We start from the raw sequence: 61,823 nt of genomic DNA on the forward strand, positions 1-61,823 counted from the left end.
AATTGTTCTTTTATGTAAAGATGAGCCTGAAAAAAGGCAAAAATTTACTGGACTTGGAAGATATAAAGAAAAGATAGTATAAATATACTGAAGACCTTTGCAAAAAAAGTTCCCAAATATATACAATTTGATCACTGAGCCAGATAGCCTGAAAAGTGAAGTTAAATATTGCTAACCATTAAGCTCCAAGGGTTATTGAAATTTATTATTTTTTAATCAAATGTATGAAATTCTGAGGCAGCCTAACTCTTGACTATTCTGAGTAGTTTAAATAAATATAAATAACAAATATAAAAAGTCACAAATGCCTGGGAGAACACTATCAACTAACTATTAAACCAACTATACTGTAATTAAATGGGGTTTCACAATCACCCTATCCTAGGCCTGGGAGAAGAATAAAGTTTTAACAGCACATGTCTATGGAGTTCTCAATCAACCAGGTCATGGTTGTCCCAAAGGTGCTTTGTTCAAAAGACAACTGGACTTTCTTGGGGGGGGTTTCTTTGAAAATTTCACTTGTCATCCAAGAAGCTTCTTCAATTCTCAGAACTGAACTGAACAGAATTGAAGAAACTTCTTGGGTGAGAAGCAAAATGTTTTCAAAGAAAAGAAAGAAAAAAAAAAACAAAGACCAGTTGCCTTTTGAAAAAAAAAACACTTTTGGGACAAGTGTTTAACAGTTTCCAAAATGTTATAAAAATAGGAGTTGCCTAAATTTCTGGGGGAACATCGTTCCAGAGAGTAGGTGCTACAATTGCCAGCAGATCCATTCATAATCTTAGCAGTGAAACCACTACCTTCACTTTTTAGCAGATATGGGAAATACAGCAAGTGGCTGGAAAAGGTCAATTTATACTCCACTACCAAAAAAGGATGATGCTAAAGAATGCTTAAAATACTGAACACTTACCCTTATCTGACATGCTAGTAAGATAATGCTCAACATTTTGCAATCCAGACTTCAGCAATGCATGGAATGAGAACTGCCAGATGTACAAACTGGATTCAGAAGTGGCAGGGATCACATTGCTAGCATCTGAGGAATAACAGAGAAGGCGAGGAGCTCCAAAAGATACACTTTTTGCCTTATTATGCTAAGTAACTCACATAGATAGTCCTCCCAAAAAAATGGGTGTACTCCTCTGCCTATTGAAATATTTGCAGGATGACTGTAAAGTAACAGAATGGGATAGGGAGCAATTAACTTGTACTAAACTGGGAGAGTATTTATTTATTTAGAAAAATTATGGCCACCCACTCACTCTCAGTGACTCGGGCAGCTTACAAAAAATCCAACATAGAACAATACAAATAATACAATACAATACAATACAATACAAATAATAACCTCACACACCCTGGGAACAGCAATCAGTCAAACAAGCCACTTGATAGGTTCCACCAGTTGCACCATGGCTGTATGCTATCACTTTATTTATTTCATATATGTCTGGAGTATATAATAAGAACTTTATTTAATTAATAGATTTATACCCCACTTTCGTTGACAACTCAAGGCAGTATGTATAAAGTCTCTGCCTCCTATTTTCCCCACAATAACAGACCTCTGAGGTGGGTTGGACTGAGAGAGTGTGACCTTAATACCTTAATATTATACCAAACTGACAAAAGATAAGAGAGCTATATGTTATCATTAATGAAAAAAGCATGAGCTGATAAAAACTCAAAGAGGAAGTTACTGGCAGATATTCCTGGGAAAATTAGAATTAGAATTAGAACAGAGTTGAAAAGGACCTTGGAGGTCATCTAGTCCAACCCCCTGCTCAGGCAGGAAGCCCTATACCATTTGAGACAAATGGCTGTCCAATCTCTTCTTAAAAACTTCCAGTGTTGGAGCATTCACAACTTCTGGAGGCAGGTTGTTCCACTGGTTAATTGTTCTGCCAGGAAATTCCTCCTTAGTTCTAGGTTGCTTCTCTCTTTGATTAGTTTCCATCCATTGCTTCTTGTCCTACCTTCAGGCGCTTTGGAAAATAGCTTGACTCCCTCTTCTTTGTGGCAGCCCCTGAGATGATGGAACACTGCTATCATGTCCCACTTAGTCCTTCTCTTCATTAAACTAGACATACCCAATTCCAGTAATGGTTCTTCCTATGTTTTAGCCTCCAGTCCCCTAATTGTCTTTTTTTTTTTTTTTTTTTTGCTTTTCTCTGCACCGTTTCTAGAGTCTCAACATCTTTTTTATGTCGTGGTGACCAAAACTAGACACGGGATTCCAAATATGGCCTTACCAAGGCATTGTAAAGTGGTATTCAATGGTAATCGTAAGTCGAGGACTATCTATACATATTTTCTACTCCCTTCCTATCTGATAATGAAGTCTCTGAAGCAACTGACTGAATGAACAACAAAAGCCCCATCTAGATCAAATCAAGGATGTACTTAGGCTCTTCACATTATTTTCTGAGATTCAATACCAAATTGTAACATACACCTCTCTCCTGTGCCCTAATAAAGCCATGATGGTGGAATCAGTTCAGTGCAGATGCTTGGAGAACCCTAGCATTTGAATGTAACACTTTGTTTTAATGCAAGTATTCAGGAGAAGGGAAGAGATAGAAGAGGATATTTGTTGCTCAAGGTTGGCAGGGAGGAAGATTAGAGGAGGATTAGAAATTTTCCCAAGGACACGTGTGTTATGCAATCAGCATGTCATATGTAAGTTGTACATTAAGAAGCACTATTATAATTTAAAATAATGTAACATCAACTTTTCTCAGAAATTATTTGCAAGTCCATTTGTTTCCCTCACTCCTCATTTTGCCCACTGTTTTTAAATTTCACTGTGTAAGCCTGCACGAACAGGAGTTCAAATATCATCCACTCTTTGCCAACGCCTTGCCTTTAACAAAAGCAATATTAAGGTCATCTTGTTCCATTAGGCAGCAACTAGAGAGTTTGTGTTTGCAGGAACTTCATATGCTGCCAACTTAAACAACCTTTGTGTCTCTACAAGAAACCCAAGAAAGTATATAACTTTATACAAATTCTAAGAAATGTTATGTTCAAGTACTCTACTGTTATTATAGAACAGCATAACTCCTATACAGAAAAGACAGTTAGAGACTGAAGTCTTGATCAGGATGATGATCAGTAAAGGTGGGCATATTTTGAAAATGTTCCTGAAGAAGTGTTTTGGATGTCATTCCTGCATGTGCACAGCATCTCTTTACTATTTATTAATTTAGTCTATTTTTGTCAGGGGTACACATGAATGTGAAAAAGCTGTAGCTGCTTTAAAGTATTCCATTAGTTTTAATGAGTCAATTTCTTAAAGCACAGGCACTTTTCAGGCACAGAAAAGCATGGAAAAAGGGGGCAACTTTTGTTGCGAGCAAAAAAGCACAGTTTAGCACTTCCTAATACTTCAAGAACTTCTTCTAAAGTATTTCTGAAGTAGATACAACTCTAGTGGACAGGATAGTTTCATGTGATGAATGATTAATTCTATCACAGAAGAATTGAAAGAATATACTCAAGTGTTGGCACTTTCTAATGAGGACTTAAAAGACTTCTATCGAAAGTATTTAGACTATTGAGGCAGTGAAACCACGCAGAAACCAAGATATCAGATGAGTGTATAGGAGCAACCTATAATCTACAACTAAATGGGAAACTGTTTGATTTCAGCATCAGATAATGGTGATTGTGAGTGGTGAGAGAATGCTGTTACACAGGGAATCCAAAGCATGTAGAAATAGAATAAGGGCCCTGCAATCAATTACATTTTTAAGCCTGCTTTTCCAACTTCTGAGAAGGGCATCAGATGTTTAAGGACTGGGGCTCCCCGAAGTCTTAGTCAGTGAAGCCAGTCATTTGGAGCAGTGCAGTCTCAATTTATCTGAGGATTCCAGTTTGGAAAAAAGCCACCTGAAAAATATGAGTCCTACTTTAGTCAGATATTACTGGCTATGATTTTCTGCATGAGTGCAATATTTCTATATTGAATTTCATAGGACATCATTGTCCAAACCATTGAATGAACCCATTCACTATAGCGAAGGTGAAAGACTGGAAAGGAAAAAATGTGATGTAAATTTAAAATCAGGCCAGATTAATTTCAAGCTCCAAGGAATCCAACTGAGCCATTATAATCAAAAATAGTTCCCTGTTCATCTCCATTTCAATAATTATCACACTGTTGTAGCCTAAGCACAGAATATACACTTGTGAATATTATGCAAATGGTTTTGATAAGATGGGGCATAAATATACAATATTTTAAAATCATCTTGTGCTATCTGATCTTGGAGATGTTAGTCACTGAAAAGGCAGAGCCATATCTGTCCTTGTAGCAGCTGAAAATACAGAAATGGGAAGCTTTGGGAAATTAATTGAAACTCACATGAACTAGATCTAGGCTGCGAAAATTCAGGTAACATTAGATGGCCACAACAGGAGTATTCTGCATGTACTGTGTTGCCAAAAAGTGGTTTTCTGGTTTTTGTAGCTCAACAATATCCTCTTTCACTGAATAGCTATTAAATAGTGCCTTCTTTACAGTTCAGTTATTGAATTTTTCTAGTGATATAAGTTGTCCTTCAGTAATGAGGAAAGAAAAAAAGAACTCAGTTATGCTTCAGTGCCCTGGACTAAATCCAGGAAATAATCCTGAGTGGAATACTACTAGACCCACAGTTTTAATCCAAATGGCTCATGTCACTGAAGGACCACAGAAAGGACACCTTTCCTAATTGCACTTCCAAGCCATTAACTAAGTGATTGCATTTTCCTAAAGAATTCCCCACAGTGGAATCACTTGAGAATAATGTAAAGGTATCAGTTGCAGGAGTTTGACTAACAAATCTTTTTGAGGACGTGGTAGAATCTGAAGTATGAGCAATGGGAAGTGTTTCAGAGTTTAAGTTGGGGTCTTGTTTTTAATATTCCATAGAAGTTGTATTACATGTGACTCTATGGCAGTTTTAAAGTCAAACCTATTTATGTTCTGTGATATAGATTGTGTTTTGTAATATTATTCATTTAGATCAGTATTTCTCAACCTTGACAATTTTAAGGCTGGCTGTGGAATTCTGGGAGTTGAAGTCCACATGCCTTAAAATTGTCAAGGTTGAGAAACACTGATTTAGATGTACATGGCTCCAGAACAAGCCTTAAAATAGATGTTATAGTTGATGGTTTTAACCACAGAAATGAAGAAGAGACTCATCAGCAGTCAAGCAATACAGATGATCCTTTGTATATATAAACGAGGCTTGGTAAATTAGAAGCCATGTTTTATTTCCCAGCATACCATTGAAAAACCCTACAGTTGATCTAGAAAAGCAAGGCAGGTTCTATCATTACTTGTTTGCTTGTTGTTTGAAAGTACCCAAGAAATCTGACAGAAAGTGCTTCTGTCACTTATAGCCAGAGAGTTGAAATCCAGTCCTTTTTTCCCATATTTTGCAATCCATCAATAAAATGTGTGCTGCAATTCTACGACATACCATAATAGGGAATTTATATAATCAAACAAAATTGGACTTGGAAAAGATATGAATAGGACTAGGTGTCATGGAACAATCATGAACATATTTAACAAGTCTGGGTGAGTTCAGTGAATTTTGCTACAAAACATTATTCAAAAGAAAAGCAATGAAACTTTCGGCTAATAGAGTTTGTAGCAGAAACATTCTTCTATAAGCACATTTTGCAACAGTATAAGCTTACTATACCCACAATTCCAAATTTGGGGGATACAATTTAAAATGCATTAATACATTCAGCTCTTAATTGCTTTTAAAGAAGTTTGTTCACTATAGTAATAGTATCTATCTTATAAGGAATTCCAAGTAGATGCATCATTAATGTGTACTATCGTATATACCAAAATTCTTTTAAATTTAATATAGCACCAACATAGAAAAAAATAAAAGCCAGCCTTTTAAAATTAATCAAAGTTATACAGTACACCCTAAGAAGATGTTTTACTGAACTAATCAAGTTTTAGATCATAAAACACATAGCTAATATTCCTTAAATCGTGAAGTCATGTCTACTGCAAATTTATTGTGCAAATTATTTTTTACATGGGAATAATATTTTTTTATATTCAGTAAAGGTCTTCTCTAATAGTCCCAATGCCTCTGAAATTTTACAGGTAGGAGGTCACTGGGACCAAATAATATACATAACAAGTATTTTAACTATATTTATTACCATTCAGATTTTCTAAGTAAATTGTATTCTTTAAAAAAAATGTTTTAGAAGGAACACCATTGGTTTAATACAGGGGTGTTAAACTCAATTTCATTGAGGGCCGCATCAGCATTGGGGTTGCCCTCGGGGGGCAGGGTGGATGTGGCCAGGGTGGATGCGGTCTACTGGGTGGGTATGGATGAAGTGGGTGTGGCCTACTGAGTGGGCATGGCCAGTTCTACATCGTTTGTGTCAAAGGTGCCTGTGGGGGCCTCGGCAGGAGTGGGATAGATCTGAGGGTCTTTGCAGAAGGAGGTGGGACCAGGTCAAGTGCCAACTCATGGTCCACTGGAGGAGCCTCACTGTTCCTTTCAGGCCATGTGGGGGGGACTGGATGGTGGTGCGGGCTGCCTAGAGCCCTAGGCAGCAGAGGTCAAATGCCCAGCCTGGCCCTCGAGCACCCGCAGCACCAAGCCCAGCCCCACTTCCCCAAGGGGGCGCTCAGCTACACTTACCTCCTCCTCAAGGCTGCTGCTGCTGTGCTTGCTCTCCTTAGCCAGGTTGCTCATGATGGGTACGAGGGCAAAGTCAGAGGGAGGCCCATTCCCTCTCCATGGGAGGAGACCCAGCTTTGTATCCAAAGCTTCCTTAGCAATAGGATGGGAGACCCTAGGATAGGCCAGGAGGAGGGAGCAAGGGGATGGTGAAAGGGCAGCAGGGCAGGACTAAGACAGGACTTCCCTCAGACCCTCCCTCTCCTTCTTTCCTTCCTTCCTAAGTACAGAGTGGTGGGAAAATATTTGAGATGAGGGAGGGAAAAAAACAGGCAAGAAATGCAGCTGGGGAGGTGTCACCCTTCATGATGAATGAAGAAATGCACCATCACCTGGAAGTGGGCCAGGAAATGGCCCTTACCTACTTCACATATCTGGCTTGGTGGGCTCTGGGGGAGGGGATGCCATGAGCAGCATGAGAGTCAACGTTACCTGTGCAATGCCGCCCAACCTCCACCCTGCCCGGTCTCAGCAGGCAGTGGGGCACTCTCCTCACAGCGCTGAGAGGCTGAGACAGGCGGTGCGAATCTGAAAACAAGCACAATGCTGCCCAGCCCCCAGCCTGCCTGGTTTCGGCAGGCAGCAGGGCTCTCTCCTCACAGCGCCGAGAGGTTGAGCCAGGCGGTGCAAAGCTCGCCAGCTTTGCACCTTGCTGCCTGCTGAAACTGGGCAGGCTGAGGGCTAGGTAGCATTGCACTTCTCATCAGATTCATGCCACCCGACTCAGTTCTTGACGCTATGAGGAGAGCTCCCCGCTGCCTGCCGAAACCCCTCCCCCAGAGCCCATCAAGCCAGATATGTGAAGTAGGTGATTCCAGGCCACTTCCAGGTGATGATGCATTTTTTCATTCCTCACAAGGGTGACACCTCCCCAGTATACACCTAGGGGGCTGGGCCAACGCGGCAGGGCTGGTTCCTTGCTGTTTCCAGATGGCCTTGTGGAGCTAAGATTGAATGCGTTTCAGCATAGATGGCCACCACAAAATTGTACATTGTCTCCCAGCCAGCCTGGGCCAGGGCCAAGGCAGCGGGGGCCGTTCCCTCACTGTTTCCAGGGCCACATGAAACCACTTCGCGGGCCGCATCTGGCCCCCGAGACTTGTGTTTGACATGTCTGATTTAATATATCTATATGCCCATTATCTAGAAGGTATTAAGGGGGGCTGCAATGCATATAAAGCAGAATATTAAATAAAATAAAAAACTGAGGATAATCAATGGTCACTGCAGTTTTCTGAGCAAGTATTTTAGAAGTGGTTTGCAATTGCCTTCTTTCTAGGGCTGAGAGAGTGTGACTGGCCCAAGCTCACCCAGTTGGCTTCATGCTTAAGGCAGGACTAGAACTCCTGGTTTCTTTCCCAGTGCCTTTAATCACTATATGAAACTGACTGTTGAAGTTGGAATGGCAACAAAGAAAGCACTTTATTTGGTACTGGACCAAATCGACTGGAGGCAAAGTTGGATAATATGAACTCCAATAAACTCATATACTCAGATGCAGTAATAAACATTGTTAGTCTTCTCATCTTCAAATTACAGATGGAAGTTGTCATAAAATGGACTGACCTAGCATTTAAAAATAGCAGCACAAGATCAGAAGACATACTGACCTAAGCAGGCTGCTTTACTCCTGAAAAGTTGGGGAGTAAAATAGAACCCCAAAAATAGAACTGTCAAGCATCTACAATGAGTTTTCATTTTTTTAAAAAAAGCCCCTCCTTCGATGATGTATCCATCCCTGCACAAAACACTTCAAGAGAGGCACCCCATTATGTCTCTATACACTCCCCACCCTCATTCCGACAGTGAAATATTCAGTATAATGCATTCATAAAGCTAAATAATGCAATGAGAAATGCATCTAGAAACAAGCCAATACACTCTGATGCGCCTTGCATTCAGCTTGCTGCAGGAGCTTCCCAAGTGACAACTTAGTTGGTACCAAGGGCACTGAGTCCTTTGCAACTCATCCCCACAGGACCAATAAAAAGAAAGCAAATGGAAAATGCCAAGTCACAACCCTCAATTTCTCAAGGAACACTAGTAATTCCATGCTCTTCCCAACAGTCCTTCTTGTAAGCAAAGGAGCGCTTAATAGTCCAAATCTAAGCTAACACCCAGGGTTCGATTATTTTTCTTCCAAAGGTGGACTTCAATGTTCCTCCATGCAACTCTATTTATGTAGTATTGCGCAAGCAGTGTGACTGATTTCTGTGTTACCTTCTTATTCATTCTGCTTAGAAGAAATGATAAAACTTTTCAAAGTTATTCTCTAAACAGGGAAGTGTGTTATCATACTACATTTTTTTATTCCATAGGTAGACAGGATAATAAGCAGGGAAAGTAATTTTATCTATGCCTTTAGACAGTCATGAGAGAAAGAGATTACTGATAAAATGAACGCACAAAGTATAATATAAGATTTTCTGAAGACTTTACAAAGCTAAAGTCAACCTAAACTCCTTATTTGGTATTTCTTCCTCTCTTCTGCTTTTCTTTTCTTTTTTTCTTTTTTCTTTTTTTTACTGGACCAGCTTCATGTGATGTTATCAGTCTAGTCTCCTCCAAGGCACAGAAAAGATACATTATGTTCAGACATTTAAAATCAAAAACACCTGAACTTTCTGTCAAGAAATGCAGCTCTGGAAACAAAATGGTAAAAAACCAGAATTCTTGTAAGTAAAGGAGCACTCAGTAGTCTGAAAAACAAGCTGTCTCTACTTTCTCTAATTGCCAGTGTTCTGAAAATCAAAAGTTTTAGGAAATAATCCACGCGTTGACCCCAGGGTAAGGAATTTCACATGTCAGTTCAGGTTCTTTTATTTTGATATTATTTTGATTGGAAATGTATGATAAGGTAGCAGCAATATTTTTACACCAGCCTTTCAAAACAATTCGAACAGTCAGCTTTTCCTTTGGGAATCTAGATTCATCCTTTCACATTGCTGAAGTTCCCACACACACCAAGCCCTAACGCTAAAGCCTCTGCTCACTTGTTGCACATTGGAATGAGAAAGGCATTGGGACTATGAAGATGGAAATGAACACGGCTTGCTTTCATACTTCACAGCATACCAGTTGCAGGCCTCCCTTTCTGAATGCTGACAACTGGCTAGAGGTGTCCATGAAAGGCTTCGGGAGTAGAAATAACTGGGATTTATTATGGTTTGAATTTATGAACTAGATGCTGATCAGCTGAAGTAACTTCCCAGTGTTGACGGGGAAGCTTTCACAAAATTCTGAGCCAGCCTAATCACTCTCTTCAATAGGGAAGAAAAACAGAAAGAGTATTTAAACAGATGTAGTAACTATCACAAGTGGGGGGGGGGAGTGTAAAAAAAAAGCAAGAAGAAAGCCATGAGGATGTGATCATTTCCCTCCTCTCCTCTCCCTCCCTGTTTTTTGGGGGGGGGGCACAAATCAACACAACACATTTAAAATTGATTCAGAGTTTTGATCACATTTTGAACATGCATGCATTTGGCTGCATATAGCACATGCCTGCCCAGATTTCATTGACAGTGATCAACAGTATTCCCAAATTCATTTGTTTTCAAAGTTGCCTCTTCTATACCAGTGTGTGCACATGCCATTTCTAGGAATTAATTTAAACATAATTCCTACAGCATGCGAACTTCTGTGAAGATGATTTCTATCCAGGTAAATCATTATTTATTGCTTAAGGAGGAGCAGGATCAAAGTATCCTATCCTGTGAAGAAGTCAATCCTCCCACTCACCCATTCCTCTGACCAAGGACTATATCCAGACACCTCCAAGGCCAATTCTCTCTTATGACTCAATGTTGTGTTTCACAGGGAGTGAACCACATGGACAACACATGAGCAGGTCATTCCACTGTATTGATTAGTCTGTGTCCTTTACAATCTGTGCCCTGCATGTAGTACTGCCTGGCAAAATATTCTTGGAATCAGTTTCTTAGTGAATTAGTTAGATAACTGTATGTTCTGTTTCATTTCAAAGCAACTTATTGTGTTTGAACTTCTTTATATTTGATTCATGAATAATCTTTCATAAATATACTAGAATGGACAACTACAACAAGTTGGGGTTGTGATCAGGTTTATGGATTAAAGCTGCATAAAATGGAAGAAAGAGGAGGGGACTCAGACATTCATAGCATGTAGCACAGAAAACAATTCCCTTCCCACAGATCTACCATTGATATTTATTTTTGTATAGGTTATGTAATTCAATCAGACGCTCTCTGTTTCTAAGAAATAAGGGTGGAACATACATTGAGAAACAGAAACGTATAGATCAAATTGCTCTTTTGTCATGAAATTAATCTGTTCAATGCTAGACTTACCTAGAACAAATCAGGTATGAACTCGTTGACCTTTCTAGGTATAGTACAATGTATTTCTTTTATTTCTCAATAGCAAACTTGCACTTTAGTCAAGAATTAGCAAAACCTCCATTCAGACACCTTCCCCTTTACTCTAAATAGCTCACTTTACAAATAAAGCCAGAGTAACATTTCCAAGCAAGGCCTTAAAATTCCTTCATTTCCTGCAAATTGGAAAGTTTACACTGTGTCTCTCTAAGTGGATGAACCACAAAATGACCCAGAAAGAAATCAAATAGTTTTTGCAATGAAGATGTTGTACATTCTTACCAGCTTCCAGAATAAAGATCCATACAGTGAAAAATGAGTACTGTAGTGTGCAAAATTGGTGCCAGAAAGAATGAAAAATCATCTTAACAGACCTATACCTCACTCTATAGGACAACAGTCACAATGCCTCTAAGGTCTACCCTCTGAAGTTTTGTTTGTTATTCCAGAAGAAACATGTGACGATGACAAATGTTGCAAGTGTTCATACAACCTGTAAAGTGATAGGACCTTGAATAATTTTCAATGCTATCATAGGAAGGAAACTTGACATTGCGGTTGGCTACCAACTGCTCTCTATTGAATTACCCGGTAGAAGGCTTTTTCAGAAGATTTGTTTACAAACACTAGATTGAAGAGTATCTAGTACAATTCTTCCTGATACAATTTCCATTTCACTGCAAATTCAAATGATGAAGATCATTTTCCCTCCTAGTATAAGATTCAGATGTTGGTGACAGCCAATTTCAGCAATCACTACTTTGACACTTACATGTTTCATTTTCAAAGCACAGAACTACTACAAACTACTACAAAATTTCCAATAAGTTAAAGTTACTGTGTTAGAGCACTAGCACTTAGACTTATATATCGCTTCACAGTGCTTTATAGTCCTCTCTAAACAATTTACAGAACCAGCCTATTGCCCCCAATAATCTGGGTCCTCATTTTACCAACCTCAGAAGGATGGAAGGCTGAGTCAACCTTGAGCTGGTGAGAATTGAACTGCTGGCAGGCAGCAGAATTAGCCTGAAGTATTGCATTCTAACCACTGAACCACCACAGCTCTTATTTTACACAACACAGATTGTATTAAGTATATCTAAGTTTGATCAGAGTATGATGGTATCAATAAAGAAAAATATTTGTAGCTAAAGGTTGAAATGCGGGATCCTTGGTGCTCTCTGAGCTTGGCTGTGTTCTTGCAGACATTTCATTACCCAAATTAGATAACATATTCAGTGCTAGTAATGAATGGGATTTGTCCTCAGTTTATATTCTAGTGCAGAGGTCCCCAACTTATGAGCCACGGCCCACTACTGGGCTGTGGCCTCTGCCATTGGGCCGTGTGAGTAGCTGGGCAGTGCACACACACATATGCATGTGCTCACACACCCCATGCCACCAGTGCTATGAGTGTTGTGCAGGCAGCGGCAGCTCCGCTAGTATTGTGCGGGCAATGGCATTGCTGTGAACCTTGCACGGTGGTGGGAGCACCGCAAGTGGCAGGTGGGTGGCAGCGTGCCGCATGCGGGTGGCAGTATTGCCACGAAACTTGCACGGGTGACAGCAGCACCGCAAGAGGCAGGCAGCAGGCGGGCTGCGGCATGATCTTTGCGCAGGGCAACGGCATGATCCTCATGCTGGTGATAACATCTCTGCGAGCTTGGTGGAGGTGGCACCACAAGTCTCACACAGGTGCCGGCATCGCTGAGAGCCTCACAAGCATGCTTGCAGCCCCGTTTGCATGGTCTGTGTGCTTGCGGCCTGTTTGTGCATGTGCATGTATGTGTGGCCACATTCACGTTTGCGCATGCACGTGTAAGGCACCTATCCCTCTGGGCCAACCCAGAAAGATTGGGGACCCCTGTTCTAGTGGCTTGCCCTGTCAGTGTTGGTGCGACGTGGTCTTGGAGGTTCTTTAATTGGGCAGTTTACTGTTAACTTCTTTGGCAGTTCCTTGATTGGGGTATTATTTATTTCTTGATTGTTAGTCTGATAGTAATCTTGGAGTTAATCTATATTCATCTGGATGTTAATTGCTGATGAGGAGCTGTTTTAGTCTTTTTATTCCCTTTTTGGCTAGTTGATTGTCTCTTTTGCATAGCATATAGATATTGCTTATGTCTATGTGGCTATTAATGGGTAATTTGCATGATGATAGCTATCCTCAGATTGGGATTACAAAGAGAATCCAATGAAAATTAATTTACCAACCTATTTCTCCAATTGTTTATTATGTTTCAGGTTATTGTTATATCTTTCAGTTGTGCTATTCATTGTAAAACATGCTTTCTATTACATTGATATAAAAACATTGCTATAGTCATGGGGTAGGCTGGGTGCAGATTAATGAATGCTGAGTTGTAAACAAGTATGTCAATGAAAGTACTGTATAACATATGTACATAACAATGGTTATGTCTTTCTTAAACTTAAATGAAAGCTTTGAAGCTTTTATATGAAGAGTTCTAGCAAAGGAAATTGAAAACATTTCCTCAAAATACTATTCCTCATATGTGCAGCCCTGAACTGCTATTGTACCAACAGTTTATCCTTGGTATTCTAATCCTGGGGTCCTCTTAGCATGCTGGAATAGCAGCTTAGTTATTTTTTTCAAATCATATATTTGAAATAAACAAAACTTCTTCTAAATGCTCATAAGTAAGCATTCATTTTCATTCTTAGGTCTCCATATGGCCCAACTTCTTTATCTGTCTTGTCTCATTCTCAGTTATTCATGGAGCTCAACAGAATATCTTTTTTTTCCCCAGATCGCATCTTTCAGAATGTTGCACAATTTATCCCAAACTCAGATCTAGTCATTCCATTATCGGCATTCAAACAACAGCATGCAGTCTTCACCTGCCTATGGATTCCTATTTTCACACCTACCCATAATACTGTAAATTCATATTTTTGGTCATACACTTTAGGCCTTTTGTTTATAATCAAGCCTACAACATCACTTTCCTGAATATTTTTATGAAGTCCAGAGCAAGCCATTTTCATTCTAATGAATTATATTCTTCTCCTTCCTCTTAGTTTCACAAATATGCGGTATATTTTATTTTCATTTGACTTCCTAATTCATGCTGTTTACCATGTTCGCCTCAAACACTTTATGTTCCTTTTTCATATAACCTTTTTTTTTTAAGATACAGGTTGTTCTTGGCTTATTATCACAACTGGGACCAGAATTTTCATTGCTAAGCAAGGCTGTTGTTAAGTGAGTTGTGTCCAATTTTATCTTTTTTGCCATGATTGTTAAGTGAATCGCTACTGATGTTAAGTAAATCATGGAGTCATTAAGTGACTCTGGCTTCTCCTAACTGACTTTGCCGAATGGAAGCCAGATGGAAAGGTCACAAATGGGGAATCACGTAATCCTGGAACATTACTATACAGGCCAGTTGCTAAGCACTGAATTTTGTTCATGTGACTATGAGGATGTTGCAACGGTAGTAGTGCAAGGACTGGTGATAAATCACTGTTTTCAGTGCTGTTGTAACTTCAAATGGTCACTAAATGAATGGTTAAAAATCAAGGATTACCTGAACAGAGTTGGTCTTTGTCTGGTATATAATAGGATTCTACTCCAACAGGAGTTTTTAAAAGGAGTTATTAAAAGATAATAATTCAGCAGAAATATTCACAGAAGTTTTGGAAACTCCAACAAAGATTTGGGGCAAAAACCATACTGGAGGCCCTGGAGTCTCATATTATAATCCCTTAGTTTAAGATCACAGTAAAATGAGGATTATAGTTTTGCAAGCCAAGATCTTAGGGAACAATGCCCTGTAAAAATCAGGTGATTATGATCACTGTGTCTTTATAGCTGAAAATGTGGAGTTCAGGTGATTACCCCAATGCTGGCATAGTTGTGAGATGTCACAAAGATCATATTACCTGGTCAGGAAGAAGCTTTCCATAGGAGCCGCATGACTGAAAGTAGCCATAGATTACACATGTCCTTTAGATATGTGAAAAGAGAGATCAATATTGTCCTCCCAGATACAAGAATAGTATATCAAAATGGTTAGAAGGGAGGAGAAAATATCCAAGGGATTTTTCTCAATGCCCCAAAGTTATTCATAGCCAACAGAAATTCAATTATATCTAGCATTTCTGTTCCTATGTATGAAGTGGGCAAGGTCTCACCATATTTTCTAATCTCACACTACTTGTGTTTTTCTATGCTCTGACTGCTGTCAGCTTTGATGGTATACAGTCACCATGTTCTTTGGTGGCCTGGTTTATTTTTACCATTAACTTTTCCAAATATAATTTGTTTCTCCAGTGAATTCTTCTGCATGACATGACCAAAATAAGTGAGATGCAGTTTTGTGATTTTAAGGCAAGTCTAATTAGTAGTTACTATAAGGCAGGAAAATGAAGAGCCATATTTAAACCTACTGGGCAATTTTGACCAATGACTAATTTCCTGCCTATCCATGGATATACTTACAATTGGAATAAACAGCAGGAGAGCAGAGAAAAAAATGCCTGCTGCTTTGAGTTTTTAATAGCAAAGATAAGATACAAATGTAATAGAAACTCCTGCCCCAAAGCCTGGAGAATTGTGGCTGGTCAGTGTAAAAATACACTGCTACTTGAATCAGTGACTAGATCTTATCCCTAAGGCAATTGCCCGTGATTTGAACTGTCTGCATCCTCTAGTCTAGAAGGATTCCTGGCTTTTCTATAAAAACACAAAGAGCCAAATCTAATCCTGCAGGGCCTTTTTGTTCTCCCGGGCAGAGAAAGGTTCACTTGCAGAATTTCAGCCTGAAAACCACTGTTAAAGATACAGAACTTTGATTAGAAGAAAGTTGCAACTGTATGACTCAGCAAGAGTTTTTTGGCCTTTGGAGAGAGGAGGGGTAAACCCAGTGATTGCTAATGCTGATTTCTCGACTTTCAGAAGCCAGTTGAAATAATTATAGTGGCAAGAGTGGGCAGGTATCAATTAATCTTGGAGATGTTTGCGTTTTTTCTCCATGGTCTGATATATTTTTAAATTTGGAAAAATCAAAGTTGGGAATCAAATGCTCCCTGAACAAATAGACCAGTTGGCAGCCCTGGCTTGGAAGGAAGTTACTTCTGACAGGCAAAATAGGCCACATAATTGCTCAGAGAAAGAGAAACTAAGAAATTTCAGTTTCTCTATTACTTGCTCCAAGAGTTGCGGGGAAGGGCAGGGAACGCTTTCTCAGTGATTTGTGTAAGTGTGTTTGGTAATCTGAATTTGTGGCTGCAGACTGTTTATTTCTCTGAAAACAAGGTGACTATGGTGGGTAAAACTTTAGGTGAACCAAGGGGCTTTTTCTCAGCTAAAATAAGAGGCCAGGGTTTTTCCTGCTTTCTTTGCTATTATTTTCTCCTGGGCTCATGAAGATTTCAAAGAACTAATTTCTAAAGTAAATATCCATCCCTAAGAAAACACACATATCACTTGAGCTAAATCAAAATACTCCATTTTAGAAAACAAATCTTCCTAGGCATCTGGATTAAGAGTGTACAGAGGCGGAATGGAGATGACCGTTGGATGCAGCAAAACAATCTGTGTCATGAGAAATTCAGAAGTAGAGTACAACACTGGGGAGAAATAAACAGGTTATTGCCATTGTTGAATGCCTGCTGAGTGCCTGATTTACAAGAAAGCAGAACCTGAAGAATGGAAAGCAAAGGTCTTATAGAGGGCTATCAGGTGGGAAATTCTAGGGATATGATTTGCTGGCCGGTTTGGGGACAGGTTCTTATCCACTTGGGGTACAATACTATTGTATTGTTAGGCAAAGCAGGCCTTTTCGGAGGGGCAACAGAGCTGGGAAAGTCCCTTATTAAGGAGAATGGAATGTTGAAGATCATCAGGTGACTGAGAATGGAATGTTAGCATTTCTTACCTGGTTACTATGTGATTCCCTTATTAGGGCTGTGCTTGGTCTCAGTTGGAGCTAATGAGCAAGGCTTTTATTTTTTCCCATGTAGATAGGATTGTAAGGGGCTTTGTCTGGGGGCAGAGAGGATTAATTAGGGTCTGGTGGGATTATGCAAAGAAGAGCTGGGTTTGACTCTGGTCATGCCCAAAAAAACAAGAAGGAGAAAGAATATAGCCTCCACTTTGTTAGTTAGATTTATTTTCTCCATCACATCTGGACATTCTTTGCTACATTTGGTGGCCATCTGGATCTTCGTATGTCATATCTAGGAACCCTAAGCTTTTTTTTTTAATATCGTAAACTGCTTGGGTTAATGCTGTAATCAAAGTGAAAAGCCATTGCTTTTGAGAACAAGGGTTTCTATACATGAACAGAAATCATAATTATCCAGAATTACAGCATTGATGTGTGAATTTCAATAACGTACATAGCTTATTGGCAATCATCTTTCCTATCTTGCTTTGACGGTTATAAAGAGATACAGGAGTGATGAAACTATGTAAGGGTTTATGGTATTTATATGGCTGAAAGTGGTCCATAATAAATTTAAAGTTTTATGGGACTCCTGAAAAACATCCTTAGGATGGAATGTGAAGGGATCTTTATGGTCAGCAGGAACAAAACCAAGTAGTCAGTTTCTGATGTGAAATGTTAATCAGAGATGCAATATTTACATGACATATTTAATAATAATAACATATTTTCAATAATGAATCATCAATGAGTGAAAGCATGATGGAACAGGTAATGTGGTGTGTCCAGATTTTTTGAATTTCTGTCCCGATTAGTTAGAGTTGCCATATCTGAACTACAAAAATCTGTATGACCACCAAACAGCAGAGACAAAAATGTGAAAATTCTAACACTTTTGTGCCATATTGTGGCTGTCCAGAATGTTTTAGCCCAGATGTGGTAGGTCTATATTATCCTCAGCCAAAAAGACTAATGGAAAGGAATGATGTATGTTGTACACCAAACCAAAGAAGTACCAACCTTGTACAGCCATATATTTCAATTAGGTTGATTGTGTTGCGCCTCCATCATATCCAACTGAACAGATTGTGATGGACATAAAAAATGGATGGAGAGAAGAATCCTGCCCACCACCCTGAGGGTCTTGGAGAAATCAATGATATAGGGAGGGAGGGGAAGCAGAAATAAGTCTTTAGAATGTATACCACTCAATGACATGGATACATTTATGTATTAGCCTTATGAGTATAGCTACATTCAAGTATGATCCATATTTTGCTGATCAGATTCCATCCACACACACATGCTTAAAACATTGCATGGTTTAAGCCTTTGACTTTAGCATGAAGAGTGGTTATTAGTAATTCTGAAAAGAATAATCTGTATTTTGGCTGAAAAAAATCTGGCCAACCAGTTTTCTGTCGTGGTTTTCTTCTGGTGGACTTCCAGATTTTTGCAGCCCAACCCTGATATGTTTATTTTCTAACATGCTTCCGTAGTATAATAGCTTAATGCAAACCATGCACTTGTAGATACTGGATTTGAGCTTGCTATTAATTATCAGACATAACATGTCCATTCAAAGCCAGGAAAAGAAAGAAAGGCAATCTTCTCATCTGGAGTTTCCTGTTTCATTCCTTATCTATTAAAGGTAGCCTCTGCCATGTCAGTGCTTCCCAGATGTCATGGTCCACAGCTTCAAGTTTTAGTGGCATTTACTACGAAGGATGGGAGCTTTAGTCCAACACTTCTGGAGGGCACCAACTGGTTTAAGGAAGGCTGATGTAGGGACTAGTTACAAAAGATAATATCCATTGTGCAGATTTATGCTATTCTACATAGGGGGTGAATAGAGAGTGATGACTAAGTGGCCAGAAGACAAAGCAAGCTCAAAGATCTCCACTTCCTGATAATTTGTATTGCCCTTATGAATTTATCTCATTTTTTAAAAATCTGTATGCTGAACTTCAAAGCTACGTTATCATAGGGTAGTTTTCAGCATACTCGATAAAATTTATAATAAAATGCTTCAAATACACAAGAAACTGAAGTAATTGAAGAACAAAAGATTAAAGTGATGAAAAGGAAAAGCAGTACCCAAGTAGCTTAAAGCTAAACAACAAATACAGTCAAAATCAGCTTTATTAATTGATTAAAATACCTGGGGATGGGGCGAAACAAACTTTGCTTTGGATACTTACCACACTGGATAGCCCCTAATAAGCCTAATGGAACCAGTTAATGATAAATGACAAAATACTTTCTTGCATGATGTATCTGTTCCTTTTGGGCTACAGCGAGGAATCAGATGTTTCATTGGGTTTATTAAAAAAATAAAAAATCATGGCACATAGAAGATGACCATACTAGATAGCAAGGTAGTGAATTATATAAAGTCAGTAGAGCTTCCTCAGTTCCCTCTACCCACCTCCCCTCCCTATGTCTTTTCAGGAAGCAAAATCTTCATCTCTTCTGCAGTCAGATGTGATACAACTGACCAAGGAAAGCTGCACATTTGAATCTTAAGGACAGCAGTATGCACAAAGCTAAATAAATGAACCAGTTCACTAGTTTGGAATGCCTCTAAAGCCTTTGTCCAAGAGACAAAGTCTGCATATCATTCTGATCAGGGGTTTTAGATTTGGACTTTGCATACTGGCTGGGGAATTCTGGAAGCTGAAGTCCACATATCTTAAAGTATCCAAGGTTGAAAACATTGGTCTGCTGCTTCTAACATTACTCTGCCTTAGTTTTGGTTTGGGGGAGATAAATACCTGAAAATAATATATATAGATGTACAATCCTTTTGTGTTTTGCTCATTTCCATCTATTGGTTTTAATTATTTCATGGTAATGTACTGTATATCTACTTATGTGTAAACACACACACATAGCACACATATCCCAGTTTTCCTTCAGCTAAGCCCTGTCTGTAACATCAGATTTCCTGACATACTTGATTACACTTGAAGGATAAAATAAAATATTGTGCAAGCATATCAAAGATCAGTTCTTACTGGTTGTTACAACATGCCCTACTATATGAAGGATTCCATTGGTCTAGGTGATATTAATCTTTGTATTAGTGGATGCATGCAATGGGTCCATGTAATGTGCTCAGAATGCAGATGCTATCCTTCCTGTCTCATTCTTGATCAGATAGGTCATAAGAGACACTTCTATTCAGTGACATGAATCAAGACACTGTGTAATTTCATAGCACTTTTGCTGCTGACGTTTGTTGAGGATGATATTGATAATATGGAGAACTTTAATGACCTTGCCTACTCCTTTTATTGGATTAGGCACAGGCTGTAGAGCATGTGTGGGAAACAACATTATCCTGAAAATCAAATCACAATTGATCTAGTACGCACATTTTGAAATCAAGCATGGAAGTCATGTGCATGCAGCATTCCAGGTACACATGCCCACATGTCATTGGATAAAACTCCTCTGTAGGCATGTACTGTATGTTCTAATTCTGCAGTTGGCTTACATAAAGAGGCATGTGGATAGTATAAATATGTCCACACAGTTTCTAATATGATATTCTACATGCCAAAGTGTAAACCAGAGATCTGATCCATATCCCACCACGTGTAGATCTAGAAACCTACACAATTGAATGGTTTTAATTGTTGTTGTTGTTAATTGCGAAGTCGTGTCCGACCCGTCGCGACCCCATGGACAATGTTCCTCCAGGTCTTCCTGTCCTCTACCATCTTCTGGAGTCCATTTAAATTCACACCTACTGCTTCAGTGACTCCATCCAGCCATCTCATTCTCTGTCGTCCCCTTCTTCTATTGCCCTCAATCTTTCCCAGCATTAGGCTCTTCTCCAGTGAATCCTTCCTTCTCATTAGGTGGCCAAAGTACTTGAGTTTCAACTTCAGGATCTGGCCTTCTAAAGAGCAGTCGGGGTTGATCTCTTCTAGGACTGACCGGTTTGAACGCCTTGCAGTCCAAGGGACTCGCAGGAGTCTTCTCCAGCACCATAGTTCAAAGGCCTCAATTCTTTTGCGCTCAGCCTTTCTTATGGTCCAACTTTCACAGCCATACATTGCAACTGGGAAAACCATGGCCTGGACTATACGCACTTTTGTTGGCAGGGTGATGTCTCTGCTTTTTAGTATGCTGTCTAGATTTGCCATAGCTTTCCTCCCCAGGAGCAAGCGTCTTTTAATTTCTTGGCTGCAGTCCCCATCTGAGGTGATCTTGGAGCCCAGAAAAATAAAATCTGTCACTACCTCCATTTCTTCCCCATCTATTTGCCAGGAATTGAGAGGGCCGGATGCCATGATTTTGGTTTTCTTAATGTTGAGTTTCAAGCCAACTTTTGCATTCTCCTTCTTCACCCGCATCAAGAGGCTCTTTAGTTCCTCTTCACTTTCTGCCATTAGAGTGGTATCATCTGCATATCTTAGGTTGTTGATATTTCTCCCGGCAATCTTAATTCCAACTTTTGATTCATCTAGCCCTGCCTTTCTCATGATGTGCTCTGCATATAAGTTAAATAGGCAGGGCGACAGTATACAGCCTTGCCGGACTCCTTTTCCAATTTTGAACCAATCAGTGGTTCCGTGTTCGGTTCTCACTGTTGCTTCTTGACCCGCATATAGGTTTCTCAAGAGACAAATGAGATGGTCTGGTACTCCCATCTCTTTAAGAACTTGCCACAATTTGTTGTGATCCACACAATCAAAGGCTTTTGCATAGTCAATGAAGCAGAAGTAGATGTTTTTCTGGAACTCCCTAGCTTTCTCCATGATCCAGCGTATGTTGGCAATTTGATCTCTAGTTCCTCTGCCTCTTCGAAATCCTGCCTGTACTTCTGGTAGTTCTCGATCCACATACTGCTGGAGTCTAGCTTGTAGGATTTTAAGCATAACTTTACTAGCATGTGAAATGAGTGCAATGGTGCGATAGTTTGAACATTCTTTGGCATTGCCTTTCTTTGGAATTGGAATGTAAACTGACCTTTTCCAATCCTGTGGCCACTGTTGAGTTTTCCAAATTTGCTGGCAAATTGAGTGTAGCACTTTTACTGCATCGTCTTTTAAGATTTTGAATAGCTCAGCTGGAATACTGTCACCTCCACTAGCTTTGTTGTTGCTCAGATTTTCTAAGGCCCATTTCACTTCACATTCTAGGATGTCTGGTTCGAGGTCAGTGACCATCTCATTGTGGTTATCTGGGATGTTAAGCTCATTCTTGTATAGTTCTTCTGTGTAGTTTTGCCATCTCTTCTTAATCTCTTCTGCCTCTGTTAGGTCTCTGCCATTTTGGTCCTTTATCATGCCCATCTTTGCATGAAACGTTCCCTTCATATCTCCAATTTTCTTGAAGAGATCTCTGGTCCTCCCTATTCTGTTGTTTTCTTCTATTTCTTTGCACTGTTCATTTAAGAAGGTATTCTTATCTCTTCTAGCTATTCTCTGGAATTCTGTATTCAATTGGGTGTATCTTTCTCTTTCTCCTTTGCCTTTCGCTTCCCTTCTTTCCTCAGCTATTTGCAAAGCTTCCTCAGACAGCCATTTTGCTTTCTTGCATTTCTTTTTCTTTGGGATGGTTTTAGTTGCTACCTCTTGTACAATGTTGCGAACTTCCATCCATAGTTCTTCAGGCACTCTGTCTATCAGATCTAATTCCTTAAATCTATTTGTCACCTCTACTGTATATTCATCAGGAATATGATTTAGTTCATACCTGAGTGGCCTAGTGCTTTTCCCTACTTTTTTCAATTTAAGCCTAAATTTTGCAACGAGAAGCTCATGATCTGAGCCACAGTCAGCTCCTGGTCTTGTTTTTACTGACTGTATAGAGCTTCTCCATCTTTGGCTGCAGAGCACATAGTCAATCTGATTTCTATGTTGACCGTCTGGTGATGTCCATGTGTAGAGCCGTCTCTTGGGTTGTTGGAAAAGAGTGTTTGTTATGACCATCGTATTCTCTTGACAAAATTCTATTAGCCTGTGCCCTGCTTCATTTTGTACTCCAAGGCCAAACTTGCCTGTTATTCCGGTTATCTTTTGGCTTCCTACCTTAGCATTCCAATCCCCCATGATGATAAGGACATCATTTTTTGGTGTTAATTCTATAAGGTGCTGTAGGGCTTCATAGAACCGGTCAATTTCATCCTCTTCAGCACCAGTGGTTGGGGCATAGATTTGGACTACTGTGATATTGAATGGTTTGCCTTGGATTCGAATTGAGATCATTCTGTCATTTTGGGGATTGTATCCCAGTATTGCTTTTCCTATTCTTTTATTGACTATGAAGGCTACTCCATTTCTTCTGAGGGATTCTTGCCCACAGTAGTATACCTGATGGTCATCTGAGTTAAATTCACCCATTCCTATCCATTTTAGTTCGCTGATTCCTAAGATGTCGATGTTCAGTCTTGTCATCTCTTTTTTGACTACGTCTAGCTTGCCTTGATTCATGGATCTTACATTCCAGGTTCCTATGGAGAAAAAATCTTTACAGCATCGGACTTTCCTTTCACCACCAGATATATCCACAGCTGAGCGTCCTTTCGGCTTTGGCCCAGTCGCTTCATTCTTTCTGGCGCTACTAGTACTAGCCCTCTGCTCTTCCCCAGTAGCATATTGGACACCTTCCGACCTGAGGGGCTCATCTTCCAGCGTCATATCTTTTTTCCTTTTAGTACTGTCCATGGGGTTTTCATGGCAAAGATACTGGAGTGGTTTGCCATTTCCTTCTCCAGTGGATCACATTTTGTCAGAACTCTCTGCTATAACCTGTCCGTCTTGGGTGGCCCTGCACGGCATAGCTTATAGCTTCATTGAGTTATGCAAGCCCCTTCGCCACGACAAGGCAGTAATCCATAAAGGGGATGGTTTTAATTAAGTTGCAACAACTTTTGCTACACTATGCCCTTCAAGTATTTTGAATGCAGGATCCATAATTCCAAGATAATGTGGCTGGAAATCATAGAGGTTGAAGTTTAATACATCTAGAAAGAAGCAGTTATTGAATGATAAGCCACAGCATTTGTCCTAACTAAATAAAAACTCTAGGAATAGGGTTCACATTATATATATTCAGATGAGAAGGTGCCCCAGGCCTCTGTTCTTGGCCTAGTGTTCTTCAATATCTTCATCAATGATTTGGATGAGGGGATAGATGGGGAACTCATCAAATTTGCAGATGACACCAAGCTTGCAGGAAAAGCCAACACTCCAGAAGACAGGCTTAAGATACAGAAGGATCTTTACAGACTTGAACATTGGGCGCTATTTAATAAAATGAAATTCAGTGGTGAAAAAAGTAAAGTTCTACATTTAGGCAAGAAAAACAAAATGCACAGGTACAATATAGGTGGTACCTTGCTCAATAGTAACTGTGAGAAGGATCTCGGAGTCGTAGTGGACAATCATTTAACTATGAGCCAGCAGGGCGCTGCAGCTGCCAAAAAAGCCAACACAGTGCTAGGCTGCATTAACAGAGGGATAGAACCAAGATCACGTGAAGTGTTAATACCATTTTATAACGCCTTGGTAAGGCAACACTTGGAATACTGCATCCAGTTTTGGTCACCATGATGTAAAAAAGATGTTGAGACTCTAGAAAGAGTACAGAGAAGAGCAACAAAAATGATTAGGGGACTAGAGGCTAAAACATATAAAGAAGGATGGCTAGAATTGGGTATGTCTAGTTTAATGAAGAGAAGGACTAGGGCTGATATGATAGCAGTCTTCCAATATCTCAGGGGTTACCACAAAGAAGAGGGAGTCAAGCTATTCTCCAAAGCACCTGAAGGCAGGACAAGAAGCAATGGATGGAAACTAATCAAAGAGAGAAGCAACCTAGAACTAAGGAGAAATTTCCTAACTGTTAAGAACAATTAATCAGTGGAACAACCTGCCTCCAGAAGCTGTGAATGCTCCAACACTGGAAGTTTTTAAGAAGAGACTGGACAGCCATTTGTCTGAAATGGTATAGGGTTTTCTGCCTGAGCAGGGGGTTGTACTAGAATACCTCCAAGGTCCCTTCCAACTTTATTTTATTATTATTATTATTATTAGTAGTAGTAGTAGTAGTAGTAGTAGTAGTAGTAGTAGTATATTGTAATCAGCATTATCACTTGCAGGATTGGAAATGTACATCCCAAAACTAAATATAATTTCACCTGCACACCCTAGTTATGTTGCCATTACACACACTTTGTTTCCATATAATAGCAGCAGCATCTCCCAATCTGCTGTAATATGTGGCTCACTGGAAGTGTGTTACTGAAACTATGAGAGTATGGTATACAGTATTCTACAAGCCATGTTGTTTGTAGCTGCTGCTATCTCTATAAAGCCTCTTCCCAGTCTCTAATATACCATAGAGCAAATAGTGCGGCATATGATGGTTATCCATTCTAATGGTGTGTCTTGTCCACTGCACCTCAGCTGTGATAATCAGGGACTCAATGCTGGTGGATTTTGCATAATCCAAGATCTCAGTGTTGAAGAGATGGTCTTGTCAACAAATACCAAGAATGGAGTGCAAAGGACACATGTGAAATTTCTCCAGTTTGGTGTGTCATTGATGCAGAGACCAGGATTCACATCTATTTAGAAGGGAAGGGATCATCATAGCATTGTAGACTTTCAGCTTTGTGGAGATACAAACGTTGTGTTAATTGAGTGCTCTAATACACAGCTGTCCTGGAGCCTGACTTACCCTGCTGATCTTGGAGTCAATTTATTTGTCCAAAGACCCATTGTTCAAGATGATGCTTACCAAGAATTTGAAGCTTGGTCATGTCATCAGCAATGAATTTGGTTCTATTGAGTTGGTATTTGGCATGTGCTGGTAAAGTACTTCAGTCTTATTCAGGTTGATAAGCTGAAGAGCATAGCAGCATCTTAGAATTTGTTCAGCATCAGTTGTGGAGCACTGTCTTGTGCACCAAGAGTGCCCAGTCTTCAGCAAAGAGGGTTTTTTTTAATGACCCTATAAAGGCATTTTTGTGCATTCAAGCAGCAAAGATTAAAGAAACAGCCATCTAACTGATACCTGATATATATTCCCTTCTTCAGACCTTGGACAGCATGTGACAACCTGTAAGGAAGAACAGATTGAACAGAACTGGGACTAGCGCATAAACCTGCTTCATCCCATTAGAAATGGCAAATGCAGCTGACATATCACTATTGTAAAGGACCTGTTCTGTCATTCCATCAGGGAGTAGCGGAATCAATGTCACGAACTCCCTTGGGCATCCTTAGTGTCTCAGGATGGTCCAGAGAATCTCCCTGTTTACAGTGTTAAAAGCTTTTGTTGGGTCAATGAAGACACAGCAGAGACATTTGCTCTGCTCAATGCATTTTTCTTAGACTTGCACTTTTTTGCCTTTTTTGTTGCTGCTATATCTATAATAAAAGCAGGAACGAAGGACCAAAACACTGTAGTTATTGTTGAAGTCCAGCTATGTGGTAATTTAGCCAGCACAACTAATAGTTAAGGATGATGGGGTTCAGCAATAACTAAGAAAATGGGTTATCAAGTTCAGATGTAGATAACCAGAAAGCCAGTATATTTACTGTGCTTAGTTTAAGGGTTTTGGGACATTTCCAATACAATGTGTGTGTGAGGTCCAGTGAACCTTAGAAATAGAACTGCCTGGATTTTCTATTGAATAGATATATTTTAGGATTAGTGTGCTAGTACATTTTGGAGTGACTTATCAAGAAAAACAACCACAGCTTTGCTCTTCCATTCATCAACCTATTCCACAGTACATCTTGTCATGTGGATGAAACAGTGTCACTTCAGGGCAGCAGGTTCATTGAAGGTTTTGCTTTCTTGCTGAGACAAATGAAGTATAACTTTGCTCTTGACAAGTATAACTAGTATACACAACAAATTGTCTCTCCAGTTATAACAAAATATGCCTGCTTGTTTTCTAAGGTCTTCTTTCCATTATCAGTGCAACAGTTTATTAAGTTATTTAAGGCACTGCTTTTGACTCATGCTTTGCATAAAGTTATTCCAGGATAGTGTTTTGTTTTCCCCCAGTTTTTGGGTACAGACCACATCAGGAGAGATATACAAACTAGCAGAATCCCATAAAGTCCTTGAAAATATATATTTATCAACCCAAAAGTAACTGAGGTCTTCTATGCAATCTTCTGCCTAAGGCATGGTCAAAGAGTTACTTAAGCAACTTCATGAGATGTTCACCAATCAATATTCTTAGTCATAGCCATTTGTGAAAAGGCTTTAGAATAGTTTTGAGCTTCACTACATCTGGTAATAAAAGAGTTTAAAATGATTCAGAATCTCTCAGTTTGAATTTATTGGATCATATATAGGAAATATGATTCACTAATTATAGCACAGATTCAGCTTGACTATCAAGAACTAATGGAATTTCATTTCACAGAGTCTTTCACTGATATAAATAATTCTGTTGCCCTTGCATATTGTACAATTCAGATGACAAGAGTTTAAATCATAATAGGGAACCAGTTTGGCCAGGTACTTGAGGCACCGGGCTAGGAACTGTGAGACTGTGAGTTCTAGTCTCACCTTAAGCACAAAGTCAGCTTGGGCCAGTCACTCTCTCGCAGCTCTAGGAAAGAAGCAGTGACAAACTACTTCTGAAAGACTTTGCCAAAAAAATTGCAGAGATTAGTCCAGATAGTCACTACAAAAGTGACTTGATGGCACACAGTTGCACGTGCGACCATATATGCACTCACACATACAATCATAATTACATATGAAGGGGTAACAGTGCACTATTAACTTGGGAGTCTATATTATTTACATGGTGTAGGGCCTTTTCCTTATGTCAGCTGCAATACCAGTTAAAAGGTTTTTCAGTTAGTGAAAGCATTTATCAAATGGCACCATGGGGAATGTGATATATACAATCATGCCAGGAATAGTTATAAATGCCAGGGCTGCAAATGATTTTTCTCCCCAAGATGCGGAACAGCTATTCAGATCCAAATGTAAGGATAAATAATATCAGACACTGGTGAGATAGTTTCATGCTCATTCATTGGAGTGAAATGAAGGAATCAGACAAAATGAGGATATTCATTCTCCAAAGGCACCTAATGTTGGGTTCTACTGCAACATTTTTAAGATGAAAAATGTAGGTGATCTTCTATAGATTAAAAAAGTATAGTGAAAAGGAGTATTTATATTGCCAGGGCAAATAAACCATTCTTTGAAGAACCAAATGTCCACATGTTTATCACTATTTTGCCTTTTTAAAATGTTCTTCCAGCAACTGGGAAGCTAAATAATCAATTCTGTTGCTGTAGCAGATGGCAGATGGACAAACAAGCTTGAAGCAGTTGCAAGTTTTTGGCACTCCATCTGCATATTTCTAGTGCAATTCTATCCAATGCTTCAGCCTATGTCTGCTCGTATCTATCGAAAATCAACTGCACAAGATAAAAGTGTTTGAAGAGAAAGATGGGTATGAAACATTTCTCCAGTGCTTTTATCTTTGAATGAACAGTGCTCATATCAGTGTCAGGCATCTGATCCTACAAAACCATTTTTGTAATGTTTTATTCCTTCAGTGTTTTGAATGTTCAGCTGGCCAGTAACATGTGCTGTGCCTATAATGCACAACAAAGGCGACCTACATTAGCAGGACTCATTAAACATGCAGTTCTTTAGTCTTGCAAGCTGTTGTGAGAAGCAGCTGTTGCAATATGGTGGTTGAAAGGTCATGTCACTTCAATGGAAGGCATTTCCTTTGTCCAGCCACTCACTGCCTAAATCTTTCCAGCCAATGATACAAAACTATGCTGCTCCAAACCTTAAAATTTTAATCGGTATACAAAGTATTGTGTTGACTTACAAAAATAACTAAGTCACATTCATTTTTAATAATTATTATAACTTTAAATTTATTTCAGGGAGCTCTGGTTATCTCCATAGTATATACTAAGGAGAGCATTTGAACTTTGTTCAAATTTGAAATTTGTTCTGGAGGTACACACTGTAGATAAAAAAATACACTCTTGTTTTTAAAAGCAACAAGTGTATAGCCTATGACTATCAGACAATTGTGACTCAGCCCCTAGTACTGGAGTACACCTGTTACACCATTTGAAGAATATTTCATGTGTGTGCGTGTCAGTGTCAGTAAATAATGTTCCCATCTGCTTCATTTAAACTTTGATTGCAAATCCATTTTCCCACCACCACTCATAAGCAAGACCATTACTACATAGAAGTTAATCTTCAAAATTTATTACAAAATATATAAGATCTTCAACAGCAACATCAATTTAAATCAAAAATAATTATTGCAAAATTGATCTTCAATGTAGAATATAGTCCAAAGGCCTCTGATAGATCAGTCTTCATTAAAACTTTTTATATCAATGCAATGGTACCAATGTGTACTATGCTTAAGAGTCTTTTGGGTGACTTTTTAAGTACCCCCATCAACCGTTCCTGATTAGTGTCCACATATTATTCACATGCCACTTTTGTATCCAGTTTTCCAACTTTCTCCTCTATTTTGCTACCAAACTTTTCATCCTGCTTGGAAACCTGCAACAGTTTTTCTTTTTCTTCTGCTCCTTAAAACATGAGATACTTTTTCAGCTCCAGACGTGTCAGCTTCCTTACCAACTGCAATTTAGTGGGGACTTCCTGTTGGCATGAGCCATCCCCATCCCTCCTCTTCTCCACAAGATCCCACCGTGTGCTGACTGAGCGACTTAATCCAAGCTGTTGACTGGGCTGATCTCCAGAATCAGCCACTTGTTGGGTTGCCCAGATGTATAACTCCAGGACAGAGGGAATGCAACAAAAGGTGCGAACCTCTTCTATGCATTGGATGGTCAGCTTCCATTCACTCAGGAAGGGCAATATTGGGCACCCAGTCGTTCACATTTCGACTCTCCTCACAAAACAAGTTCAACTTGTCCAAGGCTGGATCTTTCCAGGCATCCTCGTTGGGATTCTATAGTAAAAAGCAAACAAACCAGAAGCTATTAGTGAAAGCTGTCAACCTAGAAACCATTTAGTATTTTTATATAAAAACATTTTCCTTATTTGTAATAATAAAAGTAACTATGATATCCCAAATACCAGTTGTAATGCTCTTGCATGGAAACATTTTTCTTACTTGTAATAATAAAAGTAACTATGATATCCCAAATACCAGTTGTAATGCTCTTGTATGGAAACCAATGTATTATTTAAGTTGCTCGGTATTTGCAACTCAGGGCTGTCAATTAATGTACAAAACTGGTTTCCTTGAGAACAGTCTATTGCTGGAAACCTCAAGTTATAGCTTTGGATATGTCCAAGAGTCTCAAGTTGCTCTAACAAATCATTATTCTGCCTGAAAACGATGACTAGTGACACAGAAGCAACTCCAAGGGGTGGAGGGAGGAAGAGAGAAGTAGGGGAAATCCCACACTCTACATAAGCCTGCATAAAGGTCAAGTATTAAAAGTCACAAACATAACGGGAAATTTTGCAACCCTGAGGGACTACACGACCTTTTACATTCTATTCTCCAAGCAGACACAAAACACTTACCGTAATGAGAATGCAGTGCAGATCTCTGGGCTCCCCAGATTCCTCCCCGGCACCCACAATGGCAGCCAGTTTCTGGGTGTCGTTTATTCTCACAATGTCGATGTCGTTTTCACAGCAGAAAGCCTGGATGAGGGTAAAGTGGATCTGGAGGGCAATGTCTCCTTCGTCCTCCTCATCTGCAGCCAGCACACAGAATGCCACGGTGTCTGGATCGCTGGGGGAAAAAAATGAGGGGAAAGCAGGAGATTAGCAGGGATCCGGGGATACTTCCAAACCCAGGAGGGAGGGGAAAGGAGCTTAAAGCCCTCACTCCAAGGACCAAGCTGGCGTTTTGGCCAGCCACACTGCGCAGAGCGAGCCGGATACTCACACATTCATCAGCTTGGCAGATTCATAGACGCCGGCGGTAAGGCAACCTCGGCGCTGCGAGGCGACGAGCAACTCCTGGAGAGCTTTGCCGGCGCTCTGCATCCTGGTTCCGCTTGCGCTAGTGCTGCTCGTGGCGCTACTGCAAGAGAAGCGGAGAGAGCGGGTCAGTGTCGGGAAGAGGGAGCCGGGCTACAACGGATGCACCGCTCTCCGGCTCAGCCTCGCCACCTAGACGAGGACCGGCTTCGCGCGAGATTCCCTTCCCGAGCGTCAAACAGAATGCCTTTTCCTTCCTTCCTTCCCCGGACTAAGAAGCAGTGCCGACGGATAGTTACCTGTCGCTCGTTTCAGGCATTGGTTCCTGGCCGTGAATTTCCTCCAGAGTCATAATGGTCCAAAAGACAAGGAAAAAATAAAGCACCCGGGTTATCCACACTAGGCTGGCTCTGTAGTTCAAAGGAAAAATAATAATCTTCCGGAAAGCGGTTCGACAAAAGAAAATGAAGGGGTGAAAAAAAAAATCCCAAAGCCGAAGTTCGCCGATAAAACTCTTCTCCCAAGTCCCAATCGCGTCTGAGTGCCGAAGAGCGGCGTTTGCCCTATATATAGGCTACGCCGCTACTGTGCCGGCAGCTGCCGGAATCTCGCCTCCTCTGATTGGCTGAGCTTGGCGTGTATTGTTATGTTAAGCCGACAGTCGGGTAGACCCGGCTCGTGCCGGGAGGCCACGTGGGAGGAGGGGGCTCGCGGGCGAGTGGAGGGGGGGGGAAGCGGGTAATGGTGTGGAAGGGGCCGGGGGATTTCAATGCCTCGAATCTGCTTTTGTTATGATGTTACTAGGCAGACTGCGGCCGACATACATGATCTTTGAAGCGGGCGGAGGGAAGAGCGGATGACTCAAAGAAGGGAGCTCGTCTTAGATGGGCAACCTGTGGCATAAGTTCCGCCAACTGCGCTATAACGCGGTAGAGTTTTCCTTGCGTGCATTTCTTTTTAAGAAACCATTCCATTAGCAAAGTCTCTCCCTCAACCCTGTTCCCAAATAAAGTTATTTGTCCTATTGCCAAACCCAAACCGAATGAACAAGGCGTGGGCACTCCGTCGGGTGGTCCACATCTCTGCATCTGTCCCAGCGGGGCTCAGGTTTCTAACGCCTCGGATCTTTTGCAGAAGCAATCCGAAATAGGTTTTGTTAGAAGTGGAAATTGAGGGTGGGGGGCTGGGGGCTGGGGAGAGGAGTGGGGGCATGGACAGTTCCTGCAAAGTTCACCAGAATGAGAGTAGATCCAGTCCGGCATGTCTAATGAGCTGCTGCTGTGAGCAGATTGTGGAAGGCACACGCTGCTCGTTTGCATTTCTATGGAGACCTCACAATAGCGGAGGTCTGGCGTGTGGCAGTTTGGAGCGCAGACAATTGAGGCTTTCTCTTCATAGCTGCACTGTCCACCTGCCACTGGGTGAAGATTTGCTTTGGGGCTGAAGGGAGGCGGGAGGGGTGCGAGGAGGGAGGAAAAGAGAGGGGGACAATTGCATTACTCTTTTGGGTCGGCCAATCTGCTCCTGCTGATGAATGTCTCCACTTGCACACACACACACACACACACACACACACACACACACACACACACACACACACATTTCCAAAGTGCAATTGAATTTGGAGGCTTTCGGAGCACGCGATCGTCTCCTTCTCAAAAGGCTCCGTTATTCGGCCTTTTGTCTTTGCCCTGAGCCATGCTTTCATTGGCCTTTTGTCTTTGCCCTGAGGCCACACATTCAGACATTGCAGGACATCATTTAAGCACACTTGGCCTGTGGCCCCCTCAGCTTAACCGGGCCAGTCTAATGAAGTGGAAAGCAAAAAGGGCTATTACACCTGTTCTCAAAAAGGTGGACTCCAAGTTCATCTTTGGAAGTGAAAAATGAAGATTCAGATCCAGGTGAAAGGAAGTTGTTTGGGGGAGGGGCATGATTCACTTACAGAATTCACTGCAACAAGTCACCAGCTTGGAAGATAGGAGGCAGATCTTGGATGAAGGGTGGGCAACAATTGTAACTTTACTACATGCAGACATGGACTTGCAGAATTCCCGAGCCTCAGGAATTCTGGGAATTGAAGTTTGCAGATTGCCCACCCATGTCTTGAACAATGAAATTAATCAGAGGCTGTTAGGCATATTAATGAATGGATGACTGAGGAATATGAGTGCAAGTTTTATATTGTCCTCCTGGCCTGCTTGTAGAATTTCCACTGAAGCAATAGAATGCTGGTCAGGCTGGCAAAGTGTTCTTTGCAATTAATAATAAGGCTCAAGGGAAGAAACATCTAATTGTTTGTTGGATTATTTAAAAAAAACTTTTTCAAATAGAGAAAAGAGCACAATTTGTCTTGTGAATTAAAGAAATGAACATCCTGTGCATGCTGAGGTCTCCCCTACTTTTTTTTTCTCTTGTTCTTTCTCTTTTCTTCTCTTATTTCTTTCATTTCACCAATTGTAGGTTAACAGCACTACCTGCTGGATTAATGATGCACATCTTTCAGATTATAATAATTGGCTAAAATCAAGTTTCTAAGAGGAAAAGAAAAAAGTCTCCCAGTGGATAAAGTGCAGGGGTTTTTTTTTCCCTGCTTACAACAGATTAAAAAGCTGATGTTAACTCTTTTTGCATATTCTACCTACATTCTGGGGTTTGTAGTCTTTTTGTTTGGGCACATGAAAGCAGCTGTTTCTATGTATTGGCTCCTTTGAAAGGAGAACCCTTTCTATATCAAATAGAATTGTGCCACCTTGTGGATATACAAGTCATGGCTTCAAGAAAGAATAAAGTTGGATGCAACTTAGCTTACAAAATCATAACCAAGTTCTATTGAAAATATGCTCCCAAGAGCACCTACCTAAATTACATACTGTAGATAAGAAATATCATGAGTTAATACAATCAATTTATGAAGTTATCCAGTCTGTTCCTAAGATAGATAAGATAAGATAACCTTTACTGTCATTTTTTTACTGTGAGCACAATGGCACACATCAAAACATGAAATTTAGTTGCCTGCTCTCAAAGTGAAACACATACACACATCTAAACATACTCTATAAAACATAAACAACATACAACATAGCCAGCACTCTTTCTAAAAAGAAGAGAGGCAGGTGGAAGCTCCCAATCAGAGCAATTGTACTAGGGAGCAAATAGGACCACAGACATTTAGCAGCAAAAGAGGAGTGAGAGAGAACCACGCTGGCCTCCCACCTCCAGAGATAATAGTGCCAAAATGAATTTAATAATCATGTGAGGAAACTAGAGATCCAAATGCTGCAAAATGGTAACATATGGCTTTGAGAGCAAAGAGTATTTAAAGAAAGAATCCAAGTTGGCAGTAATAATTCGTATGACATTGCCAATACTAATTAGATGACAAAAAACTGAGGACTGGGTGATTTTCAATTAATTGCAGCGTGGATTTGTCCTTGGGGCAATGAGGTCTAAATTCTGAAGAAACCAGTTTGCTCCACTGAAACAAAGGTAACTGAATTAGAGCAAAGAAATGTGTAAATAGAACTTACTGGGTCTGGTTGCTTCATCCCATTCCCAAGATACCAGCTGTTAGGGAGAACAAAGATCTTAAGGGAGAAGGACATCAATTCAAGTGTAAGAATGAGGTTTCAGGGAAAAGGTCCTTGGAAAAGGTCTATGAACTCACATTCTCATATCAAGGATACACTTCTGGAAATGGACAACTTTTAGTTGCAGATAATTTAACCATTACAAATTATCTTTGAGTCAGGATGAGAATGTTGAGTGTTTAGTTGCAAAAGAGAATATAGATACTTTCTATAATAAGCTTGGTGGGATAAATTGAAATAGTGGAACATAATGATTACCAGACGCAGACTTTAAAGAACAAGGTTTAGAATGCTGTTGTATTTATATCAAAGAAGGTATACAATTTATGGTAGTAGAAAACATTGCAAGACAGAATCGCTGTGGATTGCAGTAACTGGCCACACATGTACCTTGTGTCTAAAAGAGTGATGGCAAAACTTTTAGAGACCAAATGCCCAAAAACCGCCCTGCCCCGCCTGCTCGCAGGACCACCCACTACCTCCAGCGCCATGGCTGCCACGCCCTCTGCCTGCGCCCCGCAGCAGCATCTGCACGCAATGGGGCATGAGGGCGAAGTCTTTTCCGTGCTGCCCAGGTGCCATGTCCTTGGCAGTGCTGCTCCATGCAGGCTGCACCTGGGGGCGACTCTCCTCCGGGAGGGCTGATGGTGAGGAGGGGGCTGCGGGGGGAGGCAGGGCTGGGGCGACAGTGTGCATGCTCACAGAGAGGGCTCTGAGTGCTGCCTCTGGCACCTGTGCCATAGGTTTGCCATCACTGGTCTAGAAATATATCTGATCAAATGCAAATTTAAGATAAAGCCAGAAAGGCACACAAAGGGGAAAATATTGAAATATTGATTTTTACACATATCCTCACATAACTTTGGTATATTCATGCTCAGGCTGCAGTTTCTTCTGCAATAAAGTTTCTCATCAAAGCTCTCTCAATAATCATGGGAAAAAGGGATCTGTTCTTTAATGCAATTTGATTGGAGAATTCTGAGAATCATTTATTGTGATTGACACAATAAATCTGAAGTTGCTAGATTGATTTATTTGTTTTTATTGTTAAAATGATAATTTCCAATGTTAAATAAATGCAGGCAATGCACAATAATACTCTTATTATATCATATTATTAATATCAAAGAAATTGCATAATATATTCAGTGGCCATAAATTAAAACAACAAGTCCAGATCACCCCTAAGTATCTTATAAACTGGGTTCAGATTGGAAGGTAGGAATGTTGCTTTTCTGGAAAAGCAATTAAAGTACACAAGTGAGATAAGTAGCACAACATGAGATATTACACGAAGCTCAGTCATTTGTTCAGCTAGAGAGTTTTGTTTGTCTCATTCATCTAAGAAAGAAGTCCGCATCTGATTTCTTCCTCCCACAACAGTCAAATAGTAAGGATAGCTCTTTAAAAGGCATTATTTAGAGGTAGGCTGAGCAGCTGGGAGATTGTTTGGAGACCGTATGCTTTGCCTGACCTAAAATAAATGACACAAAAGAGAGCTTTCAAAGGTCACCAAATGACTTTTTCTTAGTCGGCATTTCTCTGGCTATAAAAGGCCATTAGCGAACATTTTTTAGAGCACTGGGAGAAGGAAAAAGAAATAATATATTCAACAGGGACATATATCTTCCCTTTCTATTTAATATGATACACCCGCCAGCATCTGGGTTAAAAACAAAAGGAGTACTGGTTTTCTTTAATAGAACCTCAACTGAAAAAAATGAAGAGTTCAGTTCACATTTCTTTCAGGGTTAATCAGTGGATATGCCTTTTCATAGAATCATAAAATCAGAAGAGAGCATTTAGGCCATCAAATCCAATTTTTTACTCAGTGCACCTTTCCAATCTAAAACAGATACACCAAAGAGGGGATGCTTAATAAATAAAATTATTAATAAACAACTAATATAATTATTCATAGAAATTCATCCTGATATTACAGTTGCAGCCAAAACCTAATTTCTAATTTCTTTCAAACTGAAAATCCAAATTACGATATAAGCAAACAGGCAGAAAAACAAAGAATCCTAAATCAGATGGGACACTTATTTCCAATGTTGAACTCAGTGACTGTTAATGTTCCAGTTGAAATGGAGTCTACCTTTCTGTAATTTAAGCCAATTACTCCAAGAAAGTTTGTGTAACAAACTTCAAATACTTTGTTATAAGTACTTGATGAACCTCCTCTCAATCTTCTCAAGGCAAAACTGTTTTAATTTCTTCATATTTTCTTCATAGGACACAGTTCGCAGGCCTCTGATCATCTTCTGGACCCTTCTTTCAACATGTTTTAGTTTATCCAAGTTATTATAAAAGTGTGGTGTCCAATTCTGGCCACCCAACGTGAAGGCAGTTCTACCCAATACAAATAAAATGGATCATAATATGCACTAGAGGATGGTGGAACATAGAGAAGAGGGAGACATAACAAAAAGTCATAATACAGCACCCTAAACATGGATTTAAAAAAAAAATCTGTAGAAAGCAACAAAAAAAAAACAACTTGGGGCTAAACAGGGTAAATGCTTAAAGTTGAATCAGCTTGGTAAGGCTATTGTGACCTGTTTTCTGCTGAGTCACCATTATGATAAGGTCCCCATTGTGAAATCATCTGGCACAAGCAAGGTCAGAGAGGCCCTTTGATAGTCTTCTGGGCCAGCTGGATTTGTGAGCTTTTGAATGACTTCTTTTCAATATGTTATTACATATTTATTATTGATTAGTTAGGATGCTTGAATTTGCATATGTATGTATGTATTTTTTATTTATCCATTTTCTTAATAAAGGGAATAATTTATTCCCTTGATTTATTACATTACCTTTTTACAGCTATTTGTTGATCATGTATAAGTATTTATTTATTAGGTCTGTTTGTTGATTGGTTGCTTTGGAAAGACAAGACCGTGAAAGACACACAAAATGTAAGTACAATTTTTTATGGCTTCTATATTCCAGAGCAGTGTGTAAAAGGAAATAAGTGCAATAGCAGTCATAGGAGCTAGAATCATCTATTCAAATACACTTTTTTAGCTGTGGCTGCTCCCTTTGACAGCCCCCAGTCATGAGGAAAGAGCTCTCTCTATGGAGATACATCCCAACACAATTGGAGATAGTGACATACCCACAATCTCAAATCCAGAGGAAGCATCTGCAAAAAAGCCATTAGGATCTTTCCATCATACTTGATGTACTGAATTACAAATGAATTGCTGTTATGTACTGTAGGAGACAAAAGTGCATTAACTCATGTTGCTCATCCCCTTCTCCCGTTGTTCTAGGATAGAAGTGTGGTCCTTCTTTCGTAAAATGACATCAAAGGTTTCCCCACTCCGGAAAGAAGGAAAAAATAATCAAGAAAAACACACCAGCAATCAGGACAGCAGGGAATATATTCCACCAGTATATTCCCCTGGTATCCAGATAGATAACGGAGAAAAGGTATTTTAAAAAAAATCCTCTCCCAATGGGTGGCTACTCTGGGAAATGACAAAGTGGTGCAAGTTAAAATCACACATGTCATGGCCTCATTTTACAAGTGATGCAAGTTATATAATTTGCATCCCTTTTAGACCAGGGGTAGGCAACATTGGCTCTTTTATGACCTGTGGACTTCAACTCCCAGAATTCCTGAGTCAGCATGGCTAGTTCAGGAATTCTGCGTATTGAAGTCCACAAGTCATAAAAGAGCCAAGGTTGCCTATCCCTGTTCTAGACTGACAAAATTTACATAATTCGCAACAGGAGTCTGATATCATGATTCAGGTGGATTCACTACTGTACATTTATATCTCTCATTAGTACAGTAAAAGTGACAATAGGACTGGGGGAAAAATATTAACTACTGGAAACTTGCACTGATTACCTAGCCAAGTGTCAGCCTATACTTACTTACAGCTGCAAAACTGCATCTGTTGCATTTTTGGCAGCTATTTTCCTTAGCCAAGTCAGGGGATCAACTATCTTTGTGAAGCAGATTCCAGCTTTCCTGGTGATAATGGCAGCAGAAAGCGAGCAGTCTGCATTGGTTGTGCAACAGGAAGGAGGAAAGCTTGCTTCCTTCTTCCTTCCAGTAAACTGATTAATTCAGGTTGGGTGAGATTTTACAGTCATTTGCTACTAACCTGTTGACATTAATACAACAAAGGGAATGTCATGTGATCAGTGAAATATGGCATTAGTCATTTGAGGTGACTGAATTCCTGCCAAACAGCAGCACTGAAATATGGATTCCCAATCTGGCGTTTTTCAACTGATTTTAGAGTACCAAGATTGGTGGCTGAATTAGTTAAGATTTTACATTCTGTTCAGTAATCAGGTCAGACTTCAGTGGGGATTGCCATCTTGGGTTTTTAATTGTTGATGTCAACGCTGCTCACATCGGATGTTCTTGCTTTGACAACAGATGGAAATGTAGCCATCTTTTCTCTATCGCTTTTAGAGTTCGTTAATGCTGGGAGGGGAAATGTGGATGAGAGTCCAGCTATCATAACAATAATAACTCAGCCGTGGGAATCCAGGTTATTGCTGCCCAAAGTTGATAAAGATTTGGTGGGCAGGAGAGCTGGGGAGAAAGCCCACGCTTCAAACTAATTGGGAAATGTGATTTATGACTGTTAATTGGAGGAGGGAATTTTGCTTTATTACTTTGTGCCAAGGGGAGGGAAATTCAGTTTTTGGCTTTAACTATGTAGTGCTGATACTTTGTTTCTCAAATAAAAGATTCTATAAGGTAAACAATGCCTCAAAGTTCTTTTGAAGAGTTTCATCTGTCAGAACCATGACATTTTGCACTGCCTGTGCATTTATCAAGGATAACACTTTTGCTCTCTTTGATGTATAATTACAGTATATAAGAGATAAAATTTTGAAGTTGGGGAAAAAACAAATTGAGCCACGCTAGCCATTCTTCCATACTTTCTTCAGTATTCCATGATGTCACCTTCCTTTTCTTCCACTAGGTCATGTGTGTTCCCAATATCATTCTTAATATTGAAGTAAAAGTAATTTGTAATAGGTAACTAAATACATCTATGAAGTTGTATCTGGCAATATGTCAAAAGCAGAAATAAGAACCTAGTGGACTTATTAATTTTGCTCCGTTCTCTACCTCCCAAATAAGGAATTCTGTGTCTCAAACCTTAATGAGATAGCTCCACAGAACAAGACAGTAGTAACTGAAGCTGCAACAGTGCCTGATACTACAGGAGCAGATATATGTCCAAAGAATGACAGTTAACTTGGGCTGAAGCAAAACTTGTTTTTGACCAGTCCACAAAAATTCCTAAGATTCTTCTTTCCTTGTCTGCAAATTTCTACAAGAAATTAAAATTTATTTTCTTTTGATGCCTTTTAAAAACAATTATAGAGATCTTTCAGATAATTGTGGATCAAAATAAGGAGGTTGCATATCACATTTATTGTGCTAAATGGCATGCACGGCAATTGAAGCTGTAAGATTTCCACCACCTTTTTGTTTGTAGAGGCTTCAAAACTCCACTGTACAGGCCAAAAAGTGGAGAAGTATTATCTAGGATAAAGGATGCACAGTTCTCTGGACTGAATTCTGAGTCAGGGAGACACTTTTCCAATATTATTGGAATATGTGACTGCTTTATTATGGGCATATCCAAAAAATGAACAATAACCAAACCTTGAAAACCACAAGCCTTTCTCAAAATTGCCTTTTGTATTCAGTAGGGGTATTTTACTGTGAGAATAGTGCATCCCAATAGCAGCAGGAATTGGAAAAATCAATGAAGGCACAATGTCCCATCTTTGGCCCCATCTAGTGCCAAAAACAATTACAAAAATCAGGAGAACTGGAGAGAAGATTTAATGTTACCATACTACAGGAGTAGAATCTAGGTAGTAGAATCTAATGTATACTATTGGTCACTAGCAGCTGGAAAGGGATTGCACTTTGGTTGGATAAGTTAATGGTTTTAATGTTAAAAACATTCGGGTTGTATTTCTCAAAGTATCTTGTTCCTATTATAAAACTACATAATATTTTGCTTTATAACAGAGCTAGGCAATGCTTCGGATTCAATCTGGAAGAAGTGCTTTGAAAATGTGGGAGTACAAATGCAGCCCCTCTGAATCTGCTTTAATGAGGGCATTTGCAAAAAAGAACAGTTTTTTTTTTAAAAAAAAGACTTGTTGCTATACTAGGCACTTTTATTATAACATTCAAGTGTAGTTAGAAATGCATGGCTTAATCTCTGAGACAAGAATACATATTATTTGTTCAATCATCCAGATATTTAGGACAAATACTGATTCAGCCCTGGTTATTAATGTATTGTTTTCTTAAATTTATGCCTTATGACTTGAGAAAAAAAATTATGCTGGGAAAGAGAAACAAAATAAATGAGTAAGATTTTGTATAGGGAATAAACAGTGTCCCTGTTTTTTGAACATATTGGCAGGTACACAACTGGAAACCACTATGATATATTAAGAAATCTGAGGCACAAGTTCCACAAAATGCATACGTGTTTCTTTTTCTGAAGGATTTTATAAATCTGTTGCTTGGCAGAATCTGAGGAACTGAATGCAATTTTACAATGTTTTTTCTTGGATTTCTGTTGAGAGTAATGCAACAAAAGATTTTGAAAATGAACTACTCTTCTAGAGAGAGCTGAACTTCATTTATGCAGCAATTTTGGAAATAAAATACTGTTTTGGATCGTCTATGTCATTTTACTATGCCAACTCTGAAAAGAAGATATTTTTATTCAACAGACAGCTATTATTTAAGAAGAAAGGAAGATGAAAGTAAATCATCTTATTGGCTTTACTGACTTTTAGGTCCTCCAAATTTTCTTCTGCTCACAAAGCATCCATGCTGCCTTCTGGGTAATACTGCCCTTACTGCTCTATATGCTCTCTTTGGGTAATTCCATTTCTGGTGCCCAAACAATATCTTCTGTAGGAGTTATCACTTGATTGCATTCATATTTACTATACAGATAATCCTTGATTTACAATCACGCCTGCCTGGACCTTCCACTACTAAGCGGATACAGTTGTTAAGTGAGCCATGCCCAATCTTACAATCTTTTTTGCTACAAATATTAAGCAAATCACCATGGTCATTAAGTGAATCACAGTTGTTAAGCAAAACCAGCTTCCCCATTTGACTTTGCTTGTTAAGGTCATAAATGGCGATCACGTGATTTCAAGAGGCTGCAACCATTGTAAATACAAGCTTGTTGCCAAACAATTGAATTTTGAACATGTGACCTTGGGGATGCTGTGATGGTTATTAGCGTGATAACTTGCCATGAGTCACTTTTTTTAACACTTCATAACTTTGAATGGTCATTAAATGATGGTCATAAGTTGAGGATTACCTATATGTACATAGGAGCGATGTCTAGCCAGCCCCCTATATTTCCATCACTTTCCCATTAGGCTCTGTGTGCTCATCCAAATTAAGGATTGCCTAGGTGGGTTTTTCTCCCAGGATAAGCACCCATTTCTACCTATCCACCCCAAAAATGACTATCCAGCCAATCAGGAACAATAAGCATGTAAAAACAGCATGTACTCCCTGATGTTATTTTGATATTGTTTTTTTCTTAAGAGTATCAAGCTTCCCAACTGTTGTAAGTCTTAAGTTATTTTTATAACTATGACTATAGGGAGGGAGGGAGGGAGGGAGGAAGGAAGGAAGGAAGGAAGGAAGGAAGGAAGGAAGGAAGGAAGGAAGGAAGGAAGGAAGGAAGGAAGGAAGGAAGGAAGGAAGGAAGGACTTAAAACACTGCCTTGGAGTGTTTTTAGGCCATACTGAAAACTCACGCTGTTCTCCACTTTTCAAAGCAACGTGTATAAGCAGTTTCTCTGTGACTTGGGTTGTCCAGAAAGAGATTCTATCATAGCAGAAAGCAAAATTCTGTACCAGCTTCAACCTCATATAATCAATAATTATAGAAAGCATACTTTGAACCTTTTAAACTTTCTGATTAACATTCTGAATTTTGTAACTTGCAGGGCATTGATATATTTATCAACTTTTTGAATGCCATGAATACTGTTTATGGCCCATTGGCAGAAAAAGGAAAGATTGTAGAAACAATTGTGGTGAGTCTATCCTTCTGTACCATTTGAAAACCAACAGTATCAGAGCTATGATTATATAATGGTAGTCTTCAGGTAACAGCAGAATTTGGGATTAGAATTTCTGTAGCTAAGTGCTGTGGTCATAAAGCACAATGTCATAAATCCAGCACTTCCAGTTGCCATTGTTAAGCAAATCACTGCAGGTTGTTAATGACACCATGTGTTTGTCATTTGCTACTTCCTGGCAACTCCCCCTTTGGCTTTGCTTATAGGAAGCCAGTGAAGAACGTCACAAATGGTGATCTGGTGACCATGGGATGTGACCGACATAAGTATAAGTACTGGTTGAAGTATCACTTACTCGGAGCATTGTAAGTTTGAACAATCACTGAACAAACTGACTGTTAAGCAAGGATCAGCTATAAAAGTTTATGCATACAGAAATGTATGCCTGCTTATTTTGTGTGGAAATATTGGTGATTAGTATAGAAACGTCAGTTTAATCTGTTCCTTCAGAGAAGAGAGGGTAGCAGAAGGCAGTGAGCGGAAGATACCTTATAATATGCAAAGTCACTGATGTAGAAGGTGAACATTTTTGGATTGATCACAGTAGCCTAATAACTGTTACAGGGTTAGAGGGTTTTTTTGTTTTTTTGGGGGGGGGGGAATCACCAATAACCAGACTGACCCAAACCCAAAAGACACAAAGAATGAAAATTTGGACAATTGATCTGATTTTTGACTCTCCCTTCAGTGGTGGTGTGGGTGTGGGTGTGTGGTTGTGCGTGAGGGGGCAGGACTTATTTTACAAAAGAAAAGCTTACAAAAACTAGTACAGAAATGAATATCAATAATAAAACTATATTGTATTGTATTGTAAAATTTAAAAATTTTCAATAAAAAAATAATAAAACTATATTATTATAAACTATTATTATTATAATACGCTCTTTATCTGCAATATGTTCTGTAAAGTCCAGTTTCACTATATTCTCATATCTTTCTTTTTTATATCTGTATTTGTTTATGTCTGCCTTCTATAATTGTGTTGTTTAACCCCTGTATATCTCTATTGTCACTTTGTATAGAGATATATATACAGTGCAACTTTTCCTATGGAGTTCAATCTGTCTTTTATCTTTTCTGAGTCTTATTTTTTTTATTTTTGTTTTGTCAAATTCTTACTTTTCATCATTTTTTCCTCCTGGTTTATTCTCAACTGGACTTCCTGATTCTCTTCCTCTTCTTCCCAGTCTTTGTTCCAAGAGAAGCAGTTTGAAAAAATTTTTGTTCATGTCACTCTGAGGGAAAGAAATAAAACTTCCAAGTTTTCTTGGTTGATGCCTTATTTCCTATTGCTGTTTCTCCTTGTCACGGTTGTCTATCTTTTAGTTTGCCTCTTTATTTGATTTCTGGGCCATGGGTTTGCTTATTCAACCTATTCATTGTGAGGCCTGTAACTGCAGAGCCCCATGGTAGCTATTTTGTCTTTCCTCTCCCCACTCCCACCCTCATCTCTTCCTAACATTGCTACTTCATTGGTAGCTGCTGTTTGATTGACAGCTGGGTCATCCTAACAGTAGGGAAGAGCCAAGAAGGAACAGGAAGGTGCATGGGAGCTCACTCAGTCTATCCTTCTAGAGGAGTCAGTGTCATCTTTCTTGGCCCATCATCCCCAGCACTTCCTATGGTTTATGGAGGAACTGAAAGAGCTAAAAAACTCCCTCCACTTCTTTTAACTTTTTTTCATTTTAGCCTTGTTGTAGTTCTGTTCTTATCTTTGTTTTCAAGTATGTTTTTCTACTGCTATTTTTTTTTAATTGCAAACTGCTCACAATCACTTAAGTTAGGAGGAAAGTATGAAAATTTGATTAATTAATTAGTTAGTTAATTAGTGGAAATCTAGGAGGCAAGTATATGAATCCTATGCTATTTTTTGTACTATTCATCAAGCCTTCATCACATGGTTAACAACTGACCATTTTGGAGCTATGATCCCTATGCTGGGTGCAGGGCTAATATCTGGGAGCAAAATATTGAATCATACATGGTGAAATTTCCCCAGAGAAAGGAGAAATTGTGAGATAGCCTACAACACTCCAACCAGCTGCTCCTTATGAGTAGAAGGCAGGAACTGAGATTTTTGTGGTTGCCTTGTGAGTCAAGCAGCCAGGAGTCAAGGGATTCCATCTAAGCTCACAATCTTAACACAGTCTTTATGAACAAAAATGGCCTCATTTTTTAAATCATGTTTGAAATGATTTTTTAAAATTGCTTTTGAAATATGAGCTGAAAGTTTTGATCATATTCACTGGTAAATCTCTTTTTCCTTTGTGAAAGAAGCTTTAAATATGAGTTTTAAGGATTTAGAAAAATATTGTGCTTTGGAATAAAAAGCAAAAGAGTATTTAGAATATTGATTTTGGAAAGTTAAAAATGGATTAAGGAACCATGTAGATTTGAAATAAGAATTGAAATTAATTATAAGAATCCTTCCTATGGGAAATTCTGGTTATTTTGTATTTTGGGGGGAGAAATTGATGGAATTTTGAGTATTGGACAATAGAGAAAGCCAGAAGAAACTAAAGATTACAATTAAAGGATAAGAATAGCAGTGGTGGCACATGATAACAGTGTTCCAATATCTATGGTGCTGCCTCAAAGAAGTGGGGATCAACCTGTTCTTCAAAGCACAGGAGAAGAAGAAATGAATGAAAACTAATCAAGGAGAGAATCAACCTAGAACTAAGGACAAATTTCCTGACAGTTAAAATAATTAATTAGTGAAATGACTTGTCTCCAGAAATTGTGATTACTCCAACTGTTGAGATTTTTAGGAAGAGATTGGACAACCATTTGAAATGGTGTAGAGAGTTTCCTGCTTGAGCAGGTGATTAGACTACAAGACCTCCAAGGTCCCTTCCAACTTATTTTATTTTATTCTATGCTATTCCTCAAAATTAGCATGAATGATACAAAATGAAATAAAACACCTTAACAGTGGATGTTTCTAATGAAGATTTGTGAACTATGGACTCTGAAAATAATTTCAGTAATGTTAAACATCATAGAAGGATGGTGTGCAATTTTGTTAAGAGAGGAACAAGCTATACCAAATAAGACTGAAATTGACTTAAATATAGCTTTATACATAATAAGTTACAAGAAAAAAAGATGAGATAATAGGATATTCAAATGAAACTAGATCATGTCTTGATATTTAGAAAGGACGTATAAGTATCAACTAGAAGAGTGATTTGGATAACTTTTTTTACTTAATTTACAAAACGTATTAAAGTTTTGAAGGATTTGCTGAGAGGAGACAAAGAAGATAAAAAATCAAGTTTGGGGACATTATTTGAAAGGATTAAAAGACTTAAAAATACAGGGAAGGAATATGGAGATGGCTTAATTAGTCAAGTAGACATATAGTTAAAGTAGACATGTTTTCTGGTAACTTTTTCTGGACTTTTGCTGACTAGGAGTGAATGACAAGGCTCTAAGATTGTCTTTATAGTTAAGATGTGAGTTAAGGGAAAAAAAAGAGCATCTGTGACTTTTAAGATACAGTAAGAAGAAGTCTTTATTATTACAGCCATAGGCTAACACATAAATTAAACATTCAAATGAAACAAAACTAAACAGAACCGAACACAAGAAGACATAGCAATATATTACAAATTAATGATGTAATCAATGGGTGACCAAGGTCTGCCTAGTTTTACAGACAGTATAACAAAACCTAGCTACCTTTAGAAAAACTGAATCATACTGACCTGACAATAAAAACACATTGAGTATAGTCTAATGCTGGATAAAAATACATAATAAAATTACTTATAAAAGATTATTAAAAAGATCTAAAATATTTATTTATGTTCCTGGTGAATCCTCAATGCTGCTGCGTAGAATCTAGCCACCTGTGCCGTGATCATTGCCTGCTCGTCCTTAAGCAGCCACTGGAGATAAATACTTTCCGAATAATCAGGATACCTATCAATTATGAGGAGGATACATTTTTTTCAAATAGCTCTATAGAAGGAACATCGAAGGAGTATGTGTCCAATGGTCTCCACCTCTCCTGAGCCACAGGAGCAGAGTCTTTCAGTCAATGGTGTCTTTTTATACTTGTCGTACAGGACAGCCTATGGAAACGCATGGCACCATGTGAGCAAAAATGCTTTCCAATGGTTTACTGACTCCAACTGACTAAGATAACTGGCAGGTGTAACAACATATTTCACAGAGTCTGGAGCCAGAAACATCGGAGCTATGCCTAAGTCCGCTTGCCTCTCGATGTCCTCTACCCTTTGATGCAAGGTTTGTTTTGCTTGGTTGTAGTCCAATTTAAGAATTGAGGCTGACGAGAAGCCTAGTTTGGCAAGATCTGAGTCGACTGCCTTGATCCATGAAGAGGAGAATTTATCTTGAAGAATTAATGGAGCAAGGCCTTGCAAGATACAGTAATAAGTTACCAAATTTGTTTGTATTTATTGTGATGAAGGCGGGAGTCGCTTCTTTATTTTTCTTTGTCCTTGTTTTTCTATTTCTTCCCGCCCTTTTTCTTTTCTATGTTTTTTCATTCTATCTTTTAGTTTGTATTATTTTGTATTTTTTAATTATAATTATTAATAAAATTGTTTTTTTTAAAAAAAGGGAAAGAGGATTGGGCCATTAATTCTTGCTTTTATTAGTGTAAAAACAGATTTTGGTGCAGATTATTTTCTGTGAGGGGAAAAAAGTCTGGAAAGAGAGAACAGCAGCTTCACATAGAAAAGAGCATCTACAGTAGACTCTTTATCTGTAGTATTGTCTGTTTTGGAAATGCTGGAATATCTTTAAGAAGTTGTAGGAACATGGGCCAATGCCTGCAATAGGTACAGAACTAATTTTCTGTTCTTTGTTATTTTCTAGGAAACATTAGAGGAACACTATAACCACCCTCTTGCCCTTTTTCTTCTGATAAATTGTATGAATGCAATTGCTAACTTAAGGTGGGTTTTATCTTCAACAGTCCTTCTATAAAGAATATTAAAGTAACGTGGAATAAGATTAGAAATAGTTCTCTGTTCATTTGTTCATATAAGGATTTCTACTCCCTTTTCTATGATGAATACACGGAAAATTGCACATCTTGCAAAAATGTATGAAAGAAAATATTAGAATATGATACTGCGTATCTATATGTAAACAGAACAACGCTGATTTCAATAGAGCTGCACCTTCACAAGAAGGAATATGAACTGTCTAGGACGGGTCCCCAATCTTGGCAACGTTAAGACCTGTGGACTTCAACTCCCAGAATTCCCCAGCCAGCATGGCTGGATGGGGAATTCTGGGAGATGAAGTCCACAAGTCTTAAAGTTGCCAAGGTTGGGGACCCCTGGTCGAGGACCATAGTCTTATAGCAGGTTCATGGGCAGATAATTAGGCTTTTGGCAGCATCAGGAACACAAAGTCTCTCCTAATAGCAGGCTTTCTGTATATGTGTATAGTTACAAGCTCTGGTCAGCATCTTGTTAACTCGAAATCTCACATCTGCCAGCAAAATCCAGCCACCCATAACATCAGACGTGGAAACACGGTTGCTGAATATTGTTTTGAGACGCCTCATAGGAAATGGACCTGAACGGCAACTAGAAATCTGTGATAAGGTAAATTTTTATTGAATTTGAATATATTGGAATATGCACCTATCAGATCTGTTATACTTATCTGATTAAAAGTGTGAATTTATATTTAACATTGAACTAGGAGGGAATTTTGCATCTTTCAGGTAAAGAGAAGAAGCCAACGTACCTACTCCATTATTGTTACCACATGATTCTTACGGTATACATCTTTTTCCAAAACAGGATTTCATTTCATGAGGCGAAACAATATAGTTTTCTATAGCATATTCCTGAGAACTCATTTGGCATAGTGCTTTAAGATAACACTCTAGAAACCATGAGTTCTAATCCTGCCTTAGGCATAAAGCCACCTGGATGACTGGGTCAATGGCAAACAACTTGTCTAGGCAATCACCAGAAGTCAAGACTAACTCAAAAGAACAACAACCCGCATAATGCAGATGTACTATAGTAATGCAGACTATAATTCAGCAATGATTTGCTCTGTTTTCTTGCAGATCCTCTATAGACAAGCTTCCATGGCGTTTGCAGCAATGCTTAAGGGCTTGTTGGCTGAGGCACCAACAATAGAGCATCTCCATAACATTCTGGGGGTAAGTGTTTAAAAAAAGATGAGGGTGAATAATAGTCTGTAACTAGAGAGGAGAAAGGTAGAACCAACCAGGTTCTCATCCTCACTTCAGCTGTCTGTGCTAAAGGAACAGAAGAGAATAACAGAGTTGGAAGGGACCTCGGAGGTCTTCTAGTCCAACCCCCTACTCAGGCAGGAAATCTATGAGAGAGCAGGCTTGGCATGTGTCATTGAACCTTGGCTGGGCAGTGATGGAGGGTGCTTTCTGAAATTTGTCTGATGGAGTTTCATGTAGCAGCTACCCTATAAAGATATTTATGTGATTAAATTATTCTGAAATAGGTTTTTTCCTCCTTCCGCAGCATTTCACAAAGTACATCACATCCAGCAATCGTCTAGAAAAAGTCCAGGCTATCAAGGCCACCAATTATCTATTTATGGAAGCTTACCATAACCTTGGTCTTCATTATGATGTAAATATCCCATCTTTGTACATGCACCTGAAGGATGGGAAACAATTATAGAGATGAGTTCAAAGCATCACTGCTTCCACTTAATCTACAGCAATGGAGAGCCCTCCTAGAGATGGCTTTACAGGCTTTGCTGCTTGCCACTTGGAGAAGGCAAGTGAAATTAGCATTTCTTCAGTCAAACCTTAATTAGCAGACCAAAAAAGAAATAGAAACAGAAAATCAAATATTATTGGATAGAAAGTAAGAAGTTTTCAAAGGTTGGTTGAACAATTCTAATTCTTCAAAACTTTCTCTTCGTTCTTCCAGGCTTATGAAATGAGAGAATATTTGGGGAAAATCTGGCACTGCCCGAACAAAGAAAAACAATGAGAAATTTTCTTTCCTCCTTATCTATCTGTGTGCGGTCTCTCACTCTCTCTTTCTTTCTCTCTCTCTCTCTCTCTCTCTCTCTGTGTGTGTGTGTGTGTGTCTCCCTCCCTCCCTTCCTCCCTCTTTCTCTTTCTCTCTCTCCCTCTCTCCTTCCCTCCCTCCCTCTTGTGTGTGTATGTATGTATGTGTGTGTGTACATGTGCATGTGCTTTTTGTTTTCTCCTTCCTTAATTTATTTGGTCCCACCTTCCAGCTTTCTCTTGGTTTTCCTATTCCAGAAGACTCGCCTCTAATCCATTTTTCTTAGCTGAAATGAGATAATTATACCCTTTAATAGCCAAAGCCTCGGATTACAGTTTGATGCTTTCCTCTGTTGCCCACCAGGCTTTTTGTCTTAAGATTTTTTAAAAAGCTTATTGATTCTAAGTAAATTGTGTGTGTATGTGCATGAATTTAGGATATTTTTTCTTTTTACTTTCTGTGAGTAATCATGATCATCATAGCAAGAGTACCTACAATATACTTTCCAAATTCCATATGTCCCCACAGTGCTAAAAAGAGTTAGGAACTATTGCTACAATGTTCTACTGCCCAATCCACATTAGGGATCAGGGATGCCCATAGGAAGTGATAAAAAGGGTCAAAATGGCAGCTGTGCACATAAAAACCCAGAAAAGCTTGGATTACACCGTCAAAGCTACCATATTGACTTTTCTGATCACACCTTGTAGACATCTTGCAAGGGCCTCTTTTATAATACGAGTTCAACATAAAGCAATATTTTTTAAACTGCAATTGCAGCTTAATGGGTAGATGACAATAACAAATAACTAATAGCAAAACTTTTTCCCATGGCTGGTTTGAGTTTGGATTTGATATTCTCTGTTCTGATCATTTTTTCATATGGGGAGAAGTAGAAGAGAAATACTTATATGAAGATTGTTTTCCCCGAATACTATGTTCCATCAACCTGAGATTACAATAGTGGTCATTACATTAAAAAACTCATTTCTTTACTATTTTATAAAGAATCTTTATTACCTTCACAGTGACTTGATTTCCTGCTATTAAGAAGGTTGCCTAGAGAGGAATTTTCTAATGAAGTGAGCCTGATGAATATATTTGGCTTCAAATTTACTCTACTTCTCTCTTGTTCATCTTTTGGTCAGTAGCTCACATTTTATCTCACCTATTGGAAAAGATTTAGACCCAAAGATCCAAATCCAAATGTCCAAAGGTATAAATGTTCCAGAGTATTTCACTCCTGTAGAAGTTTGGGATCAATTCCCCTGCAGGGCATGTTCTTTTATTGATACATCTTCTTCCACCTTCCAATGGTATAGGGCAGGGGTAGGCAACCTTGGCTCTTTTATGACTTGTGGACTTGAACTCTCAGAATTCCTGAGCCAGCCATGCTGGCTCAGGAATTCTGGGAGTTGAAGTCCACGAGTCATAAAAGAGCAAAGGTTGCCTACCCCTGGTATAGGATCTCCTGCTCAAGCAAGGTGTTGGACTAGAAGACCTCCAAGGTCCCTTCCAACTCTATTATTCTATGTTCCAAGTGAATTGTTCAGAACAGGAATGTAGGTGTAGTTCTGACACTATACTAGTATCACTTTCTGTCAGAGCATGCACAATCTTATTACACGAGATAGCCCAGGAATAAACACAGTAAACAGTGGTTTGTATTAAATGGTGGTTTATCTTACACTATCTATAATATCATACACCAGGAACAATATACATACACGTGCTATTACAACAGGATCCAACAAACAGCAGTTACAGCAGGAGAAGGGAAGAGAGAGCACACATCTGCGGAGCCTTGCCTTTTATACAAAGCTCTTAAAGAGACACAGACCCTGGTTGCTCTTAAAGAGACACAGACCCTGCTGAGTCATTCCCATCATTACATCATACATTGCGTCAGCTGGTTAGCTATGAAATCATTACCTTGATACTTTCATTTCTTTATGGATTCAAATGCATGCTGGGATAAGGATAGATAAGTCTTAGGGTGAGTTTGGCTTAATGTTAAATATCACCAAGGTTAAATTTATTGTGAAAATTAGTACTGTGGTGCGTATTTATGGCTAGTGCTGGGTTTAAGTTACAGCTGAGACTGATGTTACTGATGAAGCCGTGGCTGGGATAAGGGTTAAGGTGAGAGGGCTCAGATTTATGTCATCATGAACACTAGCTCAGCACCCCTGTGTGGCAACACAAAAGCCTTTTTTACATGTAGATATAAACATCTGTAGCAATTGTAACATGAAGGACATCAGAGGATAATATTAAATATAAATTTATTGAATAAAACTATTTTGTGAGAAGCAAAGTTTTTTTTTAATATATTCCAATTTCGCCATGATCTGACAATATTTTTCCTTAACCGAAATACCTACATTATTTCTTATATTTTGAAATAAAAAACAGTTTTGGTGCTGCTTGCGATGATAAATTTGTTACCCTTGACATCAATGTAAATTTGTTTCTTTTCATTGATAAGCAAAACTGTTTACATAGATATTGTATGTATTTTTAAATGCTATTAATATCCTAGTAGGGAGTAATGTGGAAAATCTTTTTCAGGAAAGTATTTTGTACAAATTTAGAATTACAACTTCTGTATGTTTTAATTCTAAAATGGTATCACACTAAATTTCCATTAACTCCATTGTTTTCTTCTGCAGCATTATCAATTTCAGAGCATATTGTGATAGCATTGAATCAGAATGATAAAGAATATTCCAAATTGTATAGTCAGTGAAGATTACTCCCATTTTGATGTACACAGAATCTTCTCCTGTGGGTGCATATTTATCCTCAGGTATTAATTCCACATGAATCCAGTAGTACTTACTAAGTAAGCATCCTTGGCTAATACCTTGAGGATACATAACACTGAACCTTTTTTTTTTTTTAGCATTCAGTTATAGGGTAGCACACTTTGTCATTAAAGACCCCCAAATCCTCTTAAATAACATTCCTCAAATTCCTCTTCTTTTAGCTGTGTTAGATTTTAATTCCCGTTATTGTCAATCCCAAACATCATGCTGGTTGGGAATTCCAGAAAATAAAGTCCAAAACATCTAAAGTATCAATTGAAGATGGCTGCCCTATAGCATGGATGAGAACTAATCTATTCCAGTTTTCCCTGTGTCATACAAAAATACAGGTCTGTAACTCAAGTATGTCAAGATCTGACCCGGCTACATAAGCTATTATTAATTCCCTAATCTATTGAACCTTAATTTAATTACACATAGACTATGCTACTACAAAAAAATATTTCCAGTTGCTAGGAGACATGCTAGGGAAAATGAAATGGTTTTTTTCAAGTTGAAACTGTAATGCTATATGTCCACCATTAGATGGCAGAAGAGGTGTATTCTTTCTTAATCCCAAAGCCTCAGGAATACAATGACCATGGGTGTTAACAGCCTGAAAAGAAGCACTTTTTAATAAACCTTTTAATGATTTGTTTCCTCTTTCCTAAAATGAACACCCAAGAGTTTAAATATAAAACAGCCAGATTCATTTTGGTCCCATTCCTAGAAATGCTTTGGTTTTATTTTTATGTTTATTCAGTCTATAAAGCTCTAAGTAGAGCATTCTATGTTATTCTAACATAGGAATCACATTTGAGCAAAGTATTTCATTGATATATAGCAGTGTTTCCCAAACTTGACAATTTTAAGGCATGTGGACTTCAACTCCCAGAATTCAGAAAATTGTCAAGTTTGGGAAACACTGATATATAGCACAGTCTGATCCAGTTTTGTTTACTGATATATTATTACATGTGTGCCTCATTTTTCATTTAAGATCTCAAACAATAAACTTGAAGATTTCATCCCATGTTAGTTTCATAGTAACAACTCTATGAAGTCGTTGGGCTGTAAGATAATAAGCCTAGAAGCTGGATTTCCTAGTCTTTTTGTGATGGTGTGTAAACATGACTATGTAAAGACTGGAGACGGAGTTAGTAGTTGGGAATGGCTAACCTCAGTACCTTAAACACGGCACCGAGAACTTAAATTGGCTCTCACTCCAATAAAGCTTTTCAATGACAGAAAAAATGAAGCTCCAGAACAAAATGTAATATAAAGTTCTGGATTAAGGTCACCATTAGAGCTCCTGATCTGACAGAAAAAAACTAACAAAAAAAAAAGTTGGTTCACAATGCTGGCTGAGTTGCACACAAAGAAAACCATTTTTATAGTGGTTCTACAAATGCTTCATAGAACACATTTACTTCTGAATAAACATACACATGCCTCAAAATGTTGTCGTATTCAATGAATCACTTATTTAAACTTTCCCCTGCCTATTAAAGCTTTTTTTCAAAGTTGTACAGGTTCATTCTCCAAATGTTGAAGTTACAAACCTATTCCAAACGTTTGAATGCAGGGATAATTACATGGTTATGGCTCCCATCTTGAGACTGTCCAGATATGCAACACGGCATTTGCAATCTGCTTACTATGCAGATCAAACACACTGGTGATAAGGTTCCCGGAGTCTATTGAACCTTGTGTGACATCTCTTCAGCTAAATAAAAAGTTAGGAGAAAGAGACTTCCATTTTAAAGGCCTAATGATGGATGGATTTTGAGTCAACAGCTGCACTAACAGCTGTAAGTACTGGTAGGAGGCTGTCTTGGTATAAATATGTAAGTTATCTGTCTAAAACTAAGAAACAAAGAAAACACTTTAATATACTGGTTCCACAGTAAGACGAGACATACATTTTGTGCTTTCACATCAGAACATTGCATTCATCAAAACATTATTCAAGCATATTAAATGTCCCTACATAGCGTGTAAACTAAGACTTTGATGTCATACAGATAGCCAAAAAAATGAATTTTTATGCATTGTAAATAATTATTTGTAGCTATCCAAAAGATGTTAATCAGATAAACTCCTTCTAGCGAAATATGCTTTTTTTTTCTTTCTTTGAATCGTTCGGAAATTTTCTGGCACGTTTCCAAGAAGGCTAATTAGATTCAGAGTAGATTTAGATTGCATTAAAGGCTCTCCTCAAATTTGCTGGGAAGAAAAAACATGCAAATGTGTGGCTCATTTTTGGATTTATAAATTCCAGCTGTTAGGGTTACATTTTTATATTATTTATCTATAGTATTGCCTTTGTCTAAATCATATTTCCATGCCCATTGGCCTCTAGATAGGTGGAGTATATTTCTCATGACATATAATAATGTAATATAACATACATGGAAGATACTAGGTTGAGAAAACCTGCTTTAAAGACTAGATCGGAAAATTTCTTGTTTGTAACATTTAATAAAAGCTTTTGTAACGTTAAGCTCGATTCTGGCGACTCTATGCACAAGTCCAATTAGATCCTTGCCAACAATGTGGAACTATTTCCATTTTTTAAAAAGTTCTCCATAAATCATATAGGAGAAGTAAAAATAGAAATCTTAAATTCTATACTAGATATTTGTCCAGATCAGTTTTCCTACATTTACTTTAAAATGTTTCCTAACCTTGGCAAGTTTAAGATGTATGAACTCCAACCCCAAGAATTCTGCATGCCACACATCTTAAAGTTACCAAGATAGGGAAACTTTACTTTAAAGTCAGACAAGAAACAATATACAATTAACTGTGTCTTGAAAATAACATGTTAAGAGCTTCTTGTATCGCTCCGCTTCCATTTAGCGGTTGTTTGGATTTCTGCAGCCCTCGTCTGGTAGCCCTAATCATAGTTAAGGTGGCATTTTGCACAAAGTGCTAGCACTCAGCAATTATTTCCTGGCTAGTAGCCCTGCTCTCAGGTATTGGTGCAAACATACCTTGGGAATCTTAACACGAGAGTCCCCTCACCTGAAGGCTGCAAGAATAAAAAACTCAACACATTTTTATCTCAGAGCCTTCCTGACTACGCTTTAGAGTCCCTCTTTGAGGGAGATATGTGGTCCAGAAATGTGATTGATAAAAAATAAATAAATAAATATCAAACTGAAACTGATAGAGACGGTTTATGACTACTTTCTTATCTACTACAGATATCTAGTTGGCTGGGCCTGAGTAATGAAGGATGAGAGCTGGAGTACCAGCAGATCTTCCCAAGTGAAAGGATGGAGTTTCCCATTACTTTCCTCCTCTCTAGCCTGATGTGGAGTCATTCATGCATGCATGTGCAAACATACACAAAATGCAATTTCCTTCCTTCCTTCCTTCCTTCCTTCCTTCCTTCCTTCCTTCCTTCCTCCCTTCCTCCCTCCCTCCCTCCCTTCTCCTCCATCTTCAAATTGTGTAATTTTCAGGCAGTTTTATGAATATTGCCCAGGACATCTGAATACCATTAGACCAGATTGAAAATTTGGGCATCTTTCAGAAGTTTTGGGGGAGGGGAGGGCAATACAGAATCGTGTACAAAAGAGGTGTCGTTTCAACTACAAACTCCATATGCCACCATACAGATTTTGCTGATTTTCCCCATAGATGGCCCTAGAAACTTTATCCCCTTCCAAACTGTTGCCTTGAAATGAAATTTCCTCTTTCAAGGAAACAAATATAAATTATTTGTAATAAATAGATTCCTCAGTTCAGACCAAATTGTTATCTAATAAGCATCAATAAACAAGGGAGCCATATGAAATCAGGAACACAGCTTGTCCACCCCTGCTCTCATGTATGCAAAACAAACATAGCTGTAGCATATCACCTAAACGTGCATTGCACTCTCAATAATTAAATGACTATTAGATAGCAAAGGCTGCTCTAAAAGATCATTGGCTTAGGACAGGGGTAGGCAACCTTGGCTCTTTTATGACTCGTGGACTTCAACTCCCAGAATTCCTGAGCCAGCCATGGCTTAGGAGGTAAGAGATTTCTGAGACTGTATCCAGTTAATTTGTGTAGGCTGCAACCTCAAATTTTGTGACAGCTGAACCTGTACACTGAAGAAACCGGAGCAAGAATGAACTTGCTGGAAGTAGACACACAATTTATTTGATGCAACAAACTATTATCGTTCCAAGTCAGCTGGATATGAAGTTGTATCATTAAAATCATTTCCTACCTCACCCATGGGTTGTTCAACCTTTCACGGTTAGATGATATACAATTAAAGAATGTATTGCCTGCAGTGCAGACACACCTTGGTTCAAAGATTAGTATGTCAACTAGGGCCCTCTGCGCATATTTCGAAATTTGCTACTCCTGTAAAATCACAGTTAAGTCCTTGGTTTAATGGCGAATGAAGAGTATGCATTCTGTAACCAACAGCTCTTTATTTCTCTTCTGCTCACTCCAACAACGAACGCAGAGACTCGCAGGCCTCTTATCTTATGACCGGATCCCCGGGCAAAACGGTTACAGGGAAAGGTGCGCTTTCGCGCCTCGCACATGCACGCAAGGCTGGCACCGCTCAGTCTGGTCCCAGGCAGCTTGCAAATGCCCGGGACCATAGCAATGTCCCGAGCCTGCTTTTGCAGGCTCAGGACACAACAACACGCACAAACATACAAATTTATATTTGGATAGACATTTACTCAGGAATAAGTCACAACCAGCCAGGCTTTTAAACAAAATGAACAAATACACAGAAAATGGCACTTCTTTGTTGATAGCAGAGGAAAGTGTTGGATGGATTAGCTCACCTCATGTATTCAGTATGCCTATAATATGAAAAGTTCGATTATTTTTTAATTAATCAGTGGCTTACCTCCAGAAGTTATGGATGCTCCAACACTGGATTTTTTATAAAAAGAGATTGGACAACCATTTGTCTGAAATGGCATACAATTTCCTACTTGAACAGAGGGTTAGACTAAAGCAGTGTTTCCCAAACTTGACAATTTTAAGGCATGTGGACTTCAACTCCCAGAATTCCACAGCCAGCGTTGCTGGCTGTGGAATTCTGGGAGTTGAAGTCCTCATGCCTTAAAATTATCAAGTTTGAGAAACACTGGATCTCCAAAGCCCCTTCCAATTCTGTTATTCCGCTATTCTATGTGAAACAGAATTTTTGCGTACCATGAGGATACAGTTCTGTCAGTGCAATAGCTATGAGTGGGTTATTATTCTGTATCCTACTTTTCTCTATATCTAGTTGTTTATATCAACCTATAAGTATGAGCCACTCCTCAGAAAAACCAGAAAGGCTGGGTAACCATTTTATGGAGGCATCCCTGCATGTATTTTTTTTCCTCACCCACTTTATTTTTTTCCCTTATTGCACTATTCTGTATGAGTTATGAAGTAAGATAGTGGCGTTGCCCTTACTAATTGTAACCTTTCTGAGCATCATCAGCTGATAAGATGTCTTCTGCCAAACACCCCATTGGTGTGAGTGGAGTATGATTTTGACATCTGACTACACCTGCATAGGTCAGGCTTGCTATCTGTCATTTGATTACCTTTTCAAGCCCCATGAATAACTGATGGCTAGGTCAAGAAATGCTGCCTAATAAGGCTCTTCCACTTTACTTCTGCAGCTTCCCTAACCTGATAATTAGAAGTGTTGAGAAGTTGTTTTGAGGACACATTAATACCTTTTTGACAGAGCACTAAACCTACTGTCAAAACAACTCCATCCAGATCATCGAACTGTCAGGTAAAGCAGGAACACATCATTTCTTTGCCAAACAGCACCCACAAATCAGCTGATCAAAGGGTTTGTTTAGACTAGAGCATTGATTTAGCACTCTTACACTCCCAAAACACCCCAGATTGTTGATTTGGAATACTAGGACATGGACAATAGATGAGCCCAATTTGAAAGAGCAATTTTCTCTAGCTCTCCAAATCAGAAGAGTCATGGAGGGTATTGATAAGGGCTGGAAGGAAGAGGACAGTGCCTGCACCAACCTAAAGTAGCTAGTAAGTAATAATAAGATAATTAACAAGATAATTTGGCGCTGGGGTTAAAGGCATCAGGCTAGAAATTGGGAAACCATATATTCTAGTCCTGCCTTTAGCGTGAAGCCAGCTGGGTGAACTTGGCTCAGTCACTCTCTTTCAGCCCTTAAACAGAGACATTGACAAACCACTCCTGAAAAATCATACTAAGGGATTTGTCTAGACACCCACCAGATGTCATAAACTGACTCAAAGGCAACATTAATAGCAAATGAATTTGGACTGTACACGTTTCTTCACTTTTATGATGTATTCACTTCTAATCCTCTTAAACACACTGAAGCCAAGAAGGTTAGAAGTGAAAACATCATGACAGTGAAGAAGATCTTAAAGTCCAAACTCAGCAAAGGGAAATACCTTCAAGCCAATTAATACCTGGTCAAATATAACACCTATTCCATACAGAGCTGGAATTGTGAATTGGACTCAAGCAGAACTAAAAGCCCTGGTAGGAAGACAAGAAAAATAATGACAATGAATCATCCATGCTTCATCCATGCAGTGTTGTTGACAGACTCTACTTACCAAGGAGCATAGGTGGGTGTGGAATGTTGCAAGTAGACTAGGCAGTTGAAGGAGAAGAGAAAAGGCATTTGAAGAATATCTAAAGCACAGTGAAGAAGACACATTGGAGCTAGTATACCATGAAGATTGATGAGTACTGGCAAACCAAATTGGCCTACAAGAAAGACCAAGTGAATAAAAAAGACATGGCAAGACAAAGTACTATATGACCAACACACACACACACACACACACTTCTAGCAGGCAAGACCTGGCAATGCTAAGAGCAGTAAAGTTGAGGTCAGAGCCAGAGGAATAATTCTGGATCTGACAAGTATATAGTTTGCATTAATGCTATAGATCAAATCACCAGAAGTTGAGCTCCATTTGAAGGAAACATTACCTTATAAGAAGTATTTTCATTGCTCTATTTTTATTTAGGCTAGCGATAGTACTTTCTGGATTTAACTGTGGATTCCTTCTCTAAAATTTATGATCAGCATGGCTGAACCTAACAGTTTAGTGAGCTCCCATCAACAAAAAGTATGGCTTATAGAGCCACAAGGATCCCTGCCTGCTTTTCCTACAGTATGGACTAGCTGATGAACCTGATGGGCAGGAAATATTTTGCAAATGTCATCCTGCCATTAATAGGAGAAAACCAATCAATCCAGTCTCTGCCAACCAGTTGATTAAACTGTCATTTATTTGTTGAGGACCACAGCACTGGTTTTCCACAATTAAAGAGAACTGGAGAAGGATAAAGAGTATATAAAGGGATATGAATAAAAGTGTGCATGGACAATGAATAACTTCATCCTTGCAATTGCACAGGGTTCAGAAGATTGCAGACCCATGCCACAAGGTGACATACAAGTAGTCCTCGACTTACAACAGTTCATTTAGTGACCATTCAAAATTACAACGGCACTGAAAAAAAGTGACATGACCATTTTTCACACTTATGACCACCACTGCAACTCCCCCCCCCAGTCACATGATCAAAATTCGGATGCTTGGCAACTGACTCATGTTTATGATGGTTGCAGGGCCCTGGGTCATGTGATCACCTTTGGTGACTTTCTGACAAGCAAAGTCAATGGGAAAGTCAGATTCACTTAACAACCGTGTTACTAACTTAACACCGGCAGTGATTCACTTAACAACTGTGGCAAGAAAGGTCGTAAAATGGGGCAAAGTTCACTTGACAAATGTCTCACTTAGCAACAGAAATTTTGGGCTCCATCGTGGTCATAAGCCGAGGCCTACCTGTATTACACATTAAATCATAACTCCGTCAATACTAACACTATCAACCCTATTCATTACTGTATAACTTTTCTTTTTTTTACATAAAGGCTCAACCGTAGAGCAGATGGGAGGCATACTAATGCAGTCACCAAATAATCCAATTCCTCTGCAGCTTTTAACCTCTAGGTCTTCTCATTTCAAATGCTTATCCTTAGAAAGTCTCTTTTTCTTCCTTCTTTTTTTTCCCTTCCCATAAAGTTAAAGACCATGTTTTGGGCAGCATAATACCTATAGAGGTTTTCCTTGAAGCTAAGAACAACTTTTTATATTACAGAGTACTGGATGCTTTAGTTATTTTAGCAAAGCCTCATGGTTAAGGATGACATGGAGAGCTTGCTTGTTTGTTTTTCTAACAAGTCTTCTTTTTTTTTCTGTTTTAATGCTGTGTGGAAGACTTCTACATCAAAAGCTGCCAAAATAGTCTTTTTAAACATTAAGATGTAAATCAAAAGATCAGGTCTTGGATAGTAGAAGGACAATTTAAATTGACTCTCAGAGATTTCCATTAGGAAAAGATCGGTCTTGTTGCAATTAAGCTAATCGAATCAGAGAAACACAAGTAGACTCTTAGGTCATCTTGTCTACCCTGGGGGGGGGTTGTGCATCATGGGTTTTTTTTTTGCTTCCACTAACCTAATCTGGAGCATTCTGATCTGCTAATACTTTTTGTTCTTTGATTAATGTCCACTGGAATGAATAATTTATGCTCCGTGGTGTGTGTGTGTGTGTGTGTGTGTGTGTGTGTGTGTATATACACACATACAAGCCTAAAAACCTCTTCCATTCACTGAATTGCAAACCAAGCAAAATGATCAGCAACCCTTGTAACCTCTCCGATTCTTCCCTCCCTCCCCAATATTGCTCAGCTAGGAACCTGAAGGCAGCAGCTCCCTCTCAGGGGAAAAACAAAGTGGTTATTAGGGACCAGACGACAGCCTTGAATGGACTGTGTTACGGCATCAGTTGTTTAATATTGCAGGGTATCTTCTAGCATATATTTTTGTCCTTGTGCAGGTTATAATCATGTTAGCAAAGGCAACTCTGGGCTGTGGAGACACTCCCTTTCCTGCCTCTAATCTGTACCCAATGACATCTGGTGAAATCCACAGAGGCCGAGCTAACAATCTCATTTCCATGCATACCATGACAAGGAGAAGGGATTATGCTGGCATTCCCTCAGAGGTGTGGACCTGCTGCTTTAATTGTTAACCCCCACTGTAGACTCTGCATCAGCTAAGGAAGAGAGGAATTCAGTTATTTGGGTGCTGGTGCACCGGGCAATGTTAAGGTTGCCAACTGTCCATATCAGCTTCTATGCCTTTTACAGTACTTTGATCCAAAAGAAACTGGAGAAAAATCAGATGGAGTCTGCTATCACCTTTTCTGACTAACACATTTTATTAAAAGGCATAATCTTTTGTAAATAAACATTCCCCCAAAATCTGTAGATGTTACTTTCATAGCAGTAGAGG

At 39.0% G+C, this 61,823-nt stretch overlaps 2 protein-coding genes across 2 annotated transcripts; one reads left to right on the top strand and one right to left on the bottom strand.

Moving 5' to 3' along the window:
- Window positions 1–29,209: 29,209 nt before the first annotated feature.
- Window positions 29,210–31,476, bottom strand: GADD45G (growth arrest and DNA damage inducible gamma). The gene is made up of 4 exons (XM_039361418.1): window positions 31,236–31,476; window positions 30,902–31,039; window positions 30,532–30,745; window positions 29,210–29,947 (listed from the first exon to the last, which is right to left on the bottom strand). The coding sequence occupies exons 1-4, from the start codon at window positions 31,286–31,288 to the stop codon at window positions 29,837–29,839; spliced, it is 516 nt and encodes a 171-aa protein (XP_039217352.1). The 5' UTR covers window positions 31,289–31,476; the 3' UTR covers window positions 29,210–29,836.
- A 5,892-nt stretch (window positions 31,477–37,368) lies between these two features.
- Window positions 37,369–49,723, top strand: LOC120316151. Its single transcript, XM_039361420.1, has 8 exons — window positions 37,369–37,450; window positions 37,808–37,967; window positions 42,525–42,614; window positions 47,508–47,587; window positions 48,139–48,247; window positions 48,724–48,819; window positions 49,160–49,270; window positions 49,577–49,723. Coding segments are annotated over exons 1-8 (711 nt in total). The 5' UTR covers window positions 37,369–37,448; the 3' UTR covers window positions 49,640–49,723.
- Window positions 49,724–61,823: the final 12,100 nt, after the last annotated feature.

The sequence above is a fragment of the Crotalus tigris genome, unplaced genomic scaffold (assembly GCF_016545835.1).
Source record: "Crotalus tigris isolate CLP2741 ecotype Arizona unplaced genomic scaffold, ASM1654583v1 scf7180000019264.1261149, whole genome shotgun sequence".
Lineage (NCBI taxonomy): Eukaryota > Metazoa > Chordata > Lepidosauria > Squamata > Viperidae > Crotalus > Crotalus tigris.

Bases quoted from the DNA above. Each gene is read 5' to 3' on its own strand.
- LOC120316151 (XM_039361420.1), top strand. The intron at 48,820-49,159 runs GTAAGTGTTTAA...CTCCTTCCGCAG, and splicing joins ATCTCCATAACATTCTGGGG to CATTTCACAAAGTACATCAC. The intron at 49,271-49,576 runs GTAAATATCCCA...TCGTTCTTCCAG, and splicing joins ACCTTGGTCTTCATTATGAT to GCTTATGAAATGAGAGAATA.
- GADD45G (XM_039361418.1), bottom strand. From the start codon at position 31,288: ATGACTCTGGAGGAAATTCACGGCCAGGAACCAATGCCTGAAACGAGC. The intron at 31,040-31,235 runs GTAACTATCCGT...CTTCTCTTGCAG, and splicing joins ATGCCTGAAACGAGCGACAG to TAGCGCCACGAGCAGCACTA. The intron at 30,746-30,901 runs GTGAGTATCCGG...TTTTTCCCCCAG, and splicing joins TCTGCCAAGCTGATGAATGT to CGATCCAGACACCGTGGCAT.